The sequence below is a fragment of the Lithobates pipiens genome, unplaced genomic scaffold (genome assembly GCF_037356315.1).
Source record: "Lithobates pipiens isolate NorthernLeopardFrog02 unplaced genomic scaffold, aLitPip1_a1.2 Scaffold_27, whole genome shotgun sequence".
Taxonomy (NCBI): Eukaryota; Metazoa; Chordata; class Amphibia; order Anura; family Ranidae; genus Lithobates; species Lithobates pipiens.
Window position 1 is genome coordinate 62,289,011 of NW_027507788.1, and position 72,089 is coordinate 62,361,099.

The following is a 72,089-nucleotide window of genomic DNA, read 5'->3' on the forward strand; positions in this document are numbered from 1 at the left end:
TGAACAAATCAATGAAGACCTTTTCAGCTTGTGAAATGTCTTCAATGGAGGGAAGCACTCACAGATGTGCCATCCACACATCTGGCAAGAGGCCGTATTTTTAGCCGTGGTGAGCACACTGGTCACTAATCTTTGGGCATAAAGAACATGATGGAGTTTCTTTCATTGAATATATATATATATAGTTTGTGTGTTGTTTTTTTTTTTTTTTTTTTTTTTTTTTTTGATTACAACATCTGGCACTTAATGAGAAGCAACTGATTGAGATTATTGGTTTATGTGTTTGCAAATTTTAGATCTATTAATACACAGAGCAACAATATGAGGTTTGTTATTGAGCACTTGGTGTTTTGATTTTCTAGCAAAGTTTAAAAAAAATTCACATGACCCTTTTTATGGTCCTCTTTTAGTATTTTAATAAAAAGAAAAAACTGCGCTATTAGTAAACCCAGCCCCTAAGCAGCAGCTTAAATCATTATACAATGCCACACCAATTTCAAATATAAGGAGCGCACTAATAAATGATTAGAATAATAGTTGGTTATAATTAAAATATATTTGTTACCTGTGCAATATACAAAAAAAATCACCTACACCCTTATATTGTAACAAACTGGCAGATATAAAAATTTCATACAACATGATCATTAGAGAAAAAAAAAATCAAAAAAAGCTTCCAGAATAAATTAAAAACGATTTTAATTTGTGAAAAAATTAAATTTAGTAAAACAATTGAGTCCAAACAAATTTAAAGTCCATATAAAAATTGTCCAATCCCAAACTGGAAGAATAAATGCAAACGTGGAATTTTCTGTGATAAATTCAACACACACTTTGGAAAAGTGCTGTGGAAACAAAACCAATACCCACCAATAACATTTCTGCCACTTACCAGAACTCTAGGTCCCTATTAAATGAGACCCAGAAACGCAATAGTTAATCATCAGGATTGTCACACAGGATGGCAGGAATACGATCACTCACTCCCAGCTGCGGGGTATGATTCCACGCTGATGTGTTTTCGCTCAGTCGAGTTTCTTCAGAGAAATTTTCGCTCTTGCTCTAAAGAAACTCTCCTAACGTATGAAACGGTCAGCTGATGTCATCACAACAGTGTCAACCACAGTACTGGCATTTTTGAGTAAGGTGGTTGATGCCCGACACAATAGGGCATCCGGGTGGGTCATTCAAGCTTTTATGAACTTTGGGAAGCATGTAGAAAGTTAGTAAAGGGTTCCTTAATCTTAAAATTTTGCAATTCCTTTGTGATGTTGCCTAGTCTGAGATGTTCATCGATTGATCTAACAAAATTTCAGTTTGAGTCTTAAGGTGAAAGCTCTTAAGCATTCTGTACCATGCTCTGTTAGACAGAATGTTTCCACATATATTGTTCATCACAACATCATTGCTTAATAGCAATGTTGGTTCCCTTTTTTGAAAAAGAGGGGGGGGGGGGGGGAAGCATGGTTTACCAAAGGGGAGTGGTTTACTACCTCTTTATGGGAGTAAGAGGTTTGTTTTAATATCGCTCTATTACCGTTTTTTGCAAACTAAGTTAACTAAACCCAGGTATACATAGAAACTTGAACGAAAGATACGATGAGACATACAAACAAAGCTGAAATGGCTATTGGTGTATGCTGTAACTGCATGGCACCAACATGCTATGACAGGAATACGCTGATAAACACTAGGCATTATTCATGAAATTACCATAAAAGTGGAGCCCCCTCCCCTGTCACATTGTTGAGCTGACAGGAAAATTCCCCCATTGCGGCTCATTCCGCACAGGTAATGAAGCTCAGCTGTGAGTGTCTCTGCCCATGCTCAGTACGAACAAGAAGCTGCATTCCCCAGCTCTGTGGAAACTCCACAGCCTGCTATGGAAGGGGTGGGGGGGGGATGAGTCCTGAGTTTGGAGCACTGTACTAGGAAGTCTCCTCACTGCCATGACAAACCAGTAAGGAAATTGTCGGCTTTATCCGCACGGAACGGGCGAATCTGTGTGCGCGCCGCTGGCCGATCCTGGCACTGGCGCGCGTGGATTTTATTTTTTTGGTTAAAATAAGTACAAATTGGTTGATATTATTTGGTCTTTGTGAAAGTTAGTCTACAAGCTGTGGTGCCAATATCTGAAAATTGATCACACCTGAAGTACCCGACGGCCTATCTAATTTCTTGAGACCCTAACATGCCAGAAAAGTACAAATACACCCCCCCCCCCCCCATGACCCTTTTTGGAAAGGACACATTCCAAGGTATTTGGTAAGAGCATGATGAGTGTTGGGTTTTTTTTTTTTTTTTTTTTTTTTTTTTTTTTAAGCAAAGACCCTACAGGCTACAGGCATCATTCAGATATCCCTGCACAAAGTCAAGGCCGTCATATGACCGGTGGGCAGAGAAGTGGTCAACATGCTGTGTGTGGGGTGTTTTTATTTTATTTATATTTCTTTTTAAGTTGTCCATTTATACAATATTTCTAACACATAGCATGTACATACCAAAAATGACACCGCAAAATAGATTCTTCTCCTCCTCCTGAGTACGGCGATGCCACGTGTGAGACTTCCACAGCCTGGCAACATACAGAGGCTGAGTACAGCGAAGCATGGCTGGGTATCAGAGTATTGCAGGGTATCATCGAGTATGACTGACTAAGCCTGGCCAAGTATGGCTGGGTATTGCAGGGTATCACAGAGTATGGCTGGGTAATTGCCAGTAAGCAGTGCTGTGGGCACTACAGAACCAGCCCACAGGGCTGCTGACACAGATCTCTCCCCTCCAATGCTCTCCAGTGTGCGATCCAGTGGGCGCACGAGCGGAATTCTGGGAGGACGTCATGTTGACAGCCTCCCAGAGTTAAGAAACTGTCCTGTGGCGTCATTCGGCTATGGGCCGGTGGTTAAAAGGGAAGTGTGGTAGTATTCAGGGGGTCACCCAGGTGACTTCAACATCTTAAGTACCCTTCCCCAGACTCCTCAGCAGGGCCAGGTGCACCCACTCATTGGCTCTAGTGAAAGCTGATACCTAAAGCGTCCAACCAGGCCTGGTTCTGGGCCTGTCATGTGCACAACTGTACACATGACCAGGCAGAACTCTAACATAGCCCAGCCAAACTGATGTCAAAGTTAAACCTACATAATTAACCCTCAGAACCCCTTTACTGTTCTGAGCAAAAAACTAAATTTGTACATGACACCTTGTCCAAAGTGTCATCGCTACACTTGGATGCAGAATCTGTGTGTGTGTGTGTGTGTGTGTGCCCTGTGATTGGATGGACTGTGAACCTGTGTAAAAAGAGTGTCAGAGATGCAATTGATTGATTGGATGTATTGCCATCTAGTTTACTGTCCCTAAGCCCCGGTTCACATTGGTCCGATTTGGCATGTGATATGACATGTCATAACTCCTCATCGGTAGAAATGAATTTAAGAGCACCTTTATAGCTGCAGTACCTCCATTAAAAGGTTGAGACAGGATTGCAATCAGTGGTTTAGACCATAACCAATTTCACCTTTTTTAACCAGCAGTCCCTCTTTGAAGGTTCAACAGAATTATGAAGCTGATAAAGTTTGTTTAGCTTGTTTTTTTGCTTACCCTGGATCTGGAAATGTCTCTTGCTGGGTTTCAGCCTCCACAGAAATTGTAATGTCTTGCTGGACATTATGTTGACAAAGGGGTTAACTGGCAGTCTCTGAAGAATTTACCAATTTAGTTCTGTGTGTGTTTGTGGAACCTTGCTTTGTGTCTCTTGCTTCAGAATGTATAGGTCCTCAAGGACACTTCACTGGATGTTATAAAAATGGCAGTGGCATTAGCTGTAAAATTTTAATTTAGCAGGTTGTGGTGGTGTTTTTCTAGCAGTAAAAGAAAAGCCTCAATTCTGGGGGGTTGGGTGTTAGGAGAAGGGGAGAGGGATTTATTTTTCAGGCTGGAGCTAAATGATTCCGTTATGCTTTTGCAATTTAAGCCTTGAGTAGGGCATGTTCGCAGTTTGGCATGTTCGCTCTAGAGGAACCTGTCCTGGCACTTCACTGCAGGTCACTGAATTCTGAATGACAAGTGTCTCAAATTCATTCGAATTCGACACCAGCTTAATCAGCATGGGTGTCTTTTATGTTTTTGTATACTAATGTGTTTTTTTTTTTTTCATTTTTAGAACACAATGAAACGTACATTGTCCCAAACGTGTTTAACATACCGCAGTGCAGAACTGTGTTTGGTGAGCCACCTCCCACAGAAACATACGTGTTTCAAATTGGACCAAACCTCATCGATGGAAATAACACTCAAGTTATACGAATTATGCCTGGAATTGCCTATAAGTAAGGAAACTAAGAGAATTGGGGGGGGGGGGGGGGGTGACTAGAAGAGAAATGTCACTAAAACTTAAAGTGCACCCTGTTAAGCAACTAAGATATTGTACCCCTCCTGGATTATGTATACCTTACCCTTTTTGTGGTGTGTGTGTGGTGTGTTTTTTTTTTTTTTTTTGTGTCTTAATACACCTTTTTTGTTTTGTTTTTATTGTAATTGGATTTTTTTTAATGTTTTTTTTTTTTTTCTAAATTTCTGCAACTTTCACAAAATTACCCATTTAGTATACAGTAGTTGTACTCCTGCATTGTTAGCCCCTGATGGGGGGGGGGGGGGGCAGTCGACGACACTGGAGGTGTCTGTGCTAACACACACTGTGCAATGCTTTTCACCACTGTCATTATCAAGCCCTGAGCAATGGTATGCAGTCAACACTGAAACGTATGAATACAGACAAGAAGTGCACCTGAGGATGATCACTATGCTATGTCTATTGTGTCAGAGACCTGCAGACCAGGTCAGCGATAATGAGATCTGCAGCCATTGTCCAACCAGCCTGTAACACAACTTCTTACCAGCATAAACTGGTGTGGCACTGTAACTCGGTCAGCCGACTTGCTCCCTAGTAGCTTCTAATCTGCCATGTAACTGGATCTCTAAGTACTAACATACAGAAAGATGACCACTACACATGCCCTTCAGGTCTGGTATGGATTTTAAGGGGAACCCTGCACCAAAATGTAAAAGAAAATGGCGTAGGGGCACCTCAAAATCCATACTAGACTAGACAGCCGACTGATACTACTTTTGGGTGACCGTTCTTATATAGCTGAGGGTGGGGTCACCCGGTGAGGTAAATGGGTGACCCCACCCCCTTGGACACCGTGGGGGCTTCCATGGAGGTGGAACAGTTGCAGGTTTGTCTTTTTTTTTTTTTTGGCCCATTGGGTCGGCGTGGCTTTACATTGTGGAATATTTTTTAATAAAGGACTTGTCCCAAGCTGTCTCTCTCCTTCCCCCCCCCCCCCCCCCCTTTTTTTTTTTTTTTTTTTGTGTGAAATAGTAGGGGTACAATGTACCCCATTACCAATTCACATGGGGGAGTGGGATCTGGGAGTCCCCTTGTTTTTAAAGGGGCTTCCAGATTCCGATAAGCCCTCCCACCCACATAACCCCAACAACCACCGGGCAAGGGTTGTGGGGATGAGGCCCTTCTCCCATCAACATGGGGAAAAGCTGCTTTGGGGTCAGCCCAATGGGGTGAGACAGTTACTCTCTCCTCCCCCTTCTATTTTTTTTTTTTTTTTTTCTTATGCGCTTTATCTATATTGCCGAGACCCAACAATACATTACAGCCACGGCCAGTTTTAAATTACAATTTTTCCTTTTTTCTGCGGTACAGGCATACTACAGACACACCCCCCCAAGCACGATATTTAAAGGAATATTTCATTTTTATTGTTTCACTTTAAGCATTAAAAAATCACTGCTCCAGTTCAGCTTCAGTTTTTAAAACTTTTTTTTTTTTTTTTTTTGCATTGATACATGTCCCGTGGTGCAGGACCCAGGTCCCCAAACAATTTTTTTATGACAATAACGTGCATATAAGCCTTTGAAATTAGCTCTTTTTTTATTTATTTATTATTATTTTTTTTTTCATATTGGTGTCCCATAGACTTTAATGGTGTTCAAGCAGCTTTCGAATTTGCCCCGAACACCGCATATCGTTTGCAGAACAACAGTTCGGCACGAACTTATGCTTGGGCCGAACCGTGGCTGAACAGTTTGCCCATCCTTAGTGAGGAGTAGGGATGAGCTTCGTGTTCGAGTCGAACGTACGTTCGACTCGAACATTGGCTGTTCGTCCGTTCGGCGAAATCCGAACTCTTGGTCCGTTCGCGTCAAAATTCGTGTGGCGCTCACAGCCCACAATGCACTGCGATGGCGCAGTGCATTGCTGGCTCATGATTGGCCAAGCATGCACTGTGACCCCGCATGCTTGGCCAATCGCAGCGCCAGCAGCGAGGAGAGCCATGATTGTCCACAGGCAGGATGCCTGTGGCCAATCATAGGTCAGGCTGTGTAGTGCACGCCCCACACTATATAAGGCCGCCATTGAGGCGGCCTCGTGTAGTGTGTTGGCATCTGAAGCAGTGGGTGTTCTGTGTACCTTCAACACAGTACACACCGATCGTTTTTGGCTGATTTCCTATCTTGCTCTTGTGTAGTGGTTATTGTCTGTGCCCTGACCGCAGTATACACCACTATATTCACCTCGCCTATATAGCTAGTGATCTATCTTTAATAATAGAGCTTGCAGTCAGTAGTGTTAGGAGATGGTGCGTGCTCTGTACCCAGTACATACCGCTATAATCCACCTACATAGCTGTTCTCTATTTAAGCCCACTTGCCATCTGCAGGAGTTATTGGAAGTTGTGTGTGCCTCCAGCACAGCACAGTATACATCTGTATATACCCCTTTATCTCTGCTGTTTTCTGGTTATTGTCTGCGTGCCCTGACCGCAGTATACACCGCGATATTCACCTCAGCCTAAGGCCCAATTTTTCTGCCCCTGTTTAACAGGGGCGTTTTTAAGTACAATTTTTGATGCAATGCTTTGCAGCAGGGCTAATTCCTGCAATAAAACTAGAGTATATGGAAGAGGTTGCAGTGTGGTGGCACCAGCAGCAGTGCCTAAGGCCAAATTTTTCTGCCCCTGTTTAACAGGGACATGTAATTACAATTCTTGATATAATATTTCACAGGAGGGGCCCCTTCCTGTGCCCACCCAGAGTAACGGTGAGGACTTATAGTGTTGTGGCACCACAACCACCAAAGGTCAATTTTTCTACCACCGTTCAACAATGGCATGTAATTACAATTCTTGATATAATCGTTCACAGCAGGGCGCTCCAGCGCCCACCAAGAGTCACTTTGAGGGCTTACAATGTTGTGGCAAAACCAACACCTTGTTCCGCCATTTCTGCAGAGCATATAGGGCAGGCCCCTACTTTCAAACATCCAACTTACAAACCTCTCCTACTTGCAAACACAAGGAGACAGCAGCAAGTGAGATGAAAAAAGATGGACGACAAAACAAATTATACAGGGGTGATAACCCTTCCCTATGTTTTCCAAAAAGCTTAAAAATAGTTTTTTTGACTGGAGCTACACTTTAAAAATGTACCAGTTGAAAATTACAAACCGATTCAACTTAACACAACAAACCTACACAGTCCCTGTCTTGTTTGCACCGCCTGTATACTGCTGTTCTGAGTATATAGGGCCTGGGGGCCACACGCATTTCCTTTTTTTTAATATGGGTACAGGGTTCCCCTTAATATGTGTACAAGACCCAAATAGGCTGGTAATGGGCAGGGAGGGCTACCCATGCCATTTTTGTCAATGATTTTCAACCATATTGCAGGAACCAGATATAACATTAAAACCGCAAGCAGTTTTAAATGGTGTTATTTCCGTTTAATGTCATTTTGTGCAGGGACTGTTCTAAACACGGGAAACACGTGGCACTTCACAGGCATACTACAGACACCCCCCAGGCACCATATTTAAAGGAATATTTCACTTTTTTTTTTTTTCACTTTCATTGTCAGTAAAATCAGTGCTCCCGCCAAAATGGCCATTTTTAAAAACATTTTAGGCATTGACCCATGTCCCCTGGGGCAGGAGGCAGGTCCCCAAACCCTTTTTAGGACAGTATCTTGCATATTAGCCGTTAAAATTAGCACTTTCCATTTCGAACGTTCGAGTCCCATAGACTTCAATGGGGTTCTAACGTTCGTAACGAACGTGGGGTCCGTTCGAAAGTTCTGGTACGAACCGAACCGGGGGGTGTTCGGCTCATCCCTAGTGAGGAGTACAAAGACAAGTGTGCCTTGCCTACAGTCAACCATTGTGGTGGGAGTGTTGTGGTCTGGGGCTGCATGAGCGCTGCCAGCACTGGGAAGCTACAGTTCATTGAGGGAACCATGAATGCCAACATATACTGTGACATAGCTACATGATTCATATTAAGTCCCAAACTATGCTTATAAATCACTTAGAGGTGTACTAACTTTTGTTGCCAGTGACTTAGACAGTTGTACAAGCTGTACACTCAGTTCTTTACGTTGTAGCAAAGTATAATTTCTTCAGTGTCCCGTGAAAAGATACAATATATTTACAAAAATATGAGGGGTGTACTCACTTTTGTTAGATACTGTACATAAATAACAAATAGCACAGCTATTTACAAATACAGACTGTGGAGGGCAGAAGATCCCTTCACTGGGTTTAACTACTTCCCACCCTTAGGATGTCCATAAACATCCTCAGGTTTCAGTAGTTATACTGGGATAATGCCTGCACTTACAGGGATCATCCCAGTATGGATCTTTTCAGCCAGCGATTCATAGTAAGGTAAAAGTAGTTTTGAGTGGCTAATCTTTCTGTAATCCCGGAAATAGGGAGTGAGGAGTAGTTTGTCACTTCTGGTTCCGCCTCTTTGTTTACCTGGTGGCCTTGGAAAGCGGCCGATCTGTGTCTGGCTGCATGGGAGGCTAGAGTAGAGATTTTGGTCTAATAGACCCCAGACCTCTCAATAAAGAGGACCTGTCAGGGTCCATGCGGTCACAAGAGATGTTGTTAATCCCTTGTGATCCAAAAAAAACGTTTTTAAAAAACAAACATTTTGTATAAAACAAAAATTGTCCCGGTCCATCGTGTGACCGCATATGTAAATTGTGATTCCTACATGGTTGAGGCATTGCACGAACCTCAGAGCAAGAGCCAAAAATTCTAGCACCTGACCTCCTGTGCAACTCTAAACTGGTAACCTATTAAAGAGGAAGTAAACCCTGATGGGTTTACTTCCTCTTTTTTTTCCCTGCAAAGGTAAAGCATAATGGACTACTATGCATCGCATAGTAGCTCATTATGTGTCACTTAGCTGACACAGGAGCCAGCGAAGTCGCCGCTGATCCCTGTAGTCCGCCGCATCCATCTTGCTGGTGGCGTCTCGCAGCTCCGACCAATGACAGCGGCGAAGCCGCGATGACGTCACTCCCGCGCATGCGCACGGGAGTCGCGTCTCGCAGGTCCGCATCTGCCATTCGGCGAAGCCACGATGACGTCACTCCCGCGCATGCGCACGGGAGTCGACAAATTAGGCAAATCCATTCTTGGATTTGCCGCATTTAGTGCGCCTGCGCGCCGCTGTCTACGGCGCATGTGCCGTAGACAGCGGTGCCCATTTTCGGGCAAATATCTCCTAAACCATATAGGTTTAGGAGATATTGCTTGGACCTACAGGTAAGCCTTAATCTAGGCTTACCTGTAGGTCAAAGTGGTTTGAAGGGGTTTACTTCCTCTTTAAGGGGTTTAAAGCATCGCCTATGGAGAGTTTTAAGCACCCTAGTGTGCCGCCATTCCACAGGAAGATACAATTTTAAAGCGTGACATGTTTGGTACCTATTTACTTGGTAATAGGGTTAAGCTCTGTGTTCGACTCAAATGCATGTTCGACTCGAACACGGGCAGTTAGCCTGTTTTGCAAATCCAGAACTTCGTGGGCCGTTCGCACCATATTCGCGTGGCACTCACAGCCCACAATGCACTGCGCCATCACAGTGCATTGCTGGTTCATGATTGGCCAAGCATGCACTGTGACGCCGCATGCTTGGCCAATCACAGCGCCGGCAGTGAGGAGAGCTATAATTGGCCATAGCGCGGCAGCCTTGTATAGCATGTTGGCGTGCAGGGAAAGAGCAGGATAGGCAGCGACAGTGTCTTTTTTTTTTTGCATGGGAACTTAGCACTGTTACAGTGGGTGTTGTGTGCCTCCTGCACAGTATACACCTGAAGCTACCCCTTGCTTGTGTTCTGTTTCTGTAACACAGGCAGGCAGCTGCAGTAATTAGTCGGTGTACTGTGTCATCTGCTCAGTGTGCACCTAAAGCTACCCCAATTGCTGGTTTTCCCATCTCCCTGCAGGCCATTAGTGTCTGGAAGGCCAACAAGGAGAGGCAGACAGTCACAAGCCAATAAGAGGGCAAGCAGGCTCTGTGTCTAGAGACAACCGTGCTGGTTGTGGACAAGGTGCATCGCCATCAGAATGTGGCCATGGGACACAGAAGGGTCTCAGCTGTTCTCCTCCCTCCACCGATATCATGACCAGGTTGTCAAACAAGTATCTTTAGTTATCTCCCATATATTAGGTCATATGTGCCAAATCCATGCAAAAACAAAATTGAAGCTCCAATAGTGTAAAACCTTTTAATATAACTCAAATATAAAAACAAAACTGCACTTGCAAAGCACAAAGGAAAGATCAACCTTAAGTCCGATGCGCCGGCCGGACGCAAACGGACAAACTCATCGTTCCTGGGTACAATTCCTTCGTAAGGGGTGACGTCAGCGCATCGCTCAGCCCTACGCGTTTTGCAAAAAATTGCATCATCCATCCGTTTGCGTCCGGCCGGCGCATCGGACTTAAGGTTGATCTTTCCTTTGTGCTTTGTAAGTGCAGTTTTGTTTTTATATTTGAGTTATATTAAAAGGTTTTACACTATTGGAGCTTCAATTTTGTTTTTGCATGGATTTGGCACATATGAACTAATATATGGGAGATAACTAAAGATACTTGTTTGACAACCTGGTCATGATAACAGTGGAGGGAGGAGAACAGCTGAGACCCTTCTGAAGTGGGAGATATCTATTGTTACATGCTGTTGGTGACCTTCTGTAGTGGGGAGGGTCATGAAATTCTGGTAAGGAGTAATTTTGGCTGTATGGTGGTGGATCAAGCACTTGCTACACAGTAGAAGATTTAACGATTTCATCTATATTGGACTCTGTTGGAATTTAAATGTCTATATAATTACACATTGGGTGTTCCCTATTTTTGTTTTATAATTTATTTATTTATTTTTTTTCCGTTGTTCACTGTGATCAATTACCCTATAACCCTAATTCTTTAGGACTGGGGGTAATAGGCCTAATTTTGCACATTATTATTGAAATTGTGTCTAATGTTTTTTACCTATATTGAATTTTATGTGGGTTTATAATTTAGCACAGCTTACTCAATTTTTCACTTGTCCTTATTTTCGGCAGCTGGACGTGTTGAGCCGCATCATGCCGAAGACTTGGTAGAGTGGATGACCAAGCCCTCCTCATCCTCTCACCCAGGCTCAGGGTACTAGCAAAGCAGCTGCCAACGCATCTTCTTCCCTCGTCTTGATGTCATCAGTCACTCCTTCACTAGAGCCACCATTTCCTCCTGAGGAGTCCCCCGAACTGTTTGAGCACAGCGTTGGGTACATGCTACAGGAGGATACCCAGCATTTTTGAAGGCTGATACCCAGCTACAGGAAGGCATGAGCGCAGAGAGAGGGGGTGCCCAAGAAGGACAGCAATCTGGCAGTCATGTTCCACCAGCTGCAGCATGCTGCCAGGTTTGCTCCAGTGATGAAGAGGGAGGGGATGAGGTCACTGACTCCACGTAGGTGCCTGGTAGGAGAGAGGAGGAGGAGGAGGCACATCTCCAAGGAGGCAGGATGCCCTCCGGGGGCCAGCTTAAAGGCAGCACACAGACTAAATGCTAGCTTGGCAAAATTGCTAGCACTTCAACTGCTGCCTTTTCAGTTGGTGGACTCGGTCCCCTTCTGTGAGTTTGTGCAATGTGTGGTTCCTCAGTGGCACTTTTCTCATGGAAGGCAATTCCGGCTCTCTACTGGCATGTGGAAGGCAATGTCCATGCCTCGCTGGGCAGGGTGGTCAGCGGTAAGGTGCATATTACCACTGACTCATGGTCCGGCAGGCATGGACAGGGACATAGGCTATCTTTCACGGGGCATTGGGTCACTCTTCATGGCAGCTGGGAAGGATGCAGGACAAGGTGCAGTAGTATTGGAGGTTGTTTCGCCACCACGCCTCCAAAATGCTACTACTGGTTGTGACACCCCTCTCTCCTCCACACCCTCCTGCTCTTCTTCCTCCATGGCCTCTTCCTGCGCTCTGTCCTCGGAACTAGCGGTGCTCCATAGGCGTTCAAGGGGCTATGCAAGTACGCAGGCAAAAAGATGCCATGCTGTGCTTGCGCTAGTTTGTTTGGGGACAGGAGCCACACTGGGGCAGATATCTTGTCAGCTCTGCAGGGGCAGGCCGAGAGGTGGTGGTTGCCATGCCAGCTTAAGCCAGGAATGGTGGTTTGTGACAATAGCACCAACCTCCTCTCCGACAGGGACAACTGACCCATGTGCCCTGTGTGGCTCATGTCCTTAACCTAGTGGTGCAGCGGTTCCTGGGCAGGTACCCGGGCTTACAGGATGTCTTGAGGCAGGCCAGGAAAGTCTGTGTGCATTTCCGCCTATCAGCTAATGCCAGTGCTTGGCTGGCTGAGCTCCAAAAGGAGTTGAACCTGCCCAAGAACTGCCTTATATGTGACATGCCCACCAGGTGGAACTCAACTTTGGCCATACAGCAGAGCACCATCAATGAGTACCTGTGCGACTACGGCACCAGGACAGGGTCAGGGGAGCTTGGTTTGGTTTTTTTTCACCACGCCAGAGGGGCATGATCAGGGATGCATGCACTATTCTGTCCCCATTTGAGGAGGCCACGGGGATGGTGAGCAGTGACAGTGCATGCATCAGTGACACTGTACCTCTTGTCCACCTCTTGGAGTATATGCTGCATGGAATAATGGACAGGGCACTTGAGGCAGAACAGAGGTGGGAAGAGGAGGATTTCCTTGCCTCTCAAGGCCCCTTTATCCAGACAGTGTTCCTGCTGTCCCACCCATCACACAGGAAGAGGATTGTGTCGGCATGGAGGTGGAGCCTGGCACTCGGCATCAGCAGCAGCAGTCTTTTAGGGATTATTTCCAGTCCCAAGAAACCCGTGGACTTGTACGTGGCTGGGAGGAGGTGGCCGCAGATCATGTCGTCCTTTTGTTAAAAAAAAAAAAAAAAAAAAGTTTTTATTGATGAGAACTTAATGCACCACATAGAGTGTTTACAAAGGCATACAGTCAACGAACAGTAATATCTGTTACAATTCCAACATTCTACAGATGTTTGACAATGCGTAGCTATTGACATCTAACCCATATATTAAGAATCACTGTAAGGGGCCTGTCGTCCTTACTGCTCCCCTATCTAAGGAAAGCTCAAACATGTTAACAAGAATATTAAAAGTGATAGAAACTAAAACATGTCCTAAGATAAACGAAAGAAAATAAACTAATACAAAATGGCTCTCTAGTTGCGCTGCCAACCCAGTCATTGAAAAGGTTATGTGATTATTAGGTCCTATCTGGCGTACCTTGCCAAGTACATTACCTTTTTCCTGTAATACTGTGCTAAGAGCTGTTCATCCCATTAGCACTCTATCTAGTGCCAGTTGTGGGGGTGCCACATCTGGTGATCCCAGCCAACACTGCCATATGCCATAAAACTTATTTGGGTAGTAAGAAATAGTCTACGGATGTTCAATGATGTGGGAATAAAGCCGGACTGGCCCGGATGCACCAGGTCCGCCACCACCTTTGACAGTCTAGTAGCCAATACCCTAGCCAAAATCTTCACATCAGTATTAAGAAGTGAAATGGGTCGGTATGAGTTGGGCTGCAGAAGGTCCTTGCCGGGCTTCGGGATAACCACAATGATGGCCTTATTAACGGAGGCGGGTAAACTGCCCCCCTGAAGGGCATCATTCAGGGTGGCTAGCAGAGTGGGTAATAGTACATCTCCATACTTCCCGTATATTTCAGTGGGCAGACCGTCTGCACCTGGCGACTTGTTGTTTGCCATTTGTGCCACTGCCAAGGAAAGTTCCTCCAGAGTTATTGGTATGTTAGTGTTCTGATCCTGCTGTGATAAATGCGGGAATGAGCACTGGTCCAGGAATTGGTCCAGTTCCTCATTAGTGGGGTGGACTTTAGATGTGTATATAGGTCCCTGAAAAAGTCAGAGAATACTCGGGAGTCGACATGGCTCTGATCTGTGATCGTGTCTCCTGCTGCATTCCGTATAGATTCAATGTGTGTGTTTTCCTGCTGGGCTCTAGCAATCCCTGCAAGCAAATGACTAGTATTTTTCCCATTCATTTAAATATTTTTCTTGGAGAAAGAAGCGTTTGTTTTCTGCAGCTGATATGGAGACCTGTCTGTATAGGACCTGTGCCTCTTGCCATTTACACTCTGAATCGGGTCAAGGGTCCGATATATTTTTCCTCCACCTTGACCGCCTCCTGCATCACTAGGTTCTCCCATTCTTTGGTATTTGTTTTAATGGAGGTGATTTGCCTAATGATCAGCCCTCTCGGGTCGGCCTTCAAGGTATCCCAAATCACTACAGATGTGGCCGAGCCTCGATTTAATCTCCAGGAACTCCCGAAGGGTCCCAGGAGACTGGTCAGGCTCTGGGAAGATTACAAGCCAAAAGGGGCTTACCTTCCATCTGGGACTGGGGACAGTGTTGACTCTTGCGCACATGAGAGAGTGGTCTGATATATTGCGTGGCGCATACACCACCGAGGCGGTAAGGGTGCGCCAGGCTATTTCCCAAACACAGATCAATTCTAGATAAACATTTATAGGATACCGAGTAACAGGAATAGCATTGCACCGTGGGGTTTAGGTCCCTCCACACGTCTCGCAAACCAATTTCCATCAGGAACCTAGCAAAGGGGGAAGGCCCCCCGTGGGAGATTACCACCAGTCCCAACTTTAAATTTGTCTGTGTTTATCCATAACATTATTATAGTCTCCCAGCGCCCATACCAGTAGGTTTGGATGCAATGCTATGAATCGTGCTAGGCAATTCAGGCTTTCAAACTAGAAGGGCGGAGGAACATAAATATTAGCAATAATACAGTTTAAACCTGCCAGTTTGTAAAGCAAAAAAGATGTACCTTCTCTGATCATCAATCGGGGATTGCAGTAGCTGAAAAGGTACATGTCGTGAAATAAGTATGCTGACTCCTCTGGAGTAGGCTGTGTGAGTGGAGTGAAACTGAGTGGGATACCCACGACCTTTTAAGTGTTGAAATAGTAGCAGGCTGAAGGTGGGTTTCCTGTAAGCATACCACAGATGGTTTATGCACTTTTTATCCACTCTCTTCACTCCATCCCCCAGCCCCCTCACATTCCATGACACCAAAGTAGTTTCAGTGGCCATTTAGTGACAGATTTGTATATAACTGTCCGGAGGTAATACAAATACAGGTATACATTAAGCAGTCCCCCCTCCCCCAACCATTGCAGACATAAAAGATGTATATCCAGTCTGGGGATTGGGGAGTATAGGAGCGGTGATTTTCGAGACACTTGTCTCCATAGGGTTTAGCAATGTTCAAGAGCAAAAATAACACAATTCCTGCTGCCAGCAGGATGCAGACAAGAGTGAAACCTCTGCACTGGGAGATCCGCACCTCAGTTGAATTTGCACAAGTTTGCACAAAGCACTTGCACTTAAAGGAGACTGTTGTTTATTTATGGACTTGAATATTTATATCTTTTTATTTTTGATGGATTTCAATATGTATATTTAATCTATAGAGGCCGGATTCATTCTGATATAACATATGTTGCAGCCGGCTCTGTAGTGCGTTTACTATTTTAAATATATATATAATATATAATTTTTTTTTTTTTGTTTATTCTAAAGTTTATTCCTATGTCCTCAGGAGAGGGTACCCTCTTTTTGGTCTAGGTATACTCTTATTTTCTTGTATATCATTTGTTTATTATTAGGGTGGTTCACTTATATCACCTCTGGAGAGTGTTTACTTATTTGCACATTTATAAGACGCACTTGGCACTTTATGATCAATTCACTGTTTTTTGGCTTTGCACTCAATTGAAGCAGTTGTGTTTCTGTGGAGGTTTTCAATTGACTCTGTAGTGCGTTTACTTTATACTATTCAGTAGACATTTATAGATATATATTTTTATATTACACTATTGATTTATGTAATTGGGCATTATACTTATCACCCTCAGAGGGTTATTTAATATAGGGACAGCGCAATACCAACATATCTTTAAGAGTGAAACCTCAACATTCAATAACCAGAAAAAAAGGTTCCAGCATAACGGCAAAAAACATAAAAAAAATAAATAAAAAAATAAAAAGGGGGAAAAACAAAAGATTTTGCATCCTGACAAAAAATGCAGGAGCACAGTTGCATTGGGTTTGTCCTTGCAGGACTATTGTGAGGGGAGGCCCTAGTGTCTCAGTTCAGCTGATCCAAAGGGACTTGCAAGTCCTAGTCATCGGTGGAGTGTAGTAAAAGCAAAAGCATTTTGTAACTTTCCGCCTTACAGGAGGAAAAATGGGAAGGTGGGCATAGTTCCTCCTTTCTGCCACCCAGAAAGGCATGACAGCTGGAGCAGCAAAAAAAAAAGGACTGAAGGAAAAGTCAAATGAAAAGGTTAGGTAAAGTATAGTCAATCCCTAGAGGTTGCAGTTTTCTGAAGGGTATGCTCTGCTCGATCTAACCAGTGAGATGCATTGGCAGGGTTGTCAAAGAATTGCGTCTCCCCATTCGCTGCGACAGAGCTTGGCCGGGTATAGCATGGCATATGCAACGTCATATTTTCAGAGGTGCTTTTTAATTTCAGTGAACTTGGCCCTCTTGTGTTGCAATTCTGCAGAGAAATCCGGATAAAATGATATGCGGGCATTATCAACTTTCATAAGATTGCCTTTTGGTTCTGGCCTGGGTCAGGGCAGCATCACGGTCTTTGTAGTTCAGCATTTTAAACAAAAATGGCCGAGGAGGTTCCCTGGGCTTAGGCGGCCTGGGTGGGACTCTGTGGGCCCTTTCCACCGCAAACATGGGGGAGAAGGTATCTTTGCCAAAGGTGGCGAGCAGCAAGTTCTCTATGAATCCCACCAGGTTCTTTCCCTCTGCCCTCTCGGGTATGTCCACTGCGCAGATGTTGTTAAGTCTTTGCCTTTTCTCCATATCTTCTAAGCGGGCAAAGTGACCAGTGATAGCCGATTGCATATGGTGCCACATAATCTTCCACATTGCTTACTCTGTCTTCAAGGGCAGCCGTGCGGTCCCGCAGCTTCTGCATGTCCTGTCTGACTAGATTTAATTCCAGCTTAACCCCTTTGATCTCTATGGTAAGTGTGGTAATGGACATGTTACAGGAGGTAACTGCAGTGAATATGTCTCTGAAGGTTGGCTCTGGGGCAGGTGTCTCCTGGCCTGGTGTAACTGCGCCATTACTGACAGGGCCTAGTGTATTCACTGCGCCCCATGCAGATGCACCTGCGATGTCCTCAGGCCAGCCATTCTCTGGAGCATCAGGGTCATTGTTGTGCTCTGCAGAGTCCAGGATAGGAGATGGAAACCCGGAGGGGGTGTTCTTCCCCATGGCCCCGCTGAACATCCTCATGGCTGCTTCTTTAGCTGACTGCTGTGACCAGGTGCCATCTTGCCCACCATGCTCTGCTGCCTGCAGGAGGTCTTTACCTGCTCTGTGGGACATGTCCATGCATTGGATTGTGGCAAGGAGGTTACCGCTGGATCGGGGAGCGTTCCGGTGTGCTGTGGTGGCAGAACGGGTATATCAGGATGCCTCAGTCAGGAATTTTAGTACAGAGTCTTGGCGGAGCTCTCTCTCCACGCTGCCTACTCCATCCGCCGCAAGCCACGCCCCTCATGTCGTCCTTAGTGACCCAGAGGACTCCGGACCAAATGCCTCAGCTAACTTGCGCTGCATGGCCTCCCTGATCCTGCAAAGCCTGCGGAAGGATCCTCATATTATTCGGATCAAGGAGAGGGACCATTACTGGTTGGCCACTCTCCTTGATCGATGGTACAAGGGTAAGGTTGCGAACCTTATCTTGCCATCGCAGAGGAAGCAGAGGATGAGACATCTCCAGGAGGCCTTACAGAAAGGTCTGCAATGTGTTCCCAGAGACTGGGAGGTTATAAAGTCCTGGTCAACGTGTTGCTGAGGCTTCGGTCAGAAGGAGCATTGGAGAAGGTGGCTGTCTGATCGATGCGTTTAGACAATTTTTTTTTTTTTTTTTTTTAGTCCGCAGCCCCAAGGTATGATCGTTCCAGCAACCATCGCCAGCGTCTGATTTACATGGTGCAGGAATACCTAGGGGCAAGGTCAGACTTGGACACCTTTCCCACCAAAATCCTCTGGCTAACTGGGTCTTGAGGATGGATCACTGGCCAGAGCTTGCACATTATGCAATTGAGCTACTGGCCTGTCCTGCATCCAGCATTCTTTTGAAACGCACCTTCAGTGCTGCTGGAGGCTTTTTAACCGATCACAGGGTGCACCTGTCCACAGACTCGGTTGATCGACTGACCTTCATAAAGATGAATCAGTCTTGGATCACCACCAGCTACCAAGCACCTGAAGCTGATGTTGCCGAATATTTTTTTTTTTTTGAAAATGTCACATCCCTTCAAGACTGCCTATGCTGATGCTGAGTGACTGTCCTGTTATGTTTACTGACTATCCTCTTAATGATCCTGCTGATGGCTTGGAAGAACATTTTTGGTTCTGGATGACGCCACCAGTGGCTAAGACCCAGTTTTTCAGCACCTGTTTAACAGGTGCATGTAGTTACAATCCTTGATATATTTCACAGCAGGGCTTTTTCCTGCGCCCACCAAGAATAACTGAGGACTTACAGTATTGTGGCACCAGCACCACCACAACCACCAAAGGCCCAATTTTTCTACCACTGTTCAACAATGGCATGTAATTACAATTCTTGATCTAATGGTTCACAGCAAGGCACTCCAGCAACCACAAAGAGTCACTTTGAGGGCTTTCAGTATTTGTGGCAACGCCAACACCTTAGGGCCACATTTCTGCAGAGCATATAGGGCAGGCCCCTACTTTCAAACATCCAACTTACAAATGTCTCCTACTTGCAAACGGAAGGAGACCACAGGAAGTGAGATGAAAAAAGACAGACGATAAAACTTCCCTATGTTTTCCAAAAAGCATAAAAATTATTTAATTTTTTTTGACTGGAGCTACACTTTAAAAATGTACCAGTTCAAAATTACAAACAGATTCTACTTAACACAAAAAGGTACACAGTCCCTGTCTTGTTTGCACCGCCTGTATACTGCTGTTCTGAGTATATAGGGCCTGGGGGCCCCACGCCTTTCCTTTTTTTATTTTTTTATTTTGGGTATGGCATTCCCCTTAATATCCGTACAAGACCCAAAGGGGCTGGTAATGGGCAGGGGGGCCACCCATGAAATTTTTCTCCAATGATTTTCATCCATATTGGTGGAACCAGACACTACATTAAAACCACAAGCAGTTTTAAATGACTTTTATTTTTCCGTTTTTAAATGTCATTTCTCTTATATTCACCGACCGACACAGCTCCTCTCTGTAACTAAATGGGTTGTATAGCCTGCCATTAGGAGAACTAGGCAAAATTGTTACACAATACACAGAACTTTAATCTCGCCCCTGGTGGCCGGACCCTGTGCTATCAACCCTCCTCGCTGCTCCCAGCAACTTCAGTTTTTATTTTGCATAGTAAGGAGAATGACCTAGGAACCCTGCGGGCCCTCTCGGTCCATGTTTTTGCTGCAGGTTTGCTGCTTTTTGCACAAGATAGAAGATCTCAGGATCTTTCATCAACTGTTGGCTGGCGGACAGGCTGGTTAATGATATCCTTGTAGTCTCTCCAGTCTGGCCATCAAGCGCGAGCAGGCCGCAACTAAGGCTTGGCAGGTCACGACATGCCTTAGCTCCAGAGGTGGTCGATGAGGATCAATGCTCTGGGGTATACATATGACCGGGCTACTGCTGTCTGGATCACAGTACACTGGGCCAACAGCTACCCTGTAACTGCGCAGGAGTAGGTCTGTGATGGAATGTCTCCCAGCTCTTCAGGACTGGTAAGTACGGCTCTCCCTGCCTCGGTGGGGTGAGCAGCTAGGCATTCCCTGGGGTGGTTGATTCGGGGGCCACCTCACCTCCCTATCTTCTCTCCCAAGTCCCTATCACCCCTCCTCCCCCCCCCCCCCCCCTCTGACGGGGGTGTCTGCATGCGCTGTGGGCGGTATGTGTGTGGGTTCACTGTTTTTTCTCACCTGTGGGGCTCTGTGTGGTTGGTCCAGGTCTGGTGGGTCCCTAAAGGTGTCTATGGAGGTTGTTCTGGCTGTAAGCAGGCAGCACGTTTTTATTTTATTTTTTGTTCTGTCACCGCATGGTGCTGTCCAGCGGCCATCTTTGGATGCGGGAAAGCTGATATTCCCCATGTGAGCTTCAGCAGCCATTTTCTTTAGGATTTCCTATTAGTTTAATTGACAGACATTTTCTTGAAGCCTGAACACTTTTTTTTTTTTCCCGCTGTTCTCTTGTGGCAGCATTACATGTGCTCTCTTGCTTACTTACTGTTTCCTGTGTCCACTGTGTGTACAGGATGCTGGATGGCTCTTTGCTGAACGCTGAAGCTAGCTCTGCAGAACATTTCACCGCTGTTTATAGCTGCTGCTGACAGTTTTCTCCTCTGCAACTGGGTCCCTCCTAGGGACTACAGGCACTGCTTGTGGCTTTCACAGAATGCTCTAGGGTGGTGAGTCTAGCGCTAAGTACCCCCCCCCACCCAGCGGCAGCAGGAGGGTGGGACCTTCACTGTCCTAAGTCCCCTTGCAGGAGCCAGACGGGCTAGGGTCAGCATGGCTTCAGAAACTGGTGTTTCTTCCCCTGAAATCCAGGCTATAGCAACCAGGTCACCTGCGGTTAGCGCGGTGTGCACGGACACCCTGACGGCGGTCCTGGACTACTACGTTGCTAAGATAGAGACGCCACGTGGCAGGAATGGTGCACGTAAGAGGCCCCTGCCCCCCCATCCTCTAGGGAGAGCTCTGATGCAGACTCGGGCACTGCTGCGGCTGGAGACCCATGCTCTGACCTATCAGATGTGGCTGATCAGGACCGTTCGGACAGTGAGGATGATTCCCCGTCCGGGTCCGGGCGCGACAAGGTGCTTGTTGGCGCACTTATCACAGCTGTGTGTGATACCCTGAAGATTCAGGAGCCAGCGGATACCTCTGCTGATGTACCGGTCCCCTTTGGGTCCCGCAAGCCAGCACGTTCACCTAAGGTGTTCCCATATTTGACTTCTTTTGACAAACTCATCTACAGGGAATGGGGTCACCCGCAACAGACCTTTTTTCGGTCCCCAAAAATTCGTTACCCCTTTGAGGAAAGCCTTCTCAAAATGTGGTAGGTTCCTCCAGTCGTGGACCCCCAGTATTTAGGTTAAATAAAGGAACCACGATCCCGGTTGAGGGGACTCCTGCATTCAAGGATCCTTCCTGCAGACAGGAAGGCAGAGGCAGTGGCTCGTTCCTTGTTTACGGTTGTGGGGTCAGCTGTGTGACCTGTACTGGCATCCGTACTGGTTTCGCAGACACTGAGTGGGAAAAACGTTTGCACCACGAATTGGGAGAGCAGAACGCCTTCCCTGTCTGCGTAGAGCTAGCAGACCAGCTAGTGCATGGCCTTCAGTACATTTGTGACGCAGCCCTGGATACTCTCCCTTGTTATCCAAGGCTTCAGTGTCAGCTGTAGTGCTGAGGCGCCTCATTTGGCTGAAATGCTGGTCTGCTGACCAGGCATCCAAGAAAGCCCTGACCGATCTTCCCTTTCTTGGCGACCGGCTCTTTGGAGCCTCGTTGGATGACATTATTAAGAATGTCATGGGTGGTAAGAGTACACTACTCCCACAGGTCAGGAAGGCTAAGGTGCCACGCCGCAGGCAAGGGCCCTCTTTTTCCGCTCACAAGCTGTTTCGTCCGCCTGGTGCTTCGGCAAAACACCCGCAGCCCAACAGGACACCCACGGATGGTCAGAAGCGTCCCTGGAACCGCAAAACAAACAAGCCTGCAAACAAAAGTGCTACTGCATGAAGGTTTGCCCCCACCCACTTTTCAGGTGGGGGGTCATCTTTGGGAGTTTGCAGCCTGGTGGACCTCCCGGTTATTCGACCAATGGGTCTGCGATCTGATTTCCACCGGCTACAAGATAGTTTCTCTCTTTCCTGCCAAACAGATTCTTCCCCCTCCAGCATACCCATGTCCCCTGTTCGTCGGGAGGCCCTGTTAGGGGCGGTGAGGGACTTGCTGAATCAGGGGGTGACTGTACTGGTTCCGAAATCTGCATGCTTCCAGGGGTTCTACTCAAATCTGTGGTTCCCAAGAAGGAAGGGGTACGTCCAATCTTGGACTTGAAGGCTCTCAATCACTTTGTAAAAGTGCAGAGGTTCAGAATGGAATCAGTTTGCTCAGTAATTGCAGCACTCCATCAAGGGGACTTCCTGGCGTCCTTGGACATTCAGGATCCTTACCTGCACATACCCATATGCCTTGGGCATCAAAAATTTCTGCATTTGGCAGTCGGGGAAGCCCACTACCAGTTTGTGGCTCTTCCTTTTGGCCTGGCATCAGCCCCCCGAGTCTTTACCAAAGTTCTGGCTCCAGTATTGGCATTGCTGAGGCAACACGGGATCGCAATCGTGCGTTACCTAGACTATCTCCTCCTGAGAGCTTTTTCCACCTCAGAATTAGAGAAGGATGTGGAGATCACCTTGCAAACCCTGCAAGAATTTGGGTGGCTGTTGAACCTAAATAAGTCAGTGGTTGTACTGACTCAGCGTCTGGAGTACCTGGGGTTACTGTTTGGACTCCAGGGGTTTTTTTCTCCCCTCAGACAAATTGAGGACTCTCAGATCGGCGATCAATCTACTGGTGAGCCGCAAGTGGTCATCGCTCAGCTTTTGCATGCGAGTACTGGGGCTCATGGTGGCTTCCTTCGAGGTGGTACTTTATGCCCAGTTCCACACCAGAGTCCTGCAGAAGGAGATTTTGATGAAGTGGGACAAATCTCCATTGTCCCTGGATCGATAGATTCAGGTGAGTCAACCAGTCAGGGACTTCCTGATCTGGTAGTTGAGGTCCCTGGGCGATTCAGTCCGGGAAATCGTTCCTTCCTCTGACATGGACGGTGATCCCTACGGACGCAAGTCTGTCCGACTGGGGTGGAGTGATGGGGATTCAGTCGGCGGAGGAATCCAAGTTGCCGATCAATCTGCTTGAATTGAGAGCGATCAGGCTGTGCCTCCACACATGGTCGATGAGTCTTCAAGGGCATCCGATCAGAATACAGTCAGACAACGCCATGGCTGTGGCGTACATAAATCGCAAAGGATGAACAAGAAGCTCAGCTGCTGCTCGGGAGGTTGCTCACTTACTTCGGTGGGCGGAGTGACACATACCGGCCCTGTCGGCCATTTACACCCCAGGGGTGGAAAATTGGCAGGCGGACTATCTGATTCGACAGATGCTGGACCCAGGAGACTGGGCATTGCATCCGGAGATGTTCAGACTGCTGTGCCTGAGGTAGAGCAACATCTGGTGTGCCCCATTTGGCCTTCTGTCTCAATCGGAAGGTATCGAGATTTGTGTCCAGGACCAGAGATCCGTGGGCAGACACGTCAGACGCGCTGGTGGCTCAGTGGGATCAGTACCAGCTGATCTACGCCTTTCCTCCACTAAAACTGTTGCCACGCCTGCTGCACAGAGTGGAAGCCGAGGGGATCCCAGTAATCCTGGTTGCCCCAGATTGGCCTCAGCGGGCCTGGTACGCAGACCTGGTGCGTCTGGTGGCAGACGCTCCTTGGTGACTGCCGTTGCGGGAGGACCTCCTATCTCAAGGTCCAATCTTTCACCCTGCTTTACCATCGCTGGCTTCAATGGCATAGTTGTTGAAAGTCAGGTATTGAGGAACCGGGGTCTGTCAAACTCGGTGATTCCAACTATGTTGAGGGTGCAGAAATCTTCTTCCAGAAAGATATACCATCGTACTTGGAAGGCCTATATCCTCCATGTGTGAGGAGAAAGGGTGGCATCTGCGCTCTTTCTCTACAGTGGTGTGAAAAAGTGTTTGCCCCCTTCCTCATTTCCTGTTCCTTTGCATGTTTGTCACACTTAAGTGTTTCGGAACATCAAACCAATTTAAACAATAGTCAAGGACAACACAAGTAAACACAAAATGCAATTTGTAAATGAAGGTGTTTATTATTAAAGGTGAAAAAAAATCCAAACCATCATGGCCCTGTGTGAAAGTGATTGCCCCCTTGTTAAAACATACTATAACTGTGGTTGTCCACACCTGAGTTCAATTTCACTAGCCACACCCAGGCCTGATTATTGCCACACCTGTTCACAATCAAGGCATCACTTAAATAGGAGCTGCTTGACACAGCAAGGTCCACCAGAAGATCCTTAAAAGCTACACATCATGCCGAGACCCAAAGAAATTCAGGAACAATTGAGAAAGAAAGTAATTGAGATCTATCAGTCTGGAAAGGGTTATAAAGCCATTTCCAAAGCTTTGGGAATCCAGCGAACCACAGTGAGAGCCATTATCCACAAATGGCGAAGACGTGGAACAGTGGTGAACCTTCCCAGGAGTGGCCGGCCGCCCAAAATTACCCCAAGAGCACAGCGACAACTCATCCAAGAGGTCACAAAAGACCCCACAACAACGTCCAAGGAACTGCAGGCCTCACTTGCCTCAGTTAAGGTCAGCGTTCATGCCTCCCACCATCAGGAAAAGACTGGGCAAAAATGGCCTGCATGGCAGAGTTCCAAGGAGAAAACCACTGCTGAGCAAAAAGAACATCAAAGCTCGTCTCAATTTCTCCACAACACATCTTGATGATCCCCAAGACTATTGGGACAACATTCTGTGGACCGATGAGACAAAAGTGGAACTCTTTGAAAGGTGTGTGTCCAAGTATATCTGGCGTAGAAGGAACACTGCATTTCATAAAAAGAACATTATACCAACAGTAAAATATGGTGGTGGTAGTGTGATGGTCTGGGGCTGTTTTGATGCTTCAGGACCTGGAAGACTTGCCGTGATAAAAGGAACTATGAATTCTGCTGTCTACCAAGAGATCCTGAAGGAGAATGTCCGACCATCTGTTCGTGTACTCAAGCTGAAACGAACTTGGGTTCTGCAGCAGGACAATGATCCTAAACACACCAGCAAGTCCACCACCGAATGGCTGAAGAAAAACAAAATGAAGACTTTGGAGTGGCCTAGCCAAAGTCCTGACCTGAATCCTATTGAGATGTTGTGGTATGACCTTTAAAAAGGCTGTTCATGCTCGAAAACCCTCTAATGTAACTGAATTAGGACAATTCTGCAAAGATGAGTGGGCCAAAATTCCTCCAGGACGCTGTAAAAGCCTCATTGCATGTTATTGCAAACGCTTGGTTGCAGTTGTTGCTGCTAAGGGTGGCCCAACCAGTTATTAGGTTTAGGGGGCAATCACTTTTTCACGCAGGGCCATGATGGCTTGGATTTTTTTTCACCTTTTAATAATAAACACCTTCATTTACAAATTGCATTTTGTGTTTACTTGTGTTGTCCTTGACTATTGTTTAAATTGGTTTGATGTTCCGAAACACTTAAGTGTGACAAACATGCAAAGGAACAGGAAATGAGGAAGGGGGCAAACACTTTTTCACACCACTGTATATCCAGGATCCTGCTGTTTCTTCAGCAAGGTGTAGGCCAGAAGTTGTTTCCAGCGACCCCTGGCGTCTCATTAGTGAGTACCTTTGTTCAGGGGGTGCGACAATGTAGTCCCTCCGGTGCGTCCTCCATTGCCTCCGTGGGATTTGAACCTGGTGTTGTCGGCGCTTCAGAAGCCACCGTTTGAGAATATCAGGGAGATTCTCTTGTTGACCCTTTCACAGAAAGTGGTCTTTCTAGTGGTTATCACATCGGCCAGGAGGGTTTTGGAATTGGCTGCCTTGTCATGCAAGTCGCCTTTATCTGGCCATCCACAGAGATAAAGTGGTTTTGCGTCCGCAACTGTCCTTTCTACCAAAAGTGGTTTCAGCTTTTCATATCAAGGAGGACATTGTATTGCCATCGTTGTGTCCTAAGCCGAAGCACCCCAAGGAGGTGGCCCTTCACGCTCTCGATGTGGTTAGGGGGCTCTGAAGGTGTACTTGTCTGCAACAGCTCCCTTTCGGAAGTCACACTCACTATTTGTTTCGGTGGTTGGTCCTAAGAAAGGCATGACGGTCTCGTCGGCCACAATTTTCAGGTGGATCAGACAGATTGTAGTCTAAGCCTATGCCTTGAAGGGGCAGGTGCCCCCTTTCCAGTCACGGCCCACTCTACAAGAGCAATCTAAACGCCTTGGGCCTTTCGACAACAAGCGTCTGTCGCTCAGGGGTGTAAGGCGGCGACCTGGTCGTCTGTCCATACGTTTACCAAGTTCTTTAAGGTAGACGTCAGTGCATCGGCTGATGCTGGTTTTGGCCGCAAAGTTTTGCAGGCGGCCATGTAGATGCAATTTTTCCTGTTTTTTCGATAACGCAATACTGTTTTTTGGTAATGCTCTGTTGCATTACCTCCGCAATGTTGTGGTCTTGGGGATCACTCCTGTTGAGGTTACCCGGTTATATGGTGGAGTTTTTCCACACACTGCTGTTTTGTGTGGGTTTAGTTTCACTAGTTCCCACTTGCCATGGTGGATGAAGGTTTTTATGCTGGGTTTTTTTTTTTTTTTTTTTTCTACCTTATACTGCTTGTTGAAGTACTGAAGCTGCTGGGAGCAGTGAGGAGGGTTGATAGCACAGGGTCCGCCCATCGGGGGCGGGATTAAAGTTCTGTGTATTTAACAATTTTGCCTAGATCTCCTCCTAATGGCAGGCTATACAACCCATTTAGTTAGAGAGGAGCTGTGGCGGTCAGTGAATTAGAGAAAAGGATTTTACAGCGAGTACAAAAATCCTATTTTTGTGCAGGGCCTGTTCTAAACACGGGAAACGTGTGCCACCTCCCAGGCACTAAATTTAACCGCTTCAGCCCCCGGACCAATTGACAGCCTAAGGACCAGAGGTCTTTTTACAATTTTGCACTGCTTTAACTGATAATTGCGCGGTCATGCAATATTGTATCCAAACAAAATGTGCGTCCTTTTCTTTTGATGGTATTTGATTGCCTCTGCGATTTTTTTTTTTTTTTTTTTTTTTTTTTTTTTTTTTTTTTTTTTTTTTTTGCGATTATAAATGAAAAAAGACCAAAAATTTCCAAAAATAAAATCTATTTTCTACTTTTTGTTATAAGAAAAATGTAATAAACTCAATTTTAGTCATACATTTAGGGCAAAATGTATTCAGCCACATGTCTTTAGTAAAAAAAAAAAAAAAAAAAAAAAAAAATCAATAAGCATATATTTATTGGTTTGCGCAAAAGTTATAGCGTCTAGAAACTAGAGTACATTTTCTGGAATTTACACAGCTTTTAATTTATGACTGCCTATCTCATTTCTTGAGGTGCTAAAATGGCAGGGCAGTACAAACCCCCCCCAAATGACCCCATTTTGGATACCACATATGTGGGACTTTTTGGGAGTCTAACTGCAGAGGGCACCCCGAAAACCAATCGCTGCCTTCAGGATTTCTAAGGGTGCACATTTTTGATTTCACTCCTCACTACCTATCACCGTTTCGAAGGCCATAAAATGCCAGAATAGCACAAAACCCCCCCCCCCCCCCAAATGACCCCATTTTGGAAAGTAGACACCCAAGCTATTTACTGAGAGGCATGTTGAGTCCATGAAATATTTTATATTTTGTCACAAGTTGCAGGAATATTATAATTTTTTATTTTTTTTTGGACAAAGTTGTCACTAAATGATATATTGCTCACACATGCTAAGGGCATAAGTCAAATTACACCCCAAAATAAATTCTGCTGCTTCTCCCGAGTACGGGGATACCACATGGGGACTTTTTGGGAGTCTAGCCACGTACGGGACACCGAAAACCAAGCACTGCCTTCCGGATTTAAATATAAAACGCTACAAAAAAAAACTGTTGGCGATCGCAGGGATCAGGCCTCACTCTGCAAACGCTGCAGTTATGTGTTTAGTGTTTTGTAAGTGACAGTGATCGATCAATACTGCACTTGGGTGGGCTGGGCGGAGGGGCAAAATGCAGGTGCCAGCAGGTATCTGGGCTGATCCCGCTAACAATGCGTTTTTTTGGGAACCCTAAACTGCTGGGGATGCTAGTATAGATCTGATCAGATCAGATATTGATCTGTTCAGATTCGATACCACTACGGGAGGTGTATGCTTTGCGCGTGGGTGTTAGCGGTACTGGCACTAACCTAGTGCTGCCTGGGGCGAGACCCTGACCCTAAAACCTAATTGATATCACCCGCCGGGTAATCAGGGGGTTAAACCTTTATTGGGTAATAAATGGTGGGTGCCCTGATGCTATAAAAAGCAAACTAACCAGAGTCGCCCGTAACACTTATACGTTGATCACTGGTGAAAGGGTTAACTAGGGGCAATCAGGGGGTTAAAATCTTTATTAGGTAGTGAATGGGGGTCCCTGGTGCTATATAAAAACCTGACGGGGAACCTAAATAACTAACTGGCTAACCAGCGTCACCAGTGGCACTTATACGGTGATCGCTGGTGAAAGGGTTAACTAGGGGCAATCGGGGAGTTAAAACAATTATTGGGTAGTATATGGGGGTACCTAGCAGCGATCAGAAAAATGACCGCTTAGTGACACTGGCAAAAGGGGGTGAAAGGGTTAACTCTAGGGGCAATCAGGGGGTTAAACCTTTTATTGGGGGGTGGTAAGGGGCTACCCTGGACCTAACACTAACTGCCCTGACAGTTTTTACTTTTACAACTGACACTGAATGCAGTGATCACAAAATAAATGATCACTGCAATCAGTGACACTGTGACTGGGAGGGGGGGGGCTTGTGTACCTACATGTCAGTGTAGTGTTGGTGCACACTTACTTTCACTCTTCTCCTCGTAGTCCGGTCAAAAAGACCGCCCCGAGGAGAATGACATCACTTCCTCCCTGCCTGTGTTTACTATACACAGCGGGGGAAGCTTCTCATTCGCCGGGAGCGATTGAGAGGGGATGGCCAGAAACCAACGGCCATCCCCTCATCCCGGATCGCTCCTGCAGCGAAACGGACCACTGCATCCAGCGGGAGGGGGTCCGATCGGACCCCCCACCTGCTGGAAGGCAAGCACGTACGTGTACGTGCTTGTGCCTGTACTTGCCATTCTGATGACGTACATTGGCATGCGGCGGTCCTTAAGTGGTTAAAGGAATATTTTCACTTTTTTTTTTTTTTTTTTTTTTTTTTCACTTTTAACCATCATTAAAATCAGTGCTCCTGAAAAAACGGCAGTTTGAAAAAAAAAATAAAAAAATTTGCATTGATCCACGTCCCCTGGGGAAGGAGCCAGGTCCACAAACCCTTTTTAGGACAATAACTTGCATATTGGCCTTTAAAATTAGCACTTTTGCTTTTGAACGTTCACGTCCAATAGACTTTAATGGGGTTCTAAAGTTCGTACAAATTTTCGGTCCTTTTGACGGTTCTGGTGCGAACCGGGGGGGGGGGGGGGGGTGTGTTCGGCTCATCCCTACTCAGTAACATCCTCTTTAACACTATACAAAAAAATTGGGCTAATTTTGGTGTATGTGGTGTTTGTTTGTTTTTTTTTTTTTTTTTTTTTTTGTTTTTTTTTAACGTGCAAACTGTATTAAAGTATGTAACTGTGCACGGAGTATGGACAAGTTTACATGGTCAAAACTAGCAGTACAGAAGCATTCTCCTGACCTCTGTAGCACAATTGGTTTTTGATCAGTTCTGTTGCTGTGATAGACAAGCTCCAATCTCGTAGCCATCCCCACCTCCTCTCACTCGGCTCAGTGCGAAGGAGTATATGTGTATGTATGTATGTATGTATGTGTGTGTAGATATTTTCGAATCGGGTACACAACCGTACTCGTTTTGTACTCCACACTGAAATATAATGGTGCAGGATGCTTAGTTGGGAAGCCCCCCCCCCCCCCCCCACCAAGTTCAGAACAGAAGCACCAAAATCAAAGCTATCTACCCTTCTCTTCTGTGGCTACAGGGAATTTGCAGTCTGCCAGCCTTTTAATGTAAACGCACAGTGCGTGCAGTAAGTATAAGGCCCCTTTCATACATGCAGACCGTTCGACCATTTTTCATCCATCCATTGATGGAAAAATGGACATCAATGCATTCCTATGGCAAAATGGATGGTCATCTTTTCATCTGCTTCCGTCAACATCTATTTATTTTATTTAAATTTTTTACGGATGGACGAATGGCCTGTTGTGGTATCCGTTTTTGCATTGGTTGTTGGGTGCAACCAGTCACTGTGGGGGGGTTGTTTGTGGTGGAGAAAGGCAGGCGAGCAGTATACACAGTGAGGGGGCGGCCTGTACAGACGGGCTCCCTCACTTGCTAAAGCTGTCACTGTCCGCTTTTAGATGTGACCCCCCCCCCCCCCCCCTTTAATTTAGTAGTGGGCTCGCATTTCAGCTTCTTCTCAGAGCTAGCAAGTATAGGGAAAAAAAAGACGATAATTACATCTAAAAGCTGACTGTGACAGTCAGCACCAGCGAGTGAGGGAGCCTGTCTGTATAGGCTGCCCCCTCACTGTGTATACTGCTCGCCTCCTCTCCTCTCACACACTGCCCCCCCAAAGAGGACCTGTCATGTATCTGCTATCACATAGGGGACTATTGTTTGTGTTTTTTGTTTTTTGTTTTTGTTTTTTTTCCTTGTATGTCCAAGTCCTTGTAAGTGCAAGGTGGATTTATCTTTAGTAAATAACCCCCAATGTATCTCTCAGTTCTTTAGATCAAAGGCATGAGCTTCTGTATGTAGATGAGGGCAGTTTTAAACACTTAGACTAAACCTTTTTTTTGGCATTTGTTGCTCACAAGTTTAAAATCCTGTGTTTTTTGCTAGAAAATAACTTAAAATATATAATAATTATATTATCAGAGACCCTAGAGCAGTGGTTCTCAACTCCTGTCCACAGCGGGGGCGTACCTAGAGCATTTGGCACCTGGGGCGGATCCTATATCTGGCACCCCCACCTTTTAAAATGCACTTAAAATGTAAAAACACCCCACTTTGCCCCCTGCATACCTCTGCATCCTTCAATATATTTTTGTCACTACTGTGTACCCCCCCTCTCAACAACTGCACCTCTGGACCCCTTTACATTACACAGCCCCTCACAGCTCTGGACCCCCTGCATGTTACACAGACCCCCCCCAATCTACAGTGCAGGCCCCCCTACAGTGCCGAATCCTCCCCCTACAGTGTACAGACCCCCCTACAGACCCATAATGTACCTCGGCGCACACAAACGGGGAATGCCCAAGGCAGTGGCATTGCAGGGGGGAGGTGCGCGAGCAGCACCCGAATGACATCTGTCAGCTCAGTGATCCAGGACCCAGTGCAACAATCCCCTTCTCTCTGTGGTCGCGTTGTGCCGTTCTGATCAGTCTCGGCAGCGGCTGTCACAGCCGAGCAGAGTGAAGCCGCCTCCCCCTCCTCCTGCATGCACAGCACTGTGTAAACGTAGAGGAGGGAGAGGCGGCTTCACTCTGCTCAGCTGTGACAGCTGCTGCCGAGACTGATCAGAATGATGCGACCACAGAGAGAAGGGGAATGTTGCGCCGGATCACTGAGCCGACAGATGTCACTTTCGGTGCTGCTCGTACCTCCTCCCTGCAATGGCAGTGCCTCTGGCTCTCTCTGTGTGGTCTGTCACCGCGCCACTGCCTAACCCACGGCGCTGTCTCCTCTTCAGTTGCGGGGGGGGCGCTGGCCTGACACCCCCCCCCCCCCACAGTGTGTGGCACCCAGGGCAGCCCGCCCCCACTTAGTACGCCACTGGTCCACAGGACCCACTAACAGGCCAGATTTCATGTATTTGTTTAGGTATTGCCTAGGGTAGATGCAGAATAGAATGCTGCAAATTATATTACCTGTGATGTATTTCAGTTATCTTACAAACCTGGATTGTTGGGTCCTGAGAACAGGAGTTGAGAACCACTGCCCCAGAGAATAAAATGGCGGAGGTTTGCAATATATTATGTCACGCTGTTTTAGTGCAGCATTCTTTCAAAGGCAATTTTAACTTCCATAAATTAAAGAAAAAAAAAAAAAAATGTAAAGTTAGCCCAATTTTTTTTTTTTTTTTTTTTTTTGTATAATGTGAAAGATGTTACGCCGCGAGAATCTTGGGACATGCAATGATCTGTATGCTAAGAAAAAATTGTGATTCTCATTTTATCCAAAATCGTGCAGCTCCTAATGTAAAGCAACATTTTTGCCTTAAATGGATGTAAAAACTGATAAGTTTTTTTCAAAAAGAAGAGGGCAAAAAAAGTGATTTGAACTGATGAAACAAACTGAAGGCATGTGTGGAAGGGTCCTTTCACATGGGCTTGTCTGTGTACGGACTCCACTTTGCTCAGCAGGGATCGATCCTCTGAGCAGGCAGATGACAGGTCCGTCTCTGCTCACTGTGCAGAGATGGACCTCTCCTGGTTCATCCGATCCGATTCTCCAGACGAATGGAAAATGGGGTTTCCATCCATCTGGATTTCACGGACGGTATTGGATATCATGGGACATGTCGCCGCTGACATCTGCTGCCCCACTGGGGTAAATGGAGCATCCGATCAGGTCCACCTGAACCTGACAGGCGGACCTGATCAGAAAGCCTGTGTGAAAGGGACCAAAGGGTAAGGCTGGTTTTGCACGGGCATTCCATTATGTTTTTGTTTAAATTATTTTTTTTTTTTTTCATCCATTTTCATGTCCGCTGACAATCCATGTTTTACAAAAAAAAGTGATTGAACTTCAAACACTGTATATAGCTGGTTGTTAAGGAGGGGGCCAGTAAGCTGGCTGCCACGTTCTTTAACCACTTTCAGACTGGATCATTTTGCTGGCTTAAGACCGGACCACTTTTTGCGATTCGGCACAGCGTTGCTTTAACTGACAATTGCGCGGTCGTGTGACGTGGCTCCTAAACAAAATAGATGTTCCCCCCCCCCCCACAAATAGAGCTTCGATCACCCCTGCGGTTTTTATTTTTTGCGCTATAAACAAAAATAGAGCGACAATTTAAAAAAACGCATGTGTTTTTATTTTTGCTATAATAAATATCCCCCCAAAAATATATATACTTTTTTTTTTTTTTTTTCCCTCAGTTTAGCCCGATGCGTATTCTTCTACCTATTTTTGGGAAAAAAAAATTGCAATAAGCGATTGATTGGTTTGTGCAAAATTTATAGAGTTTACAAAATGAGGATAGTTTTATGGTCTTTTTTATTTCCCCCCCCCCCCCCCCCTTTTTTTTTTTTTTTTTTTTTTTTACTAGTAATGGCGGCGATCAGTAATCACATGGAGCAGAGATCAGTGTCACTTGTTGCTAGGTAGAATGGGGAGATGCTGTTTACATCGGCATTTCCCTGTTCAGCTTCCCCGTAAGACAATCGCAGGTATCCCCGCGGTGATCGAGTCTGAGGGACCCACGATCGGACTCACGGGGGTCCCGATCGGCAAGCGCGTCGGCACGCATGCAGTGGCAGGGCGGAAAATACAAATGGACGTACCTGTACGCCAATTTGCCTGCCTGTGCCATCCTGTTAAAGTTGTGTGTGCCGGTCGGGAAGTGGTTAAAGTTGTTGTTGTTAACCTTTACAATCCACTCTTTACTACAGGTAAGCCTATAATGAGGCTTAACTGTAGCTACCGAGATATCTCACAAGCCTGCACGATTTAGGAGCTCTCCCCAGTATCAGCATGTGCTGACGTCATCGGTACTGAAGTAATGGCTCGTTCGTGCCGTTGCATGAACTAGTGTGAAGTTACTGGCGGCTCATGCGTGAGAGTGACGTCATCACAACAAGCCAGAGCTGTGTGCTGGGACCGCTGCAGGGGCTTCGATCTTAGGTGAGTCTTTCATAATGTGCCATGCATACTAGCTCCTTATGTCTTTGTCTTGCAGGTGCTTGTTTTTTTTGTTTGTTTTTTAGTGGGGTTTACAACCACCTTAACAATTGATGAGTCATTAGCTGTCAGTGGGGTTCCCTGCTGACAGCTGAATGTACAAAAAAAATTGTGAAAAAAATAAAATTTCATCGGGTCCCCCCAGGTCCATACCAGGTCCTCTGGGTTTAGTATTCAGAGGGGACAGCCCCCATGATTTGGGGCAAGGGGACAAGGGCCTCTTCCCGACTACCCTCGCTGGTGGTCATGGGGGTCTTCTGGTGGAGGGCTTATCAGCATCTGGAAGCCTCCTTGTCCCGCTACCCCCCCCCAATGTAAATGGGTATCGGTACCCATTCACCAAAAAAGACGTAAAAACTCCTTTTATTTTTTTCTCACAATGGTTACCCGCTAAAAAAACAAAAAAAAAAAAACGCTGTTCTGTGGTAGTCTTCCTCCATTGTGATGTTGCCCACTGTCTGGCATCTGTTATATAGCCATGGGGAGTGGCTACCCGATGACATCATGTGGAGAGGCCACCCTTTGTCACCTGAGCGGGCTCTCCGGGTGATGTCATCTGATGGCCACGCCCCATGGCTATATAACAGATGCCAAACAGCGGGCAACAACACAATGGAGGAAGACGGCCACAGAACAGCTTTTTTTTTGATGACGGCAGGAGAGGACAGCTTAGAGCTATGAATGACTTGTCAAAGTGTGTGTTTTTACGGCTTTTTTGGTGAATGGGTCAGGGTGCAATATCTATCAACATGGGGGGGCCCGGGATCTGGGGGCCCCTTTTTGTTTAAAGAGATCTTCCAGGGTCTGATAAGCCCCCACAAACCCCGACAACCACCGGCCAGGGTTGTTGGGAATGGAGACAAGGTGCTTTAGGGTGGGAGGAGCAGAGCCCCCCCCCCCATGTTGTGGGCATATGGGCTGGTATGGTTCTGGAGGGGGGGGGGGCGCTCACTTGTCCCCCTCCCTTTCCTGACCTGGTGGGAATGCATGCTTGGCTAAGGGTCTGGTTTGGATTTTGGGGGGCCCATATCATTTAAAAATCTTTGCTGTGGGGAGAACAATGACCCCACATTGTGTGCTTGTGTTTTTTTTGGCAGAGGGAAACCCACTGAAAGCTGATGACTCATTGGTTCTTAAGACCATGGTGGCTGGCTTCCCGGCCTCCTTCTTGGCAACCAGCTATATACAGTGTGTAGACATGTGCAGAGTAAAATATTTCGTTTCGGAATTTCGTTTTCGTCCGAAAACTTAATTTATTTAGTTACTCCTGAAATTCGTTTTTATTTATTTCGTTTTTCATTCAAAAATTGCATTCGTCCGAAAATCCACATGAATTACGGTCGAATCTGTCTTTGAAGGCTTATGGTGTCTGTCGAATGTATAAAGAAGATTCGACGGAGCTAGTATATAGCATACTTTAGAACCCCTGTTAAAGTCTATGGGACTCCAACATTCAAAATCTAAAGTGCTAATTTTAAAAACTAATTTGCAAGTTACTGTCCTAAAAAGTGTTTGGGGACCCGGGTCCTGCCCCAGGGGACATGTATCAATGCAAAAAAAAGTTTTAAAAACGGCCGTTTTTTTTCAGGAGCAGTGATTTTAATAATGATTAAAGTGAAACAAAAGTGTAATATTCCTTTAAATTTCGTAGGGGGGGGGGGGTTGTCTATAGTATGCCTGTGAAGGGGCTCATGTTTCTGGTGCTTGGAACTGTCCCTGACGTATGGGTGACCCCGCCCCCTCTGATGTAACGGAAACCTGCCTGTGTTACATCAGAGGGGTGCGGGGTCACCCATACGTCACAGGGAACCCCGGGTTTCCCCTTGCGTCAGAGGGGGGCGGGGTCAGGTGACGGGTGGCCCCGTCCTCCGTATATAAGAAACGTCAGGCCGCCGGAATCCTTGCAGTGTCTCCTCCGCGGAGACAGAAGAAGGATGTATTCGCTGCGCTGGATGAGCCATCGCTGGAGAGATGACCGTCCGTCGCTGAATAGCAAGAGTGGATTACCGCCGCTGGTATCTTTTATTTTTTATTTTTTTTATTTTTAATAAAGGAATTTTTCAAAAGTGTGTTTGTCTTTAACTATTTTTTACACTTTCTTTGTGAAATGGTAGGGTTACTTTTGTACCCCCTTACCATTTCAAACGGGGGGGCGGGATCTGGGGGTCCCCTTGTTAAAGGGGGCTTCCAGATTCTGATAAGCCCCCTGCCCGCAGACCTCCACAACCACCGGCCATGGTTGTGGGGATGAGGCCCTTGTCCTCATCAACATGGGGACAAGGTGCTTTGAGGGGTCACAGACCCCCAAAGCATCCTCCCAATGTTGAGGGCATGTGGCCTGGTACGGTTCAGGAGGGAGGGGGGGCCGCTCTCTCATCCCCCCTCTTTTCCTCTTTTCCTGCGTCCTGCCAGGTTGCGTGCTCGGATAAAGGGTCTGGTATGGATTTTTAGGGGGACCCCCCACGTCAATCTTTTTTTTTTAATTTGACGCGGGGTTCCCCTTAATATCCATACCAGACCTGAAGTGTCTGGTTATGGATATTTAGGGGGAACCCCACGCTTTTTTTTTTTTTTTTTTTTTTTTATCAATGACTTTCAATGAGTGTTCTCTGTATTACGGGAGCCGACAATTCATAATAGCTGCGAGTGATTTTAAAGGACTTTTTTTCCTGCATAAATGACACTTTGTGCAGGGACAGTTCTAAGCACCAGAAACATGAGCCCCTTCACAGGCATACTATAGACAACCCCCCCCCCCCCCCCCCTACGAAATTTAAAGGAATATTACACTTTTATTGTTTCACTTTAATCATTATTAAAATCACTGCTCCCGAAAAAACTGCCGTTTTTTAAAACTTTTTTTTTGCATTGATCCATGTCCCCTGGGGCAGGACCCGGGTCCCCAAACACTTTTTAGGACAGTAACTTGCAGAATCTTTTTTTCTCTGTCGAATATTTTCTCTATATAATCTTGGACTAATAGAGGTAAGGTTAGGCACATTCGACCACAGGTTCTATAGACAGATTGTTATTGTCAGTCATGTCGAATCTCCTATTCTATATCGAACTGTTGTAACAATGAAAACGAAAATAAAGCATTTATTTATGTCGGATCTTTCGTTTTTCGGATTTTGTGCTTTCGTTATCGTTTGTCAAAACGAAAATAGCTGTAATTCGGACGAAAATGCATTCGGACGAAAACGAATGCACATGTCTAACAGTGTGTTTAATGAGGGGGGGGGGTGGGGCGGGGGGGTTAAAAACTGATGTAAGTGGATCATCCAGTAACCTCCATTTTTCGTTCTGTTCCATTTTTTAACGGAAGAAAAATTGGGTTTTCTTCTGTCTTAAACTGAGCTTGGCTGAGGCGGATGTCGGCGTCCGCTAGCTCATGAAGATGCATGTGTGTCCGGTTTTTTTCTTCTGACAATGGATGGAGGAAAAATGGACCTATGGAATGCCCTTGTGAAAGGACCCTTAAGGTCCATGTACACTGGCTTAAAAATAATGCTGCTTTTACAGGAGTTTTGTGTTTGTTTTTGCCTTTAGAAGCAGCTCAATGTTATCCTATGTGTCCATGTAGTTGAGCCATATAGTCCATAAAGTTGATCAGGGAAAATCAGATTGCATCTTTTTTTTGCCTTCTTTAGGATCAGCTGTAGCTGACTATGTAAATATGAGTTAAGAATACATACTGTTTGAAAAGGAAAAAAAGAGATTTCGTGTAATTTTAAGCTTTTGGTTGGGGGTGAGTGAATGCTAGGGTATTTTGTAAGTAAGTGAAACATTAAATCTGATTCCAAGGCAAACTCAAAACAATTAATTAAAACCAGTGTTTATGCAAGCCTGTTCTATTTATAGGAAAGAAAACCTGGACACCATAGAAAGCGGTAAACATGTAAAAGGTGCATCAAAATGTTAGTCAAACTTTTCCAATAAGATAAAGTGTGTGTTGTGTTTTTGCTTCTAGGCCCCAATTTTCCTATCACACTTTTTTTTTTTTTTTTTTGTAAATTAATACCTCCAGAAAACGCTAAATTGATTTTGTTTCTAGATGTAATGATAACCTAGCATGCCAATTGATTGGTTCATCTTGATACTTTAACCCTCACTCTCCGCTTATTATAGATTGCTTTTCCAATTAGTATGCTGGAGAGTGTCAAAACTTTCTCCAACCGACGACTTTGTTTTCACTTTATTTTACTAAACTCTGTTTATAAAATGATGGTGACTGAGCTACCATATCATTTTTCTTTTCTCATCTGGTTTATTGCAGAGTACGCTACATATTGTATAACAATGCAACAAAACTTGCTTATACCCAGTGGTCACAGGTATTTAAGACACGTGGTGAGTATTGTAGAGATTTTTATTGCATTCAGGTTTAATTCTATATATCACAATAGCTCCTGATCCATCAGGGATCAAGTGTTTTTTTTTTTTTTTTGTTTTTTTTTTTATGTATCTTGTAGAGGCCTTGACATGTGGCATGGGGGCTCTGTTTATGGAATTTTGCTGCATTTTTACATCGGTTTTGAATGCTGCCCATGTACCTAACAGCAACTTCAGGTCCACCCTCCTGGCTTCCACTAATAACACATCAAAAAGATTGTTTTTATTTGGGGTTATCCGGATGCATGTTGCCCAAAATGTTGGGACAGACGTGATCCATATGCTTTGGAGCCCCCCCAAATTGCATAGATCCTGGGAAGAAATGTTGGATAAAAATAGCTGAGCATTTGAAATAAATCCTATGTTTAGATCAGATATTATGTGTACTGGAGTATAGGGAGTGGGATCTGTGGCTAAACAAACGGCAGTTTTAAGATGCCTTTTATCAAGCTAGGAAAGTGATTACCTGGAAACGGATAAACTCTAGGCCACCTTCCATAAAAGAATGGGTGAGAATCATCAATAACACAATAAGGGAAAGAAAAAATAGGGACATAGAAAGCATGGATTGAAACCCCAGGATTGATTGAGAATGTATGTATAGAAAGTTTATGTAATCTACTTCTCCTAATAGTGTTATGGGGGGGGGGGGGGGCGGGGGTTGGTTTAGATGAATGTACAGTGCCTTGAAAAAGTATTCACACCCCTTTGAAGTTTTCCATGTTTGGTCATGTTACAACCAAAAAACTTAAATGTTCCTTATTGGGATTTTATGGAATAGACCAACACAAAGTGGCACATACTTGTGAAGTAGAAGGGAAAATATCTGAAGAGCGTCATGCACTTTTATTCAGACCCCCCTGGGTCAATACTTTGTAGAACCACCTTTTTGCTGCAATTACAGCTGTAAGTCTTTTTGGGTATGTCTCTACAAACTCTGCACATCTAAAGTCACTTTTTTGTCCATTCTACTTTGTAAAATAGCTCAAGCTCTGTCAGACTGGATGGAAGAGTATCTGTGAACATCAATTTTCAAGTTTTGCCACAGATTCTTAATTGGATTTAGGTCTGGGCTTTGGGCCATTCTAACACCTGAATATAATAATAAAAACAGTGTAGCGCTTCAATAATAATAAGTGTAATCAACACAAATTATAAAAATAATAATAGCAAAACAAAAATCGCACAAAACTAAATGCCTGAAAGTAAAAGTCCAACATAAGGCACTCATTCCACTATGTTGATGGCATAGGAGTGGCCAAACCGTCACATGGAAGGAAAATGGTGTACTGGACGAATATGTTCATGCAGGTAGACTTGATTGTAAACATCAGTGAATAGTAGATAAATACTTCTTACCGGAACAGTTGGACTCACACAGTCATATGACGGCTGAGTCTGGAAGGCTTGGGGTCACAGTCAAGGACCAAGGAGTGTGAGGAGAGGGGTCAGTTGAGCTAGTGGAGGAGCTCCAGGCGGTTGTAGGCTCAAAGATGGATCCTTTCAGATGGAACATCAAAGGTCGAAGTAATCAAGCTCAAACGCAGCCCGTTGGACCAATACTCCAGCCTCCCCCGAATAGGGAGGGGGGTGTTTGTAAAGTTTTAAACCAAAACCATGGAGAAAAGGGAAAAGAAAAAAAGGCTCCACATGGTGCGGGTCAAACGATATAAAAACGTTGGTTTATTGAAGTCAAAAGGTAATAAATGACTTAGTGATCACATAAAAAAACGAAATAAACTTAAAAGCAATGTGGGGTACTTAAAAGTAATGTGGGCGAGCTGTTGGTACCCCACATTGCTTTTAAGTTTATTTCGTTTTTTTATGTGATCACTAAGTCATTTATTACCTTTTGACTTCAATAAACCAACGTTTTTATATCGTTTGACCCGCACCATGTGGAGCCTTTTTTTCTTTTCCCTTTTCTCCATGGTTTTGGTTTAAAACTTTACAAACACCCCCCTCCCTATTCGGGGGAGGCTGGAGTATTGGTCCAACGGGCTGTGTTTGAGCTTGATTACTTCGACCTTTGATGTTCCATCTGAAAGGATCCATCTTTGAGCCTACAACCGCCTGGAGCTCCTCCACTAGCTCAACTGACCTCTCTCCTCACACTCCTTGGTCCTTGACTGTGACCCCAAGCCTTCCAGACTCAGCCGTCATATGACTGTGCGAGTCCAACTGTTCCGGTAAGAAGTATTTATCTACTATTCACTGATGTTTACAATCAAGTCTACCTGCATGAACATATTCGTCCAGTACACCATTTTCCTTCCATGTGACGGTTTGGCCACTCCTATGCCATCAACATAGTGGAATGAGTGCCTTATGTTGGACTTTTACTTTCAGGCATTTAGTTTTGTGCGATTTTTGTTTTGCTATTATTATTTTTATAATTTGTGTTGATTACACTTATTATTATTGAAGCGCTACACTGTTTTTATTATTTTATCTGTTGAACTTTGTTTGTTTTTAGTGTTGGCTGCTGTTTTGGCTGTTGTGGCCATCTTTTCACAAACTATAGCGCAGTGTTTTTCCCCTTTTATAACACCTGAATATGCTTTGATCTAAAACATTCCATTGTAGCTTTAGCTGTATGTTTAGGGGCATTGTCCTGCTGGATTGTGAACCTCTGCCTAAATCTCAATTCTTTTGCAGATTCTAATGCCATGTACACACGACCGGTTTTCCCGTCGGAATAAACTGTGAAGGTTTTTCTGACGGAATTCTGAAGAAACTGTGTTGCGTACACACAAACACACCAAATCTGACCATCAAGAATGTGGTGACGTACGACGCGACTAGAAAAGAAGTTCAGTAGCCAATAGCTTCTGTCTCGTACTTCAGAGCATGCATCGTTTTTGGTCTGTCGGAACAGCACACAGACAAGCGGCTTTACCCGTAGGAATTGGTTGCGTCGGAAATATTTAGAACATGTTCTATTTCTAGGTTCAACGTAAAAACAGATGCAGCATACACACGATCCGAATATACGACGAAAAGCTCCCATCCGACTTTTTCTGTCGAACATTACGCTCGTATATATGCGGGATAACAGATTTTCTTCTAAGATTGCCCTGTATTTGGCTCCATCCACCTTCCCATCAACTCTGACCAGCTTCCCTGTCCCTGCTTAAAGAGGAAGTAAACCCTCAGATACATGTTTAGCTTGTCAGATACTACTTAACACAGGCAGCTGATCGCTGCCTAAGAAAGTGCACTTACTTGTTTAGTTTTGATAAAAATCGCCTTTTTATGGTCCATGACGTCATGCGCGATTGCGCAGTATGGACTTTCAAATGTGGCATGTATCCTTTGCCGCGTGTGTTTTTTTCGGCTTGCCTGCATTGTAATGTAAGTGAGATTCTCCTCTGACTGGCACAGAGGAGAAGTCTCGCGATGTAGATATCATTCTGCTCTTTCTGATACTCCCCCTTGTGACTGAACAAGACGTCACGCAGGGGAGTGAATCAGAGCAGAGAAAATAGAAAACCAAATTTTCTGCCTTGATCGGCATTTCATGTGATGAAATGCTGTTGCCGTAGTAACGGCAATCGAGATCGAGGCTTGGTTATGACGCTATGGCGCATGTGCGAGGTTTCGTGAGGGACACCAACTAAGGGCGGAAATGATGTCCGCAAAAGCTTCTAAAATCAGCACTAACAATGGCGCGGGCGATACCCGGAAGATAGTGTAATAAACTTCTAAAAAAGGTATTTATAACGCTCGTTTTTGGATTATTTATAGATATTATGATTGCTGATGTTAATAAATATCCAAACATTTGAAAATTAGAATTTTTTTGGCGGGCTTTACTTCCTCTTTAAGAAAAACATCCCCACAACATGATGCTGCCACCATGTTTCACAGTTGGCATGGTGTGTTCAGGGTGATGTGCAGTGTTCGTTTTTGGCCACAAAATGTTCCATTCTGGTCTCGAATGACCAGTGCACCTTCTTCCACATGTTTGCTGTGTCCCCCACATGGTTTCTCGAACTGAACTTGTTATGACTTTCTTTCAACAATGGCTTTCTTCTTGCCACTCCTCTATAAAGGCCAGATTTGTGGAGTGCATGAATAATGGTTGTCCTGTGGACAGATTCTCCCACCTGAACTGTGGAACTCTGCAGCTCCTCCATAGTTACCATGGCCCCTTTGGCTGCTTCTCTGATTAATGCTCTCCTTGACCGACCTGTCAGTTTAGGTGGAAGGCCATGTCTTGGTAGGTTTGCAGTTGTGCCATACTCTTTCCATTTTCAAATGATGGATTGAACAGTGCTGCATAAGATGTTTAAAGATTGGAAAGTTTTTTTTTTTTTTTTTTTTTTTTTTTATATATCTCTAATCTCTATCCTGTACTAAACTTCACAACTTTATCCGTGACCTGTCTGGTGTGTTCCTTGGCCTTCATGATGTTGGTTGTTCACTAAGGTGCTCTAACAAACCTCTGAGTGCTCCACAGAACGGCTGTATTTATACTGAAATTTAATTTATACACAGGCGGACTCTATTTACTAATAGAGATGGGCTGACCGGACCCCTGTTCGGTTCTCACCAGAAGTTCGGACTCAAATAAAAAGTGCCCATTTTGAATACTTATCTACAAGTAATTGGGCATACAATGGTTATAGGACTCATTACAAAAAGTTTGAAAACGTAATTTCTTTTTTTGTACATCATGGGACACAGTCGGGCTAATATTCATTACCTGCTGGGTTATACTTCATCAAGTGAATGAACACCAGTAGACCAAGGGTCTTCAGACAGGGAGTGATCCCCTATATAACCCCTTCCATACAGGAAATACTTTTTTAGTTTTTTTTTTACCAGTGTCTACAAGGTGGGTGGCATGGTTTGTTTGAGCTCTCTGAGCTCCAGGTCTCTAGTCCCACAAATGGTTCCAAAATGAATCAAGGGATTGACCGATCAGATCCATTTGACACAGGCTTTTATGCTTGGATAAATGGTACACGAGCCTCGCAAAGAAGACTCACGATCCTGCTAGATTTTAGCTGTAATATGCCCGGAGGCCACTGGACCCTGCGGAGTAGAAATACTGGACTCTACAGCGCTAAGGCATTTCCTGCAGGGAGCTGTACAGGTCCAAATGAGTGGACCCTAAACATGAAAATGGTACCCAGTCCTTTTGAAGGTCCAAGTGACAGGAACCCGCCATGAATGGTGAAGATTGGGCCCTTAGTTTCTAAGTGGCCCTGCGCTTGGACAGGTAAGTGAAACCCCTTTTATTTTATTATTGTGTGGTGTTCCAGTGATTGTAACAATCAGTCTAGCTAGTGAAAAGCTGGACACCTGTGTGCAGTGACCATACGGGGGAGTTTGGGTGCTTGCAATGTGTACTTTTTTTTTTTCAGTCCAGTCAATGTCTGCCTCTGTCGCAGAAGATTTTGATCCTGACTCTTCCCAAAATCTTAGGCCCATTTTGGACCTAAGGTCCCTGAACAGGTATCTATTGATGCAGCCCTTTCGGATGGAATCTGTACACTCAGTAGTAACCTCACTCCAGTGGGGAGACTTTCTAGCCTCCATCGATATAAAAGACGCATATTTACATGTACCTATCTTTCAGCCTCATCGGAGGTTCCTACGTTTTGCAGTAGAGTAATGTCTTTTTCATTGTGTAGCTCTACCCTTCAGGCTTGCTACAACTCTCTGGGTGTTCACAAAGGTCCTAGCACCAGTACTGGGTCTTTTTAAAGGCCCAAGAGATTCTGGTGCTCTGGTATCTGGAAGACCTCCTGCTCAAAGATCACTCAGTACAGGGCAAAATATACACAGTGCAGTATTTGAAAAGCTTAGGCTGGATCATACATACTGAAAAGTCAGCCTTGAGACCAGCAAATAGATGATGGTGCCTGGGAGAAGCTCCAATATCTAAATTTAAAGCGGAGCTCTGCTAAAGTCAGCAGCTACAAATACTGCAGCTGCTGTCTTTTAATAATTGGACACTTACCTGTCCCAGGGTCCATCGATGTGGGGAAGCATAGCCCTGCTCATCTCCCCCTCCTCTGTTACGCCGGCCTTGTAAGTGTGGACGCCCGGCTGTGGCTTCACTTCCCACTGTGCGAATGCAGGAGCCACGCGCCGTGACTGGCCGGGCGATCTTCTGGGACCTGATGATTGTCGAGAGGTAGGGGGAGAGGTGATCTCCCTTCCTTTGCCTCGGTGCACCTGGAGGAAGTGGGAGCTGAGCCCCCCCCCCCCCCCAAAAAAATTGTATGTCAAATGTCCATTAGAAAACCACCAGAGAACCTCATACCAAAAAAGACAAACCATTAAGCAGTGCAAAGATCCCGGGAACACGACAGACCAATCCTGTCCAGAAAATCTGGAATGATCTAAGGTGACCGAGGGACAAAAATGAACCCAGAGCGAAGTGAGGGGGTGGGCACCTGGCAAACCAGGTGGTGGTGCTAAGGCTAGCACGTGTGTTCCAAAGGGTGTGCAGCATGAAATGGGGAAACCATTGCTTCCCAAAGGACTACAATGTATATCCACCCCGGCCGCTAAGCATGATGCCCCCAACGTCACGATGGGTATGTTGGGCATTCTCACCAGGACAGCTGATGCAGGAGCGACCAGTACCTGGGGGAATGCCTAATGCACGCTGAAGATGGAATCAATGCAGCCAGTGCCACGCCACCAAGAGGTGACGTCATGCTTGTGAGACATGCCACTGATGCACCCATGGAGGCCCACCCAGTCCCCCAGTGATGGACAGGGAGGATCTGCATTGTATCACTTTGTCTTTTTTGGTATGATGTTCTCTGGTGTTTTTCTAACACAATTTCTTCTGCTTTCCCTCACCTTTCCTTCACATTGACCTCACTAGTACATAGGCTGTCTGACTACACAATTTTCCATTAATTTAGATATTGGAGCTGCTCCCAGGCACCATTATGTATTTCACCATGGACACCTTTCATTTCTCCTTTCCTCCCCTCTAGTGTGGTGTTGTCCCTGACAGGGACTTTCCAGCCTCCCTCAACTTCCATTTCTCAGCATTTCATGAACTATTACAGAGCTGATATGTTAATAATTTTTGGGGTGTCTGTCTTCCCCCCCCATCCTCATTTTATTTAAATTGGAATATCTTTCATATTTTTTTGTAGATGTGTATTCTGCATTTGCTTCTGAAGAAGTGGAACTTTATCCACGAAATGCAGCAAGCTTTTAAATGTAGTTTTTTTTTTTTTTTTTTTTTTTTTTTTTTAACCAATTATGCGTTTACATCCCAACCGTATACATGGATTTAATTCATCATGTGTAATGAATTTTAATTGTCAAGTATGCACATCAGCTTGTCATATTTGCAATGTACATGTGAAAATTTACGAATAAACTTTTGTAATTATTGTGGAATCATTTTCAATTGTGCAAACACACATCTCACTCAGTCCCAACCCCCCTCTTATTAATCAACAGGGATGGAGGTGTATGCTCATTTGGACATATGCCTCATTCAAAGTCCCAAACCCAACCTCTTTTTACAGTACAAAACTGAAGTACTTCCTGTATGGGATGGGGTAATATAGGGGATCACTTCTTGTCTAAAGACCTTTTGGTCTACCAGTGTCCATTCATCTGGAGACAGAGTATAATCCAGCAGGTAATTAATACTAGCCTGTGTCCCATGATGTACTCAAAAGGATTTTACAGTCAAGTATGATGAAAAAATCTTATTTTTACATATCTGTAATTATATTAGATTATTGTCACTCTAAGTGGTGAAGGTGTGTATCAAAAAATGACAGTCTAAAACTATAGATCCTTTGGGAAAACTATAAATGCATAACTTGTAGAATTTTAACCATGGTTCTCTAATGTTCCACATTAATACCTTGTGTGTGCCTGGCGATATGCTTTGAAATGTATTGGTTTACTAGCTCCCTTTTTTTTTTTTTCAGTTGTTTCATTATTATATATTTTTTATTTCAGATCTACCTCAAAGCCCACGAGAAATGTACGCCTCTCTCCAAGGACGCTCGGGAGGAATGGTAGTCATCACTGTGATTCTCAGTATCTCCATGTTCATGCTCCTGGTTGGCCTTGCAGTCACATTTGCAACACATAAGTGAGGGTCCTTATGTTAAAGCCAGGAATATTGATAATGAAGGGGAAAAAAATCTCAAGCATCTATTTTGGATGATACTTTTATATTTTTGAGTAGGTTAATAAAGTTTGATTTAAAACATTGTATTACATTTGTGATTTGTATTTTACAGAATGTTTAACATTTACTGAAATGCTGCTTTATGTGACATATATTCTGTTATTTTATACATCGATGCAAAATAACTGTTTAGTGGTTAGCATGGGCACAAAGGGAAATCAAACTGCACTCGTGGTCTTTTTTAAACAGTTATTTCTTGGCACTGATACATATCTTGACATGTTGGTGATTAACTAACCAGATAAAGATATGGGACATCCTGTAGTATTTCCTAGTTTTTGTACCTTCCATTTACTATGGTTTCATAGTTGGTAAGGTTGAATAAAGACCCCAGTCCATCTAATTAAACCTCTGTGGGTGTTTGTATGTCTCTACCAATTCCCATATATTTTGTTCAGAAAGATTTCCTTTTTTTTGAGTAGGTGTCTTTTTGCTGAAACCACCGTTTGTGGGAGGGAGTGCCCTTACTGCTCTAACAGTAAAAAAGTGGCCATGTGTCTTCTTGTGTGACCTGAGACTGAACAGTTTTCTCCCAATCTTGGAATTACCATTAAAGCTGAGGTCCACCCTAAAGTGGACCTTCCGCTCATTGGAACCCTCCCCCCCCCCCCCTCCGGCGCCACAATTGGCACCTTTCGGGGGGGGGGTGCAGGTACCTGTACAGTACAGGTATCTGCACCCACTTCCGGCGTAGATTCTGCAGAAGGTACGCCCCTTTCCGCAGAATCTACGCCCCTTTCCGAAGGTCCCCCGCTGCCTGCTGGGAAACACACGGATCCCAGAGACAGCGGGGACCATCCTTATTGCACAGCGCGACTCGCGCATGCGCAGTAGGGAACCGGGAAATGAAGCCGAAAGGCTCCACTTCCTGATTCCCATACCCAAGATGGCGGCGCCAGCACCCGAGAGATGATCGAGAGATCGGCTTCGGGTGCCGACATCGCGGGCTCGCTGGGCGGGTAAGTGTCATTATTTTAAAAGTCAGCAGCTGCAGTATTTGTAGCTGCTGGCTTTAAAAAAAAAAAAAAAAAAAAACGGCGGACTCCCACTTTAAGATATTTGTATATTGCCATGATATATTGTAAACTCTAATGAGCAGGGCCCTCTGGTCCCTCCTGTATTGTAAGTGTACTGTCTGCCTTTTATGTTGTAAAGCGCTGTGCAAACCATTGGCGCTATATAAATCCTGTAAAATGATATCCCCCTCTTAGTGGTTCTATAACCTAAGCATTCCTTGCATTAAGGTAAAAAAAAAAAAAAAATGTTTAGGCATCGGTGTAAGGGTTAATTCTGCTTTGATGTCTGGAAGATCAGTGAGACACTGTCGAAGCTCTGGAAACACTCTGCGAGTTGTTTCAAAGAATGCTCAGTTTTAATGGTAGTATGGGCTTTACCTTCTTTTTTATACAGGATATGGGCAAAGAAAATTGCACAACTTGGAGGGAGGACAGAGTTCATCACATGAGACACAAATCCTATATAAACATGTAGCATGACATATCAGACATAATTTAAACGAGTTCATAGGTCATAGGATGCTGATGGTTTTGTTTTTGTCTGAAAACCTAATTTCACAACAAGTTCTTACTGGAACCGACTTAACCTTTGACCATTGAGACGAGCAAGACCTTAAAAACAAAGATACATTTTTCTATCGGCAATTTATAGAATGTTTCAGTCTTATTAACTTTCTCACCCTTCAATTCCCTCTTTAAATCACAAAGTGATTTCAGCATGACCACTTAATATTCTCTGTGTGGGACCCGTTGTGTCGCATTATTACAGATGCATTGAATAAGCTTGAACAAATATAAATATAAATACACACGTTTAAATTAACATTCTTGCCTGTTGGAACCAAAACTTCCTAGTCCCTTTTTAAAGGGGTTCCACCTTTTTTTTTTTTTTTTTTTTTTTTTCCCCCAATATCTCTGGCTTCAGCTTGGATGTTTGACACCTCAGTGTTTTATCAATTATATCATAATAATCAGGTATTTCAATACTGGTATTATGAATCCATGTGCAGCACGCATAGTCCTCTGTTACTTCAGAGTCCAGTCAGAGCAGCACTTATGGACTCAATGGCTACTTTGTGCATATCTAGTTGTTTATGGATTTGTTCGATACTTAACTGTTTGTCTACACAATTCTTTATCATTTTGGAGTAGTTATTTAATCTTTTCATTATATCTATTCCCCATTCAGTCCACATGGGAAACCATGCCCAGGCTTGGTCTTTATCCGAAAGCAACTCTTTTCTCTGTGTTTTAAGGTGGTACCTGGTGTATGCGCTAGCTTTCAAAAGATGTTGGGGCTTTTTTATTTATTTTTATTTTTTTTATTCCCATCACTGGAATCAATAAAGCCAAATAACACCACCCGGTATCCATGGGTAGCATTCCCTGCTGCAACATACTTCCGTAGGGAAAATGGTCCTTGGCTTAAAACTTTCATCATAGGTGGCCAGGGTCAACTGGTTCAAAACGAAAATCACAGGGTTGTTGATAAACCTGTTCCCAGGGCAAAGTTGGGTGTAAGGGAGGGTATTTGCATAAGCTGGGACTGTCAAAGCAGCTTGTTTAGCAGCGGCGTTGGCCAGTGCATTTTGCTTTTGAAATGTCATCAGTACTGTGTGTGTGTGTGTGTGTGTGTGTGTGTGTGTGTGTGTGTTTATGCTTTACAGTGAATGATTTCTATCTTAATGGGTAGTGTAATGGCATCAAGTAGGTTTGGGACTTGGGAAGAATGGGAGACAGATTTTCCATAGGCAGTAATGTAACCATGCCTCTGCCAAATTACGCCGTAGTTGTGTGCAACTCCGGAAGCATATTTGGAATCTGTGTAAATGTTCACGTCTTGTCATTTAAAAATCTGACACCCTCCAGTGAGAGCCATAAACTCTGCTGATTGATAAGGGATGGGTTGTGCCTCTATCACTGTCAGGAAGTTTTACCACTGCATAGCCTGCATAATAGGTGTGATCATTGGGGTGAGAGCAAAATCCATCCACAAACAGTGTGTGCTCCTTCTATGGGACTTGAAAGTATATCGGCTCAAGGTGATTTGTCCTGATGTACAATGTCTTACAATCATGGGTGGGGGCTAATTCGTTTGAATGCCCTGCTTGGGATAAAAGGTGAAACAATGTGGGGGTGCTGTACCTTATCTCCAGGGAGCGGTTGCTCAAGAGGATGATTTCATACCCACTTAGTTGTGCAGACATGTGAATATATAAAAATTTTTTCTTTTAGCAGATACACAATCTGGTGTGTAGTTCCGTAGGGTGACCTAATGTAAATGATGTAGCCATTTCTTCAGCCATGGCGCAAGAGGCCAATGTCATCACACACTGGCATGCCTTGAACTGGGACTACTGTCAAAAAAAAAAAAAAAAAAAAGCTACAGGTCTCAGCTTTCCTCCATGCTCTTGTACAAGGACCCCAACCATGGGTTTATAGTTGTCCCTTTCAAACAAATGAAACGCTTTCAAATTTCAGGTAATCCTAAACCAGGAGCCGTTACCATAGCAGTTTTAAGATACACAAAAGCATAAACCATTTCATCACTCCATTTCACAAGTTCAGGACTGTTGGGTAGAGCAGCTTGTCTCAGCAAGTTTTCATAGTAGGAGCAACCAGTTATCCATTGGTGGCAGTAACCAGTCATACCTAAGATGGTTAACACATCCTCCTGTGTGTGGGTAGGGCCTACCCACGAGAGCCACAGCTCTCTTGTGACTGATTCTCCTTTCCCTATGGTACAGAGTAAAAGCAAGATATTCAACAGTTTCCCCACACCATTGCAGCTTTTCTTAGACACTTTGTGACCTGTCTGTGTTAAATGTTCTAACAGTAAAACAGAATCTTTCTGACTGGCTTCCTGGGAGGAACTACACAACAGTAGGTCATCAATAGGGATGAGCTTCGAATTCAAGTCAAACTCGTATTCGATGAACAGTGAACAATTTGAGGTGTTCACGGCAAATTCGAAAAGCCACGGAACACCCTGTACAAGTCTATGGGAGAAATCGAAAGTGCTTATTTTAAAGGCTAACATGCAACTTACTGTCCTAAAAAGTGTTTGGGGACCTGGGTCCTGCCCCAGGGGACATGTACCAATGCAAAAATCGGGAACAGTGATTTTAATAATGATTAAAGTGAAACAATAAAAGTGTAATATTCCTTTAAATTTCGTACCTGGGGGGTGTCTATAGTATGCCTGTGAAGGGGCACATGTTTCCTGTGCGTAGAAATGTCCCTCCACAAAGTGTAATTTCTGCAGGAAAAAAGTCATTTAAAATCACTCGCGGCTATAATGAATTGTCGGCTCCCCTTAATACAGAGAACAGTCATTGATTAAAAAAAAAAAAAAAAAGCTTGGGGTTCCCCCAAATTCAAGTGCCAGGCCCTTCAGGTCTGGTATGGATATTTAGGGGAACCCCGCATCAAATTGAAAAAAAAAAAATTATGTGGGGTTTGAAAGGTTATGTTAAACGTCCATCTTTTTTCTGTCAGCCATCTTAAAGGGATTGTGAAGTGATATATATATATATATATATATATATTTTTTTTTTTTTAAATAACAAACATGTTATACTTACCTCCACTGTGCAGCTCGTTTTGCACAGAGTGGCCCCCAACCTGCTCTTCTGGGGTCCCTCGGCAGCTGTCTCTGCTTCCTCCCGCAGGTGCTTCTCACGTTCATGCGAGCTCATGGCGAGAAGCATCTGCGGGCGCGCACCGGTGATACAGCCGGCGGCTATAGCCGCTCGCTGTATCACACGGCCCCGGCGCTCCGCGTCAGTGGATGTGATTGACAGCAGCGCAAGCCAATGGCTGTGCTCCTTTCCATCCATCCACTCCAGCCAATCAGCGGTCAGGCTGAACGGTGGAAAGGACGTCGGGGGACAAGCGCGGGACTTTCGAGGGGTGAGGTAAGTAAAACGGGGGGGCTGGGGGCGCAGGCACTGTCAGATGTTTTTTCACCTTAATGCATAGAATGCATTAAGGTGAAAAAACATTTACCTTTACAACCCCAGTTGTACAGTTTGAACACCCCTTTACCTTCTCAGATAGAAGAATCTCATGTTGAGACAGCTAACTCATTTGTTCTCACACACTTGTCTAAAACTTTCACAGATTTTCTCACCATTTCTTCAGCTACTGGAGAAATCATGAACTGTATAATGTTTTATCTTTTTCTCACATTCTTTTAGCTAGCTTAGAACAATAGTGTTTTGGCTTGACCCCCCCCCCTCCCCCCCCTAAATATCTCTACCAGACCCTTTAGGTCTGGTATGGATTTTAAGGGTAACTCCACGCCACATAAAACAAAAAATGGCGATGAGTTTCCTCCCTAAAGATCCATACCACAGCCTTTAGCCGAGCATGCAACCTGGCAGGCCACAGGAAAAGAGGGGGGGGGGGGGGACAAGAGAGTACCCCCCTCCTGAACCATACCAGGCCCCAACATTGGGAGGATGCTTTGGGTTCCCGCCCAAAGCACCATGTCCCCATGTTGATGGGGACAAGGGCCTCATCCCCACAACCCTTAAAAATAAAAATAAAATATTCCAGCGGTTGTAATCCACTCTTGCTATCCAGTGACAGATGATCATCTCTCTGGGGTCCAGCGCTATCTGATCCAGCGACGGGTGATCTCTCCCTCCAGTGCAGCGTATCCAACCATCCTCTGTCTCCACTGGCGGAGACACTGCGGGGATCCCGGCAGCCTGACATTTCTTATGAGGAGGGCGGGGCCATCCATTACCTGACCCCGCCCCCTCTGACGCAAGCGGGAAAGCCTGGCTTCCCCAATGAGGTGTGGATGACCCCACCCCCCTCTGATGTAACACAGGTTTCCGTTTCATCACAGGGGGGCGGGGTCACCTGTCGATGGATCAGATCATTCATTGCTGGGCCCCGGAGAGATGATCATCCATCGCTGTATAGCGAGAGTGGATTACCACCGCTGGAATCTTTATTTAAAAAAAAAAAAAAAAAAAAGCATGGGGTTCCCCCAAATTCATTTACCAGGCCCTTCAGGTCTGGTATGGATATTAAGGGGAACCTCATGTCAAATAAAAAAAAAAAAAATGACATGAGGGTTTCCCCTAAATATCCATGCCAGACCCTTCAGGTCGGGTATGGATTTTAAGGGAAACTCCACGCCAAATTGAAAAAAAATGGCATGGAGTTCCCCCTAAAAATCCATACCAGACCCTATCCAAGCACGCAACCTGGCAGGCCGCAGGAAAAGAGGGGGGACGAGAGAGAGCGCCCCCCCCCCCCCTCCTGAAACGTACCAGGCCACATGCCCTCAACATTGCGAGCATGCTTTGGGGGTCTGTGACCTTGTCCCCTTGTTGATGTGGAGAAGGGCCTCATCCCCACAACCCTGGCCGGTGGTTGTGGGGGTCTGCGGGCGGGGGGCTTATCAGAATCTGGAAGCTCCCTTTAACAGGGGGACCCCCAGATCCCGTCCCCTCGTTTGAAATAGTGAGGGGGTAAAAAAAGTACCCCTACCATTTCACAAAGAAAGTGTAAAGGAATGTTTAAAAAGACACACACTGTTGAAAAAGTCTTTTTTTTTTTAATAAAGACTTTTTCAACAGTGTGTGTCTTTTTAAACATTCTTTTACACTTTCTTTGTGAAATGGTAGGGGTACTTTTTTACCCCCTCACTATTTCAAATGGGGGGGGGGGGATGGGATCTGGGGTTCCCCTTGTTAAAGGGGGCTTCCAGATTCTGATAAGCCCCCCCCACCTGTAGACCCCCACAAATACTGGCCAGGGTTGTGGGGATGAGGCCCTTGTCCTCATCAACATGGGGACAAGGTGCTTTGAGGGGTCACAGACCCCCAAAGCATCCTCCCAATGTTGAGGGTATGTGGCCTGGTACGGTTTGGGGGGGGCGATCTCTTATCCCCCCTCTTTTTCCTGCGGCCTGCCAGGTTGCGTGCTTGGATAAAGGGTCTGGTATGGATTTTTAGGGGGAACTCCGTGCCATTTTTTTTTTTAATTTGGCGTGGAGTTGAACTTAAAATCCATACCCGACCTGAAGGGTCTGGCATGGATATTTAGGGGATACCCTCATGTCATATTTTTTTTTATTTGACATGAGGTTCCCCTTAATATCCATACCAGACCTGAAGGGCCTGGTAATTGAATTTGGGGGAACCCTATGCTTTTTTTTTTTTTATATCAATGACTGTTCTCTGTATTACGGGGAGCCGACAATTCATTATAGCCGTGAGTGATTTTAAATGACTTTTTTTTCCTGCAGAAATGACACTTTGTGCAGGGACAGTTCTAAGCACGGGAAATATGCACCCCTTCACAAGCATACTATACACACCCCCCCCCCCCCCAGGTATGAAATTTAAAGGAATATTACACTTTTATAGTTTCACTTTAAGCATTATTAAAATTGCTGCTCCCAAAAAAACGGCCGTTTTTAAAACTTTTATTTGCATTGATACATGTCCCCTGGGCAGGACCCAGGTCCCCAAACACTTTTTAGGACAGTAACTTGCATATTAGCACTTTAGATTTTGAACGTTTTGAGTCAGTCCCATAGACTTTAATAGGGTTCTAAAGTTCACACGAAGTTTAGGTCTGTTCACAGGTTCTGGTGCGAACTGAACCGGGGGGGGTGTTCATCCTAAGTCATCAACGAACTGAAGGATGGAACCAGGGCTAGGCGCCCAAGACTGTAAGGTGGCCTGGAGAGCTATTGAGTAGACTGTAGATGAGCCTATATATATATATATATATATATATATATATATCTCCTTGGGGCAATTGATTCCAGGTTATCTGGCACTCTTTATAGGAAAAAGCTAGTAGTAGTTGTGTCTCTCCATCAACAGGGATGGAGAAAAAAAAGCATTATTTAAATCAATACCTGAAAAACACACTGCTGAGGCAGGTATGGAGGTAATGAGAGATGGCACATCAGGCGCAATTGGAATCACAAGGTTATTTATGGCTCAGAGATCCTGCACAAACCTGTATGATCCATTACTCTTTTTGACGGGGTGTTATAAGACGATATGATGGGTCTTAAAATGCCTTGTTTAAGGAATTGCTCAATAATGGGTCTGATGCCTTCCTCCTCTTTGGAGAGATGGTACTGCTTGTGGTAAACTAAAACAAGGTGTATCCTTTGTTTTAGTCAGACCTTGTAAGGGGTACATGAAATATATCCTACATCAAGACTGTCTTTAGCTCAGAGGGGGTGGTCCTGTGGAAATGGGGGAGGAACTTCAGTTTGTAAGAACAGTAGTGATTCTATGGCTACTCCCCCTCTTTGAGTCAAGAAAATGTCAATTATTTCTTCCTAAAAGACTTACCGGGGCATGAAGGTATGATCCTGAATGAATGATGTAAGAGTACAGTTCCACTGACAAAGTCGGTTTTCTCCTGCCTCCTTCATGTACTTTATGTCCCACTCAGGGTCTCCTGTATACCATGAGAAAGCTTTCTTATCCCCTAGATGAAGTTCCCTGACCATATCTATATGGAATTGGTCATTTGCGCCTGTGCGTGGGAAGGGTGAGCTACTGCACATACTTTCAGTCCATCCGGTCAGATCGTCTATGAAAGGATTTATCAAAAAATAATCCGTTCCACACACTCTGGCTACAAAGTATTTACATGTCTCTCTGGGATTAGGTGGGGGGTATTATTTACTTCCTCCCTTACCCATTCTTAATTTGATTACAAGCAACTTATACAAATTTACAGAGGATCGTTGTTTCACCTTACAAGACCCTCTTGCAATGTACAACAATAATATAAGCTCTAAACAATATTCTTATACTCTATACAGTGATAGAAAGAGATGCAAAAGGTTGGTAGAGTCCCCCTGATTGTCTGTCTGGCTCCTCCCTTGGGAGCGTCTATTTTTACTATTTCAAATTAGTCTCCCAATGACTATTAGTTTAATGTGCTTCCCAAAAGCATGGCAGTAATTAACCTCTCTACAATTTTGCACTATACAAGAATGCGGTATTGTCAGAGCCAAGGCAAGAAGAACAGCATCAACAAAGACACAATTCACTTACCTCAGATGACCAACGCATTCCACCAGCGCTGTAAGGGTTAATTCTGCTTAGATGTCTGGACGATCAGTGAGAGACTGTCGGAGCTCCGGAAGCACTCAAATCAACACAAGAGAGTCGTTTTAAAGAATGCTTGGTAGTATGTCCATATCCTGTATAAAAGGTATAGACCAAATAAAACTGCACAACTTAACCACTTAAACCCCGGACCATTTTACTGGCCGGCGATTCGGCACTGCGTCGCTTTAACTGACAATTGTGCGGTCATGCGACGTGGCTCCCAAACAAAATTGGCCTCCTTTTTTTTCCCACTGTAGCACTGACTCCGGAAGGAGCGGCTGATTTGATTAGGGCCTGCACTCTGGTTACAACACCCCGCTAACTTGGCTCTCTATCCCCTTGACACAGCTGTGATGCAATACAGTACAGTACAATATAATACAATGCGGGGTACCTGTATTATAACCTCAGGATCCACTGGCTCCACCTGCTGGGAGAAAACAGTACGCCACACAACTGGATGCTTAACCAGAAATATCTTTACTGCAAAATATTTACACAGGTGATTACAGGAATTGTGCTGTCATCCCAACGCAGGACGACAGCACAATATATTTCAATATAACACAACACAAAAGGTGTGTGTGTGTGTGTATATATATATATATATATATATATATATAAAAATATATAAATAACTTGGGAGCTCCCCTGCTTTAAATGCTATACGTGAGGCCTCACTTAAAGTACTTTTATCCGGGGTCTTCTTTTCTTCGCTAGCTAAAGTCACTCCTTTGTATTTGTAATCCAAAGTAGGATTAAACTGAAATACTCCTGATGTAACTCCAGTAACTTATTTACAAACGCTTGAGGCGCCAAGGTAGATAGGCCCCAAGCCTGCCCAGTGTCAGTGTCAGTTGTTCTGCTGTGCCTCCGTGGAACTACAGGTTCCACTGAGGCCTGTATGTGAGTCTAACTGCGTGCAAAAGTTAACAAATGGTGGGCCGCAACCTGCTTACCAACTGGATCGGAGTTCCGTGTGATCACTTTGGTCCGGTGACTGTAGCTTTCCTCTCTGTCAGCTGGGCCAGACGCTCTGTATCACTTCCCTGAATCAATCTGGTTCACCAATTCTCCGCTGAGTGTCTCTGGACCTTCTTAATCTGGACACCGTAGGCCTCCGTCCGGTCACCTCACAAACAAACAGGCTGGCGCTCTGTGATGGCTGCTGGCCACTGTCTCTGGGAAGTTTCCCCACAGATCTGCACAGGCAGGCAGCGTGGGCCCAAGAGACCTAAAATGGCCACTGTTGGCCCGTGTATCCCCTACCCAGCATGCACTGCGAAAGAGAGTGTTCATGGGTAGGTCACACGGACTCCTGGGTAACGAGGTCCACCTTCAGAATCCAAAACAAACAGTCACTCCCTGTACAAGTCTTTAGGTTATGCTGAGGTCATCATAAACAGGTACATTACCCATATTTGGTCACTAGATGGCTCTAGTACGAAACCACAGTAATGTCCATATACCTCACATGAAAGCATGCTTAATCACATCAATAAACAAGGATGTCAGCGCTACACCACAAATAGAGCTTTCTTTTGGTAGTATTTGATCACCTCTTTGGTTTGTATTTTTTGCGCTATAAACAAACAAAAGGAGACAATTTTGAAAAAAAAACGCATTATTTTTTACATTTTGCTATAATATCCCCCAAAAATATATAAAAAAAAAACATGTTTTTCCCTCAGTTTATGCCGATACGTATTCTTCCACACACAAAAAAAATCGCAATAAGCGTTTATTGATTGGTTTGCACAAAAGTTATAGCGTTTACAAAATAGGGGTTTTATGGCATTTTTATTAATAGTTTTTTTTTTACTAGTAATGGCGGCAAACATTGATTTTTATCGTGACTGCGACATTATGGTGGACACATTTTTGGGACCATTGTCATTTATACAGCAATCAATTCACTGATTCCTGTGTAAATGACACTGGCAGTAAAGGGGTTAACCACTAGGGGGCAGTGTAGGAGTTAAGTATGTCCTGGGGAGTGATTCTAACTGTGGGGGGGCATGGATACGTGTGACATGTCACTGATCTCTGCTCCTGATCACAGGGAGCAGAGATTAGTGACACTGTCACTAGGCAGAATGGGGAGATGCTTGTTTATATTAGCATCTCCCTGTTCTTTCTCTCTGTGAGACGATCGCGGGTATCCCTGCGGACACCCGCGACCCGACTCACGGAGCTTGGGGAGTTGCACGCGCCTGCAGGCTGCCTCTTACAGGGCAACGTACAGGTACATTAGTTTGCCTGTATGAGCCCTTCTGCCGACGTATATCGGCATGAGTCGGTCGGCAAGCGGTTAAAGGTGGGAAGGAGGGAAGCACTTTCTCCAGGCATACTATAGACACCCCCCAGGTGCAGGTGCGTTACATCAGAGGGGGGCAGGGTCACCCATACGTCACTGGGGAACCCCATGGCTTCCCTCATCAGCGTCAGAGGGGGCGGGGTCAGGTGACGGGTGGCCCCGCCCTCCTACTATAAAATACGTCAGCGCTGGGATTCCCGCAGTGTCTCCGCAGTGGAGACAGAAGACGGATGTATGGACAGCGCTGGACTGAAAATCACCCATCGCTGGATCAGATCAGCCATCGCTGGACCCCGGAGAGGTGATCATCCGTCGCTGGATAGCAAGAGTGGATTACCACCGCTGGAATCTTTTTTTAAATTTATTTTTATTTTTAATAAAGGAATTTTTCAAAAGTGTGTTTGTCTTATTTAACCATTTTTACACTTTCTTTGTGAAATGGTAGGGGTACTTTTGTACCCCCTTACCATTTCAAATGGGGGGGCGGGATCTGGGGGTCCCCTTGTTAAAGGGGGCTTCCAGATTCTGATAAGCCCCCCGCCCGCAGACCCCCACAACCACCGGCCAGGGTTGTGGGGATGAGGCCCTTCTCCACATCAACATGGGGACATGGTACTTTGAGGGGTCACAGACCCCCAAAGCATCCTCCCAATGTTGAGGGCATGTGGCCTGGTACGTTCAGGAGGGGGGGTGCGATCTCTCGTTCCCGCCTCTTTTCCTGCGGCCTGCTAGGTTGCGTGCTCGGATAAAGGGTCTGGTATGGATTTTTAGGGAGACCCCCACGTCAAATTTGTTTTTAATATCCATACCAGACCTGAAGGGCCTGGTAATTGAATTTAGGGGAACCCCCACGCTTTTCCCACGCTTTTTTTTTTTTTATCAATGAATGAATTGTCGGCTAATACTTTTTTTCCTTGCAAATGACACTTTTTGCAGGGAAAGTTCTAAGCATAGGAAACCTGCGCCCCTTCACAGGCATACTATAGACACCCCCCAGGTATGAAATTTAAAGGAATATTAAACTTTTATTATTTCACTTTAATCATTATTAAAATCACTGCGCCTGAAAAAACAGTCATTTTTAAAACTTTTTTTTTGCATTGATCCATGTCCCCTGGGGCAGGACCCAGGTCCCCAAACACTTTTTAGGACAGTAACTTGCATATTAGCCTTTAAAATTAGCACTTTAGATTTCTCCCATAGACTTGTATAGGGTGTTCCGGCTTTTTGAATTTTCCGCGAACAGCCCAAATTGTTCACTGTTCGCTGAATAAGCAAACAGGCAATGTTCGAGTCGAACATGAGTTCGACTTTAACTCGAAGCTCATCCCTAGTCTATAGTGTATACTAAAAAAAAATGCCATGCCCCAGTAAAGTGTTTGGGTTTAGCTTGAAGAAAAGGTGGTAACTCTAGGGCAGTGATGGCGAACCTTGGCACCCCAGATGTATTAGAACTACATTTCCCATGATGCTCCACTACACCGCTGAGTGCATGAGCATCATGGGAAATGTAGTTCCAAAACATCTGGGGTGCCAAGGTTCGCCACCACTGCTCTAGGGCAACTGTGTTTGTGGAACTTTAATTTTGTATGTTATAATTAAAATGGGTCAGCAAGCCCTTAACCCTAGTTCAAATTTGCATGACTTGGTTAAAAATTAAAATTATATATATATATATATATATATACACACACACATACACATACATATATGTATATATATATATATATATATATATACGCATGCTCTTGTGCATCCTTGCCTTAAAGTAAATACTGATCTTAAAGTAGTAAACGTACATGTTTTTAAAATGTCTCTGCTGTCTTCCTTGGTAACAGTGCATCTTTTCCTACAGTGGGCCCTGGAGATTCTGATGCCTGGATGTTCAGTATCCATAGCAGGTGCGTCACTTGGGAGCCTCTTTTGACAGATTATTTTCTGTAAAGAAAAAACACCTGGGAAAGGTTCTTGGTAACATTATCTTTTGTACCTTCACTCCACAGCAGCCTGTATACCACTTAGGATCTGTTAGTGGGAAGCAACATTGTGTGCATTGGCTTTGGTAAGTCTAAAATGGATTGCTGTGTCTGTTTATATGTTATATTAGGGAGCTCTAAAGTCAATCAGTTTTACTGTGTGTGTGTGTTTTTTATAGCAATTAATAAAAGTCTTGTTGGTTTTGTGTTAAAATTGCAGTCACAGGTAAAAATGTTGGATGTTACAGCCAAATGAGCCTTCATCTAAGGTCTTATACCATGCAATTTTTTTCAGGAGTTTTTTTTTTATATATTGTACATTTACATCTTTGCAGTATATTAACTTATTGTGTTGTGCAAAGGTGGACCATTCATATGAGTTAGCTTAAATGTGATGGTTCAGCTCAGGGATGCTGGTTGTTAAGAAGCCGGGACAACCATGACTCATCCCTGCTGATAGCAGAATGTAAACATAAGAGCCAACAGTAAAAAATGGATTAAAACATGGCATCTATGGATGGATTTTGGAGGGAACCTCATGCTAAAATCTTACCCGAGCCTGGACCAGCTTTGTGACATCAGCCGACAGCTGGCTTCAGCCCACTGTCTGCTGAAAACGGGTCACAGGAGTGCAGAATGAACTGCACTCCTATGATCCACAGGAGAAGTACAGCCAAAAAAGCTTTGGCTGTACGCCTTCTCCAGTTGGTGCCAGCTGCTTCAAGTGGAACTTTAGGCTATAAATAATATAAATCCTGTATAATAATAAAAAATTATAATAATAAAAAAGACAGGCAGGATTTTTAATGCAGAAGAGACTTACCTGCCTGTCCGCCTACAGTAAGCTGCACTAATTCGGCTATGCGAATTCTGATGGAACTCCCATATTTCAATTTTTTTGTGAATTGACTTCTAGGCAGCTTTTTGTGATATTTACTGAGCATTTTTTATTATGATAAATACCACATAAACCTGTAGTGAGTTGATATTTTCCACATCACATGTGACTTTTTTTTACATGCAATATACCGTATTTATCGGCGTATAACACGCACTTTTCCCCCTTAAAATCATGGAAAAATCACAGGTGCGTGTTATATGCCAATCCCCACTGTCTGTGAGGGCAAGAGGAGCGCCGCCGACATAGACCGAGCCGAGCGTACTGTGTACTTGGCTCGCCTCGGCTCCGCTTGCAGTCAAGCCCAGTCCCGCCTCCTAGCCTTTACCATTGGACCGTTGTTGTGTCCATCAAAGGAGTCGGGCCAAGGGACGGGACGGGGCGTGACTGCGAGCTGAGCCGAGTAGCCGAGTACACAGTACACTCGGCTCGGTCTATGTTGATGGTGTTCCTCTTGCCTTCAGAGACAGTGGGGAGGAGTCGAATACACACGACATCTGTGTATCTTGGCGGCGCTAAATTAAAAAACCTATCATGCTGCAATTTTGTGCAAGGCTGCAGAATGACACTAGGGATTGCTGCAGACGGACAGTCTGAAGGTTGCAGATGGACACTGGGGAAGGCTGCAGATGGATGCTGTGCAAAGCTGCATTGATGGGCGTTTAAAATGTACGTTTATTTCATTAAACTTCCCTCCTAAACGTTTTTTTTCCCTTAAACTTCCCCCCTAAACTTGGGGTGCGTGTTATACGCCAGCGCATGTGATACTTTAGTAATTTGAACCCCCAGTCCCTTGGTACTCCATACAAACATCATTATAACAGAATATAATTTCCTAATAACATTATTATCCTCCTTCATTACAGCATATGTCCTCTTTCCTCTCAAATAGGGATGAGCTTTGAGTTTGAGCCGAACAAGAGTTTGACTCGAACATCGGCTGTTCGATCATTCGATGAAGATCAAACATTATGGGGCATTTGTGCCAAATTTGAGCAACTCGTCACGCCCCATAATGCACTGCGTAATCACAGTGCATTGCTGACTGATGATTGGCCAAGCATGCACTATGACATGCATGCTTTGGCTAATCACAGCGCCATCAGCAAAGAGAGTTATAATTGGTCAAAGGCAGGGTGCCCCCTTTAACAAGGGGACCCCCAGATCCCGGCCTCCCCTTGTATGAAATGGTAATGGGGTACCCTACCATTTCACAAAAAAAGTGTCAAAAATGTTAAAAAATGACAAAAGATGGTTAAAATCTTCTTCTTTCCATCTTCTTCGGGTCTTCTTCCTTCCTTCTTCCTTCAGTTTCTTCCTCCATCTTCTTCTTCCTCTGCTTCTTCTTCCGATCCTCTGCTTCTTGCTCCGGTGTTCTCTTCCAGCATCTTCCTCCGTGGCATCTTCTTACCCGCCCTCTGTTATATAAGAATAGTCAGAAGAAGAGAAGCGTCACAGAGCGGGAGACTCCCATGGATGCGGAGCTGCCCAAGAACGAAGCGGGGAGGAAGACGCTGTGGAGGAAGATGCCGGACGAGAACACTGGAGCAAGAAGCAGAGGATCGGAGGAAGAAGACGATGGAGGAAGAAACTGAAGGTAGAAGGAAGAAAGAAGACCCAAAGAAGATGGAAAGAAGAAGACTTTCAATAAAGGAATTGTCAAAAACTGTCTCTTGTCATTTTTTTATTTTTTTTTGGTGAAATGGTACCCCATTACCATTTCACACGGGGGATGGGGCAGGATCTGGGGTCCCCTTGTTAAAGGGGGCTTCCAGATTCCAATAAGCCCCCCCACCCACAGACCCCCACAAACACTGGGCGAGGGTTGTGGGGATGAGCCCCTAAGGGTCTGGTATGGATTTTGAGGGGGACCCCCATGCCATTTTTTTTTACATTTTGGCATGGGGTTCCCCTTAATATCCATACCAGACCTGAAGGGCCTGGTATGGAATTTCGGGGGACCCCCCATGCATTTTTTTCTTAATTTTGGTTCAGGGTTCCCCTGTGGAGAAATCCCCATGCCGTTTTTATCAATGAACTGTTATGTGTATTGTCGGGCCCGAAAATTCATTATAGCTGCGACTAGTTTTAAATTCGTTTTTTTTTTCCTTTAAAAATGTCATTTTGCCTCAGACTGTTCTCAGGAAACATGCACCCCTTTACAGGCAGACTATAGACACCCCCCAAGTACGAAATTTAAAAGGAATATTACACTTTTATCGTTTCACTTTAAACATTATTAACTACCCTGGCGTATAGTCATATGATGCCCGCAGATGGGATCTCCCATCCTGGGTGAGCATCGTATGACGTCCTCGCATTCCCGGCTGTCTTGGGGGCGCCGTCGGCGGTGCACCCGCGGCATCGCTCGGGACCCGGTGCACGTGCCCGGTAGCCGCGATGTCTGCCAGGCACACCCAATTGCACCGGGAACACAGCAGGACCGTGGATCTGTGTATGTAAACACACAGATCCACGTGTTGTCAGAGGAGAGGAGACCGATGGTGTGTTCACAGTACAGAGGAACACCGATCAATCGTTCTCCTAACCCTTGTGAGCCCCCTCCCCCCCACAGTTAGAATCACTCCCATAGGGAACATATTAACCCCTGCAGCGCCCCCTGGTGTTAATTCCTTCCCTCCCAGTCACATTTACACAGTAATCAACAGGCATGTACTGGCCACCAGGACTACCGGGAGTTTCCCGGTGGGCCGATGGCTCAGTGGGCCACTCTGATGTAATGGGGTTGTTGATGGGACACTCTGATGTAAGGGGGCTGGTGATGGGACACTCTGATGTAAGGAGGCTGGTGATGGGACACTCTGATGTAAGGAGGCTGGTGATGGGACACTCTGATGTAAGGGGGCTGCTGATGGGACACTCTGATGTAAGGGGGCTGCTGATGGGCCACTCTGATGTAAGGGGGCTGCTGATGGGACACTGATGTAAGGGGGTGCTGATGGGACACTCTGATGTTAGGGGGTGCTAATGGGACACTCTGATGTAAGGGGGTGCTGATGGGACACTCTGATGTAAGGGGGTGCTGATGGGACACTCTGATGTAAGGGGGTGCTGATGGGACACTCTGATGTAAGGGGGTGCTGATGGGACACTCTGATGTTAGGGGGTGCTGATGGTACACTCTGATGTTAGGGGGTGCTGATGGGACACTCTGATGTAAGGGGGCTGCTGATGGGCCACTCTGATGTAAGGGGGCTGCTGATGGGCCACTCTTATGTAAGGGGGCTGCTGATAGGACACTCTGATGTAAGGGGGTGCTGATGGGACACTCTGATGTAAGGGGGTGCTGATGGGACACTCTGATGTAAGGGGGTGCTGATGGGACACTCTGATGTTAGGGGGTGCTGATGGGACACTCTGATGTTAGGGGGTGCTGATGGGACACTCTGATGTAAGGGGGCTGCTGATGGGCCACTCTGATGTAAGGGGGCTGCTGATGGGCCACTCTTATGTAAGGGGGCTGCTGATAGGACACTCTGATGTAAGGGGGTGCTGATGGGACACTCTGATGTAAGGGGGTGCTGATGGGACACTCTGATGTAAGGGGGTGCTGATGGGACACTCTGATGTAAGGTGCTGATGGGACACTCTGATGTAAGGGGGTGCTGATGGGACACTCTGATGTAAGGGGGTGCTGATGGGACACTCTGATGTAAGGGGGTGCTGATGGGACACTCTGATGTTAGGGGGTGCTGATGGGACACTCTGATGTTAGGGGGTGCTGATGGGACACTCTGATGTAAGGGGGGGGCTGCTGATGGGCCACTCTGATGTAAGGGGGCTGCTGATGGGACTCTGATGTAAGGGGGCTGGTGATGGGACACTGATGTAAGGGGGCGCTGATGGGACACTCTGATGTAAGGGGGTGCTGATCGCACACTCTGATGTAAGGGGGCGCTGATGGGACACTCTGATGTAAGGGGGTGCTGATGGGACACTCTGATGTTAGGGGCTGGTGATGGGACACTCTGATGTAAGGGGTGCTGATGGGACACTCTGTTGTAAGGGGGCTGGTGATGGGACACTCTGTTGTAAGGGGGCTGGTGATGGGACACTCTGATGTAAAGGAGTGCTGATGGGACACTCAAAATGTAAGTGGGCCGGTCTGGATGAAGTCCAGGGCCAAATTTCTGTCCCAGTCCAGCCCTGGTAATCAATGCAATTTTATAGCACCGATCACTGTGTAAATGTGACTGGTCCCAAAAATGTGTCAAAAGTGTCCGATGTGCCTGCCATAATGTTGCAGTCACGAAAAAAATAAAATATATTTTTTTAAAATCGCAAATCGCCGCCATTACTGGTAAAAAAATAAAAATAAAATTCCATAAATCTATCCCCTATTTTGTAGATGCTATAACTTTTGTACAAACCAATCAATAAACGCTTATTGCGATTTTTTTTTTTACCAAAAATATGTAGAAGAATACGTATCGCCTAAACTGAGGAAATTTTTTTTTTAAATGGGATATTTATTATTAGTGATGGTCGAACGGTTCGCCCGGTGGTCGTTTTGCTGCGAATTTCGGCTGTATGCGGTCCGCCCCTTCGGCGGACTATTGGCGCCGTTCGCCCGGCGGACTTCCGTGTTTACTGTGTAAAAGAACTTTGACCTATGATGACACATCCATCATGGGGTACAGGACAGCCAATTGAGACATTACAGCACATGGACACTTGGACATTCCCCCTAACCTATAAATACACCCGATCCGGCCATTTTACATTCTTTCTTCTGTCACTATAGGGAGAGGTTGCTGTGTGGAGCAGGGAGAGATTACAGTGACCCAAATCGCTAGCTATTTGGTACACAAAAGTTCTTTTCAGGACTGGTATAGGTGTTAGGTGTAGTTCAGGATAGGCAGTGCTGTGCTAGTGATTGTTGCAGCAGCCTGAGTGTCTTTTGTCAGTTTAGAGAAAGGGACAGGACGGTGTGTGCTGCAGGGACAGCCAGTTTAGTCATTAACTGTTACTATCAGGTCCACAAAAGTGCTATTTCAATTATTGTTCCAGTAGCCTCTGTTTTGTCGGTTTATATAGGGACAGGCAGGAAGCAGTGTGTGAGGCAGTGAGGGTCAGTTTAATCAGTAACTGTTACTATTAGTTCCACAAAGGTTCTTTTCAGGACTGATATCAGTGGTATGGTAATAGGCTTGTACACGTATAATATTCTTTCTTCCAAATATAGAAATTATACTTGACTGCTGCCCTTCTGCTGCAGTCTGCTAATCAGGGGCGGACTGACCCATCGGTAATTCGGTCGCCGCCCGAGGGCCCGGAGCCATTAGGGGCCCGTGCCCGGCCCAACAAGGAGGCCCCTTAAAGCTGCTGTAATAATACCGCTAATGGCATGCTGCTCCCCACCGTCCCCGTGCAAGCCTTGCACTGTATCAGTTAGGATTCTAGGATGGACGAGAGGAGAGGAGGGGCCAGCGGAGAGCAACGTGCTGTTAGCGGTATTATCGCAGGTACTTCACTCACCCGATGCCTGTAATAATACCGCTAACGGCGCGTTGCTCAGCGCCGGCCCCTCCTCTCCTCTCATCCGTCCTAGACTCCTAGGTGATACAGTGCAAGGCTTGCACGGGGCCGGCGGAGAGCAGCGAGCGCAGTTAGCGGTATTATTACAGGCATTGGGTGAGTGAAATTTTTTTATTACTGGACGGTCGCCATCGGAGGGAGGGGTAGTACAGATGAATGGGGCCCGGGCCACACTTCAGTGTGCTCTCCCCCCTCCCCACACTGTCCCCCCTGTATTCTCTCCCCCCCACACTGTCCCCCCTGTATACTCTCCCCCCACACTATCCCTCCTGTATACTCTCCCTCCCACATTGTCTCCCCTGTATACTCTCCCCCCTCACCGCCCCCCTGTATACTCTCCCCCTCACACCTTCCCCCTGTATACTCTCCCCCCCACACCACCCCCCTGTATACTCTCCCCCCCACACCACCCCCCTGTATACTCTTCCCCCCACACCGCCCCCTGTATACTCTCCCCCCAAACCACCCCCCTGTATACTCTCCCCCCACACCGCCCCCCTGTATACTCTCCCCCCAAACCACCCCCCTGTATACTCTCCCCCCACACCGCCCCCCTGTATACTCTCCCCCCAAACCACCCCCCTGTATACTCTCCCCCCACACCTTCCCCTCTGTATACTCTCCCCCCACACCTTCCCCCCTCTATACTCTCCCCCCACACCATCCCCCTGTATACTTTCCCCCCACACCTTCCCCCCTGTATACTCTCCCCCCACACCTTCCTCATTGTATACTCTCCCCCCACACTGTCCCCTGTATATTCTCCCCCCCACACTGTCCCCCCTGTATATTCTCCCCCCACACTGTCCCCCTGTATATTCTCCTCCCACACTGTCCCCCCTGTATACACTTCCCCCCACACTGTCCCCCCTGTATATTCTCCCCCCCACACTGCCCCCATGTATACTCTCCCCCCACACTGTCCCCCTGTATACTCTCCCCCCCACACTGCCCCCCTGTATACTCTCCCCCCACACTGTACCCCCTGTATACGCTCCCCCCACACTGTCCCCCATATCCTCTCCCCCCACACTATCCCTCCTGTTTACTCTCCCTCCCACACTGTCCCCCTGTATACTCTCCCCCCACACCGTCCCCCTGTATACTCTCCCCCCTCACCGCCTCCCCTGTAAACTCTCCCCCCACACCTTCCCCCCTGTATACCCACCCACACCGCCCCCTGTATACTCTCCCCCCAAACCGTCTCCCCTGCATACTCTCCCCCCACACCTTCCCCCCTGTATACTCTCCCCCCACACTGTACCCCTATATACTCTCCCCCCCACACTGCCCCCCTGTATACTCTCCCACCACACTGTCCCCCCTCTATACTCTCCCCCCACACTATCCCTCCTGTATACTCTCCCTCCCACATTGTCCCCCTTGATACTCTCCCCCCTCACCGCCCCCCTGTATACTCTCCCCCTCACACTTTCCCCCTGTATACTCTCCCCCCCCCACACCACCCCCCTGTATACTCTCCCCCCCCACACCACCCCCCTGTATACTCTCCCCCCACACCGCCCCCTGTATACTCTCCCCCCAAACCACCCCCCTGTATACTCTCCCCCCACACCTTCCCCTCTGTATACTCTCCCCCCACACCTTCCCCCCTCTATACTCTCCCCCCACACCATCCCCCTGTATACTTTCCCCCCACACCTTCCCCCCTGTATACTCTCCCCCCACACCTTCCTCATTGTATACTCTCCCCCCACACTGTCCCCTGTATATTCTCCCCCCCACACTGTCCCCCCTGTATATTCTCCCCCCACACTGTCCCCCTGTATATTCTCCTCCCACACTGTCCCCCCTGTATACACTTCCCCCCACACTGTCCCCCCTGTATATTCTCCCCCCCACACTGCCCCCATGTATACTCTCCCCCCACACTGTCCCCCTGTATACTCTCCCCCCCACACTGCCCCCCTGTATACTCTCCCCCCACACTGTACCCCCTGTATACGCTCCCCCCACACTGTCCCCCATATCCTCTCCCCCCACACTATCCCTCCTGTTTACTCTCCCTCCCACACTGTCCCCCTGTATACTCTCCCCCCACACCGTCCCCCTGTATACTCTCCCCCCTCACCGCCTCCCCTGTAAACTCTCCCCCCACACCTTCCCCCCTGTATACCCACCCACACCGCCCCCTGTATACTCTCCCCCCAAACCGTCTCCCCTGCATACTCTCCCCCCACACCTTCCCCCCTGTATACTCTCCCCCCACACTGTACCCCTATATACTCTCCCCCCCACACTGCCCCCCTGTATACTCTCCCACCACACTGTCCCCCCTCTATACTCTCCCCCCACACTATCCCTCCTGTATACTCTCCCTCCCACATTGTCCCCCTTGATACTCTCCCCCCTCACCGCCCCCCTGTATACTCTCCCCCTCACACTTTCCCCCTGTATACTCTCCCCCCCCCACACCACCCCCCTGTATACTCTCCCCCCCCACACCACCCCCCTGTATACTCTCCCCCCACACCGCCCCCTGTATACTCTCCCCCCAAACCGCCCCCCCTGCATACTCTCCCCCCCACACCTTCCCCTCTGTATACTCTCCCCCCACACCTTCCCCCCTCTATACTCTCCCCCCCACACCATCCCCCTGTATACTCTCCCCCCACACCTTCCCCCCTGTATACTCTCCCCCCACACCTTCCCCCCTGTATACTCTCCCCCCACACTGTCCCCCTGTATACTCTCCCCCCCCACACTGCCCCCCTGTATACTCTCCCCCCACACTGTACCCCCTGTATACTCTCCCCCCACACTGTCCCCCATATCCTCTCCCCCCACACTATCCCTCCTGTTTACTCTCCCTCCCACACTGTCCCCCTGTATACTCTCCCCCACACCGTCCCCCTGTATACTCTCCCCCCTCACCGCCTCCCCTGTATACTCTCCCCCCACACCTTCCCCCCTGTATACCCCCCCACACCGCCCCCTGTATACTCTCCCCCCAAACCGTCCCCCCTGCATACTCTCCCCCCCACACCTTCCCCCCTGTATACTCTCCCCCCACACTGTACCCCCTGTATACTCTCCCCCCACATTGTCCCCCATATCCTCTCCCCCCACACTATCCCTCTTGTATACTCTCCCTCCCACACTGTTACCCCTGTAGACTCTCCCCCCACAGTGCCCCCCCTGTATACCCCCCCACACCGCCCCCCCTGTATACCCCCCCACACCGCCCCCCCTGTATACCCCCCCACACCGCCCCCCCTGTATACCCCCCACACTGCCCCCCTGTATACTCTCCCCCCACACCTTCCCCTCTGTATACTCTCCCCCCCAAAACTTCCCTCCTGTATACTCCCCCCCACACCTTCCCTATTGTATACTCTCCCCCCCCACACTGTCCCCCCTGCATATCCCCCCCCCCACACTGTCCCCCCTGTATATTCTTCCCCCACACTGCCCCCCCTGTATACTCTCCCCCCACACTGTCCCCCTGTATACTTCTCCCCCCCACACTGCCCCCCTGTATACTCTCCCCCCACACTGTACCCCCTGTATACTCTCCCCCCACACTGTCCCTCATATCCTCTCCCCCCACACTGTCCCCCCTGTATACTCTCCCCCCACACTATCCCTCCTGTATACTCTCCCTCCCACACTGTCCCCCTGTATACTCTCCCCCCACACCGTCCCCCTGTATACTCTCCCCCCTCACCGCCTCCCCTGTATACTCTCCCCCCACACCTTCCCCCCTGTATACCCCCACACCGCCCCCCTGTATACTCTTCCCCCAAACCGTCCCCCCTGCATACTCTCCCCCCACACCTTCCCCCCTGTATACTCTCCCCCCACACTGTACCCCCTGTATACTCTCCCCCATATCCTCTCCCCCCACACTATCCCTCCTGTATACTCTCCCTCCCACACTGTCCCCCCTGTATACTCTCCCCCCCACACTGTCCCCCCTGTATACCCCCCCACACCGCCCCCTGTATACTCTCCCCCCACACCTTCCCCTCTGTATACTCTCCCCCCCACAACTTCACCCCTGTATACTCTCCCCCCACACCATCCCCCTGTATACTCTCCCCCCACACCTTCCCCCCTGTATACTCTCCCCCCCACACCTTCCCCATTGTATACTCTCCCCCCACACTGTCCCCCCTGCATATTCCCCCCCCACACTGTCCCCCCCTGCATATTCCCCCCCACACTGTCCCCCCTGTATATTCTTCCCCCACACTGTCCCCCCTGTATACTCTCCCCCTACACTGTCCCATCTGTATACTCTCCCCCCACACTGTCCCCCCTGTATACTCTCCCCCCACACTGCCCCCTCTGTATACTCTCCCCCCCACACTGCCCCCCTGTATACTCTCCCCTCACACTGTACCCCCTGTATACTCTCCCCCCCCCCACACTGCCCCCCTGTATACTCTCCCCCAACACTGTCCCCCCGTATACTCTACCCCCACACTGTCCCCCCTGTATACTCTCCCCCACACTGTCCCCCCTGTATACTCTGCCCTCACACTGTCCCCCCCACACTGTCCCCCTCTATACTCTCCCCCCACACCATCCCCCTGTATACTCTCCCCCCACACCTTCCTCATTGTATACTCTCCCCCCCACACTGTCCCCTGTATATTCCCCCCCACACTGTCCCCCCTGTATATTCCCCCCCCCACACTGCCCCCCCTGTATACACTTCCCCCCACAATGTCACCCCTGTATACTCTCCCCCCCACACTGCCCCCCTGTATACTCTCCCCCCACACTGTCCCCCTGTATACTCTCCCCCCCACACTGCCCCCTGTATACTCTCCCCCCACACTGTCCCCCATATCCTCTCCCCCCACACTGTCCACCCTGTATACTCTCCCCCCACACCTTCCCCCCTGTATACCCCCCCACACCGCCCCCTGTATACTCTCCCCCCAAACCGTCCCCCCTGCATACTCTCCCCCCCACACCTTCCCCCCTGTATACTCTCCCCCCACACTGTACCCCCTGTATACTCTCCCCCCACATTGTCCCCCATATCCTCTCCCCCCACACTATCCCTCTTGTATACTCTCCCTCCCACACTGTTACCCCTGTAGACTCTCCCCCCACAGTGCCCCCCTGTATACCCCCCCACACCGCCCCCCCTGTATACCCCCCCACACCGCCCCCCCTGTATACCCCCCACACTGCCCCCCTGTATACTCTCCCCCCACACCTTCCCCTCTGTATACTCTCCCCCCCAAAACTTCCCCCCTGTATACTCCCCCCACACCTTCCCTATTGTATACTCTCCCCCCCCCCCACACTGTCCCCCCTGCATATCCCCCCCCCACACTGTCCCCCCTGTATATTCTTCCCCCACACTGTCCCCCCTGTATACTCTCCCCCCACACTGTC

The 72,089-nt window shown here is 46.4% G+C and overlaps 2 protein-coding genes across 3 annotated transcripts in view; both read left to right on the forward strand.

The window, feature by feature from the left end:
* Window positions 1-4,159: 4,159 nt before the first annotated feature.
* LOC143933191 (uroplakin-2-like) lies at window positions 4,160-46,865 on the forward strand (the record flags this gene model as incomplete). Its single annotated transcript, XM_077456114.1, is given in 3 exon segments — window positions 4,160-4,325; window positions 38,533-38,606; window positions 46,605-46,865. Coding segments are annotated over 3 exon segments (380 nt in total), but the record flags the coding sequence as incomplete, so codon positions are not given.
* Window positions 46,866-60,182: 13,317 nt separating this feature from the next.
* The window catches only part of GFY (golgi associated olfactory signaling regulator), a 96,938-nt gene continuing 85,031 nt past the window's right edge, over window positions 60,183-72,089 (forward strand). For both annotated transcript variants that reach the window (XM_077457004.1, XM_077457003.1), the window contains exon 1: window positions 60,183-60,342. The gene's annotated coding sequence lies outside the window, so the exon portion shown is untranslated. The remainder of the gene's footprint in view (window positions 60,343-72,089) is intronic.